This window comes from Helianthus annuus, chromosome 17 (genome assembly GCF_002127325.2).
Source record: "Helianthus annuus cultivar XRQ/B chromosome 17, HanXRQr2.0-SUNRISE, whole genome shotgun sequence".
Classification (NCBI taxonomy): domain Eukaryota; kingdom Viridiplantae; phylum Streptophyta; class Magnoliopsida; order Asterales; family Asteraceae; genus Helianthus; species Helianthus annuus.
In genome coordinates, this window is record NC_035449.2 from 157,453,220 (window position 1) to 157,525,308 (window position 72,089).

Genomic DNA, 72,089 nt, shown 5'->3' on the forward strand with positions numbered 1-72,089 from the left:
GAAAGGTGTAGGAGTGCGTGTAGATCAAGAAAGTACAAGATTTAGGACGAGATCTTACCGAAATCGAGAGAAATCTGAGAAAAGGTTGAGAGCACGAGCTGGTCGGTCAGAGAGTTTCCAAAAGTGGAAAGAATGACGATGACAGGGGTATTTATAGAGTTCCAAAAGAGGAAAAGGCTGGCCGATCGGACGGCAGTCCGATCGGCTGACAGCCTGCTCGATCAGTCGCCTGATTCGAGTGTTCGGTGCGACTATTTTTGATATTTCGACTTCGATTGCGAACGATGTGAATACGATAGAGTTTCCTATACAAATTACTTTTTAATCCCAACTACTATATCAATATACAAGCATCTATATTTCGTATTCGATTTGCGATCTTGATTCAATTGCGATTGAATTCGATTTCGATTCGATTGATTACCACATACAACATAAATTAGCATGCACAAGTAACACATAAGGCACACACACACGTATAACAGTAAATCAAAATGTGAAATTCGAGTTTCGAGTTCGATGATGATTAGATTAGACTGATTTGCGTTTAATTAACTTTATCGCATTGTTACTTCCTATTATTCACAGTCGAAAAACGATTCGTAGCGATAAACATTCGATTACTTTGACATTAATTAGATACTCCACAAAATACAACTAACGTAAAAACATAAAATAGACTATCTACAGTCAAAGGAGTCAAAACAGGGATTGAGCAAGGAGTGGCAGATTGCAATTAGCGATCTTTTCCTCCTTTGACTTCAATCTTGACCTTTGACTACAAAAAATTATGTTACATATGCTTAAAATGAATTTTGGCGTAAAAAGGGTATTTTGGTAATTTTCCAAAGGCATATAAACTACCTATCATACAACTAACTAAACGACGTGACCATAAGGTATAACCAGTGTTGCAGAAATCGGCCTAGGCGGCCGATTAATCGGCGCCTAGGCGCTAGGCGGCCACTTACTGCCTAATTTTGAGCTAGTCGGTCAATTAATCGGCCATGGTCAAAGGCGGTACCTAGGCGATCAAAAATCGGATTAATCGGACTATATTAATCGGTCAAAATCGGTCCTAGGCGGTCAAAATCGAACCATACTATCTGAAACTTGAAGTATTTATGTGAATTTTGAAGTATTATTTTTATATTATTGGGTATATATATATAATTTTGAAAAAATACATATAAAAATCCCATTCCGATTATTCTCGATTAATCCCGATTAATCCCTAGGCGGTACCTTACCGCCCGACTAGCGCCTCGCGCCTTCTACAACATTGGGTATAACCTCGAAAGATTATTCCCTATACAACTATAGTCACCTAATGTGTCTGGTCGGATCTAATGATCGACCAAACGGGTTGGGTTCGAAAGTATAAGCGGTTTTTTAGACCCCTTACCTTACAACCCTACATAAGCACTAAACCTAAAGTGATGAGCTAAACATGTTTAACGAGGTTTGAAAACAGGTTTGGTATCAAAACAAAGGGTCTTGATACCCGAAAGTAGTTTGGTTACAAAATACGCAAGAATATGCATTTTGGCCGAAATTACGACTCGCCACTATGCCTAGATAACGTGGTAATCAGTAGGTATAGTCATAAGAGACTAAAACCATCGTGATTACGCTCACGTTATGAAGTTCAAACGAACTTCGCATTGACAATAAACTGGTCAATGCAGAAAGTCAAACATAGTTTGAATTTTAAGCTAAAAACGCAAAAAGATCGAAAGAATACTTACAACGGGTCCAAGAACGGAAGTTTGATCCGATTACTCTCACGTATGAAGTAAATACTCCAACTTAGAGAGCCAAATCAGATCAAAGTGTGGGTTTTAAAGCAAAGGGGGGGTGGGGTATTTATAGGAAAACCAAGACCGATAGGATCGTTTCTTGAAAAACGTGCTTTGATCTAGGCCGTACATGTGCACCCACTGAATTCTAAAACCGTGGGAGCCTCTAATTAGAGCCCATAGTATTGTAAAAACCATTTGCAAGTGGAAAGATTGGCTGGAACAACTGTAAACAGCTGGAAAAACAGATCTATGCAGATCTGGCAGATTCTCGCGGCCCGCGTAACAGACAACAGCAGCCTACGCGGCCCGCCTGGTACTCAGATCAGCAAACAAGTTTCATTTTTACAGTTTCAGTCCCCGCAGTTGTATTAGCTCATTTCTGACACTTTTAAGGCCTGTTAGGCCAACTTTAAGGGCCTACTATGATGCCTAAACATAGTGGACATGAAACATGCTCAAAAATATGCCGGATGTCGGTTCGTTTGGTCGTACGATCGCGATATTCGCTTAATTACGACGAAATGCGTACGAACGCGAAAAACGATCCAAATTACGCGACGAATGGATTTTTCTCATGCCAAACACTAAAATAAAATATTTTAATGCTTACATAAATTTTTGGATGTCCGGATGTATTCAGAACGTAAGATATGCGCGAAAATGCAAACTTATGCACTTTTTGACGCTTCTAGTCCCTGAATGAGCATAAAGTTTATTTTAGCATACCGAACCTCTCAAAGCCTATTTCTAAGCTATGTAAAGGATATTTAGGTTATGTTTAACTTATGGTCATGTTCGGGAATGTCCGTTACAGTACAAATCGGCATACTTTCGCAGTTTATCGAATTTAGTCCCTGTAAGCGAATAAACTTGATTTTGCCATACCAAAGCCTTCAAAACTTATTTCTAAGTTATATAAAGGTTATTTATAGTATGTTAAGCATAAATTGATGTTCCAGAGTATTTGTCGCGTTAAACTGATTACGTTTGCGTACCAGTTTGCGTATAACTCTCCAGAAAGCGATATAGAGTTTGAAATTGAACAAAAACCAAAACATGAAAAATATCAAACATAAACAAACCAATATTGGGGTCAAATAACATTATTTCATTGATAACTTGAACTGTTTACAATGATTACAAGCACAGGTGTCACAATCCAAATAACTAAAATTTAACCATGATTCAACTTCAACATATTAGCATTAACAAGTATTCATTCTAATTTCAACCAATTTCACGGATTAAACATTACCCACTTCATACAAGGTCACCGATCTAAGTTTTAAAACATACCTCATGATCCCCTTGTGAAGGTGATCATTAATCCATGCTCGGTTATGAATTTAAGCTTCATCTAGCCTTTCAATTTGATGATCTTTCTTGATTAGGGTTTGGCTCTTTAGAGCTCCTGAACATTCATGAACACACACGAAGTGTGTGTTTGTGTGTGTGTTGATTTCTTTTAAGTTGATAATTCAACTTTCATTTATCCCAGTTTAGTCCCTCGTGTTTACCACTAAAACATATTTGGCACAACTTTCGTCATTTAATACTTTTGACCACAAACTTAACTAGGTTAAATAGCCTAGTTATTTATTTCATGCTATGTCATATAGGAACATACGACAAATATAAACATTCGGGCTTTGGGGAGTTACAATTAAACCAATTTTGTTTAAATCATTGTAAATTTTTGAGATATTTATTATCTCAAAACCATTAACTCATGAGTTCAAAACTTTCATACATTATGCAACTAAAGGTTGAGTTATGCGCAAAACTTAATTTTTACCCGTTAGAGGGATTTACCGTTAACTTTAAATTCAACTCTCTCCTTTCACCCATCATTTTACTACATTAAGGTATATACCTATATTTCGTAATCTTAATGTAAATTCCTAAACAATCCATAGGGGTCGTTTTCCCAATTTACCCTTCAAAGGCTTTTGGTCAATTTCAGTGCCTCATTTTACGATGAAAGACTTCCACTAATTACTTGACCAAAATACTACTTTCAACTATAAATCTAATTATGTGTACCTGGCTCGGGTCATAGCATTAACCCGTTTACATACCTTTTGCTTTAATTTTTCTAGTTAAAGCAACGCAACATGTGTTTTTTTCCTGTAATCACAAAAACTCAACAAGTGGTCACCAATTATTAATGTCAAATGGTATTAACACACCATTTGAACCATCTGTTCGAAATGACCATTTTTCAACATAAGATAGTAATTTAATACCATCTCACCCCTTGAACCCATTCCGGTTTGCACCGTGAGTTTTATTTACTTAAGAGACATTTTCTCAATTTGTTTGACCCATTAAAACTTTCAGCAAAAGATGTCCTTTCAAATATTATATCTATTCGTTAATCCATGCCCGGATTACTACTTTACCATTTTACCCGCCACGTTTACACCATAACATAGTGTTTCAAAACTTTATATTTGTTCATCATCTCACCTCAAGTTTACCTTATTTACCCATTTTACCATAAGTTATGGTTTTTCCATTCTAACTTGTTCCGGCCCGCATTATATCGTGCCGGAACACCTTATTTCATTTGCAAACTACTATTCATATTCGATACTCACAATAACATTTGGTAAATAATATAAGGGGGCGTAAGCTTTACTTACCTTGCATCCGGTTCTGCTTTTCTTCATGCTTAGCTTGTTTGATCCGCTTCCTTCCCAAGCTCCACCTAGCTTTTCAAGCGTCAAACTATCATCATAATTCGTAAGATGGTTAGATTAGTCATTATTAATCTCGACTATTCCACCTTATGCGTTTTCTATCAAATTATCATTCATTCATGTTTTAAGGTCAGTTTGACTTTCAAAAGTCAACTGTCCCTTTTTAATGTATGAAATACCCTATTGAGTTCGACGAACTCACTTAGGCATTTCTTCGACTATTCAGTAGGCGCTATTTTTAGGCCACTAACTACATTCATCCACATAGTTTAGAAACATCATATAATCATCTAGTTCCATAAAGTTCATACTTTTATTAAAAACCCATTTCACACACATGTACTAATTCAATCTTAACACTTATTCAAGAACTCTCTTCTTGAGTATAACAAATAGGATGATTCTAAATCTCTATTCTATCTTTATCTATCTTTAAATCCTTACACTTCATGCAAGAACTTCAATGTCAAGAATATCATCATAACTTTCAAAACCCCATTTCAAGTCATGCATGAGCTTTCACTCGAACTTACAATTTATTCAAGTTTCTCGCTTAAACTACCAATTATGATAATTCTAACCACACATATATCATCATCTTCACTATATAACCCACTTAGCTAGGTGTGGTAATTCACCCAAACACCTAAATCATAACAATTGACTTCAAGTTTCTACTTAGGGTTTGTTCCTAAGCAATCATACTTCACTAATTTGGCCATAGCCTATACGATTCATAAATAAATCGAAACATGGCAATGTAAACCAAAATTCACAACTTCATTAACATCAAAAATTTGACATACCTTACGATCCCCTAGCATGGGTGATCGTTAATTCATGTTTATTCAAGAGTTTAAGCTCCAATTTCCTTTCAATTTTGAAGATGTTTGATGAGCTAGGGTTTACCCCTTTTGGTCGCCTAATGATCGATCCCCACACACACACCATGTGTGTGTTGTGTGTTTTTTGTTTATAAATACAAAGTTTCCTTTGTTTCAATTTTGGTCCCTCAAGTTTAGTTTTAATTGTGTTAAGACTAGAATTCCATATTTGATTACTTATCTACATGTTAATAACTAGGTAAATATATTCCTAGTTATTTTTGTTTACTGGCTAGTTTTTACCATTAACGGTACTTTACCCGTTTCCTTATATTTACCGGGTTTAAAATACCAAACCCGTTTTCGGGGTGTTACAAGTCTACCCCCTTTAAAGAGGTTTCGTCCCCGAAACCTTATTTGCGTAGTTCATCAGTTTTATCAAACGAACCATGTTTCATTTTCAAGGCACCCGTTTCTTTTAGTGTTTTCCATTTTCCAATTCCTCTCATAATATTTATATTTGTTAAAACGTTATTTCTCATTAAAACTGAATTTTAGTTTAACGTTTTCTCTTTAACTCATGTCAATTTCTCACATCAAGGAATTTACGTCCAATGATTTATTCCTTCTGTTGTCATTTTGGTAATGTCTTCGCCCTTTTATGAAATAAAACAATTTGATAATCGTGAATTCTTTTGTCATTTATGTCCGTTTAGATGTTTTAGTGAAATCTTTCACTTTTGTCCACCAGACTTTTTATGATCTCTTCATTTTAACCCGTTCGGTTAACTTAGCCAAACCGATCGCTTTTATACTAATTTTACCTTCCGTCATTATTTTACGCGGGGAGTTACAACCAGTTTCCTCGCTTTACATTATTGACCCATAGGTTCTTTCACTTAGCCTCGCAGGCTTTTTTCTTAGTTTTCCACCTTTTTAAGGTGAGATCCTGACAATTAGTTTCTTTCTATTTGTGACCCAAAGGTCTTTTTGGTCCCGTAGACCTTAACATTACTTATAATCCCGTAGGTTATGATGATCCCGTAGACCATATTTTATTCGAGTCTTTATTCAAATGTATATATGTTTATATATGTATATGGCGTCAAGGCACCCCTTTTATATTTGGAATCGTTTATCTTCGCTTTTGAAGTTCATTTGACCTTGATCATAGTCCAAGGCTACATTCTTTTTCTTTCGTATTATTCTTCCGACTCTATGACTTCTTACGTCATTTACGCATCGGTTTGTTCTCCACTTATTGTTGTCCGGTTTATTCCTATATTTATTTACGACCCATTACCCGGGTTCCTTTATCTTAATGTTTTTAGCATTCTTATTTCACTAGTTTGCGTTTTTTCCTTTCTATATTCCTTTACGACCCACCACATAGATTCATTAATATTTTGCGCTCCAGTTTATTCGGTTTGTGCTTACTTACCTTTTTAAGCGTCAGTTCATTTTTTTTATTTACCTTGTTTGACTTGTTCGTGTGACACTTCATCCCTTATGAATGTCAAACTTCATTTGTATTCAATCCGTTCATCCTATAGTTATCAAATTTTCTGTTTACGAAATTTTGTCATTTTTAGTCATAACTCACAATCCGAGTCTTTTGACTTTCTATTATGCGTTCCCGTTTCTTGGTTTACACATGCACTCAAAATCCTACCCATCTATCGGGTATTTTACTGAAGTCATTATCAAAGCAACCGTTCCAGTATGTATTAAGACTTCGTTTTAATTTATTTAGTCATCGTAGCGAAATCCATCGCCTTTATTTAATCAAGTCCTTTATTCTTTATTTAATTCGTTTAACTTGTTCGTGTGAATTTCATCACTTGTGACAGTCAAACTTTTACCCCTATGCCTTAGCATTCCCATTAGTCGGTATGTGTTTTCGTTTACTTTGTTCCTTGTCCCTTCTCTCGGGCTCGTTATTCTAATGTAATACACTTCCGTCATCCGACTTGCGTTTACGTTTATTATCAAACATTTTGCTTATTTTATTCTTTTGGGTACCCTTTTTAAATTGTCCCATCCACCCCGTCCTTATTACATCGGACGTAAATATATCCATCATAAGAAGTTCATGGTATCATGTGTTCACTACTTACTTGGCCAAAGTAAGCGGTCAACACATGACACGCATGACCTTTTCATAATTTTCACATCACGCCCTATGTATGTAACGTCTCTGTTTATTTCTATATCTCTGATTTTATTTAGTATGATTTTATTTAAAGGGGAAATGGATTCTATCACCCTAAACTAAGCAAAATTGGTCAATACCACTCTCAACTTTCAGTTTGGCTCCCACCACCCTCTACTTAACATTTAGGTGTCAGTGTCACCCCTTCGTTAAATAATCACTAACTAGGTTTGTTTATTTTGCTGATGTGGCTTTTTATCTGATGTGGCAAGGTGACGTGGCTTTCTTAATTATAATTTAATATATATATATCTATCTATATATAACACAATACAGTCATTTTATAAAACAATCTCTCTAACTCTCCTTCTCTCTCTACCTTGAAGGAGACAGCGATGACAAGATAGCCCCGTCGGAACTCGGAATCCAGGCTCCGGCAAGATCGCTCCGGTTTCAAGCTTAATTTTGGGTTGTTTTTGTTGAAATCCATGGCTCTAGTTCCACTAACCCCAAAATTCATCACCACCTCCACCTTCCTCTCTCAAAACCCCCAATTAGTCGATCAACCACCCTCTCCGACCACCACCGCGCAGCTACCACCTAACCCCGCCACGGGCAGCCCACAAACACGTAACAATCCTACTCAAACTACACAAAATTTCCAAAATCTGTTCGTCTAATCTATTCCTTGTTCCTGTTTATAAGACTCAGCGTTTGATTCTCATTGTTTTGGTGTTTTTTAGCTCGAAATGGTGGAGATTTGAGGAAATTTGTGGGTGTGATAAGCTAGGGTTTGTGTTCATGTTGTAATGTTGTGTTTTGGCGTGTGTGTTTTGGACTGAGAGATGATAGTTGAAGTTGTGTGATATAATTGGTTATAAAACACGTGATAATCGTACTCACACAAGGCGAGATTTCAAAATCTTTTCATGTAATTTGTTCGTGCAATCTATTCGTTTAATTTTTTCGTGTTTAACCTGTTGAAGTTGAGAGATTGAGCGTCGAATTCTGATTGTTTCGGCGGTGATACAACTGGAAATTGTGAAAATTTGATACAGATGTCGTTTTGTGCAAATGTATGAACTCCAAATGTTCAATTCCCACATCAGCACCTTCTGAGCATACATCCACCACCTGACCGACAACAAGCCCCTCGGATCTGATACACTTGGCAAGCTCTCCGATTGCCCCTCATATGGATCATCTCCACCGCACAGGCGGCTGTGTTGGGTGCAACTGATTTGGGGTTTTTATCAAGTATAAATGGGTTGTAAGGGGTGAGTCCACGTAGGCACGCCAGGTCACAACTCTTTTGCCACGTAGGATTAAAAACATAACTGATTTAGTGATTATTTAACGAAGGGGTGACACTGAAACCTAAATGTTAAGTAGAGGGTGGTGGGAGCCAAAATGAAAGTTGGGAGTGACATTGGCCAATTTTACTTAGTTTAGGGTGATAAAATCAATTTCCCCTTATTTAATTGCTAAACAACAATCATCAGTTTTTCTAGGTTTACATTTGAATATATAAATTGTTTTTTCTTCTATTATATAATCACATTTGTTAATGTGATAATTACTCTTCTCAATAGTATCCGTATTGAGAATATACACTTGGATAGTTACTTCCGTCCAAGTTTCCACATAGACTAGTTTCGTTACTGTTTTGTTATTCATCACCGTGAATAACACTTATTTCTACTTAATTGCCCTTGGAAACTTCATCCTGAATAGATGTCTTATTCAGGTTTTCCTAGTTTTATTCTACGTATGCAATAGTCATTCTCTACTTGTTTGTTACATAATGTTATTGTGCGATTAAATTTAAAATGTGCTTCTGGTAATGCTTGCCCTAACATGCCTTCCTTGCCATTAACCTTGTTCGCGGTCGTTACACGATTTAGGTCCTTGGTGAGCATGCTCAACTTGTCATACTTCAGATCATTCTTTTGTCAAATCCGCAATATATTACATTCCCGCTATCTTCAGATGCGAGTGTCCTTTCAACTAAAACATTTACAAAGATTAGTTACGTCAATATCAATAAATGCCCGAATTATAATACAAGGCTTTCTACTTATACGTGTCAACACACGTAATTTCGTTAACTATATCAATCATTTTAAATTGGGTAACGTGTATTACACGATAACCCTATGTGTTCTTTATAACACTTTAATATGCAAAACGTTTATATTCATATAACTTACCGGATTCGCGGTCAAGCCTCGAACCGAACACACTTTACTATTTAACCACGAGCTCTGATTACCAACTTGTAAGACCCTCACTATTATTTTAACGATTTTCATATATTTTACAACAATAATCATGTAAATATGATTACATATACTTAGAAAAATCACGGGTAAATTAAAACTTTTACAAACTTAAGGAAAATACAAATGAATGTAAATGAGTTCATCCTTTTAGAATAACGACTACGCCACATGCGAAAGCTTCTTTTTCGTGTGTTCGGTTCTTGTACGACGCTTGATCTTCATCCGGGTAATCCTGATGTTCACCTATAATCAAAACCAACTGAAAAGTTAGTTTTGATGGTTAAATAACAAGTCCGAAATTCAAAATAAACAAAATAATTTTTTTGCCAGCTTTGTAGTCTGTCGCGGGCCGCGACAGACTTGGCTTAATCCTTTGCGAGCCGCCACAACCCGTGGCGGGGCACAACAACATTAGTCTTCACCGTGGGGGGGGGGGGGGCGCGACGGCTTGTTTTTAACAGATGGTTTGTCCCTGTTGCTGCATTTCTTGACCAACTATATTTTCAACAACTTTCAACTTGACACACTCATTAATTTTCCTACGCGTTCGAAATTTAATTCTCCATCTTATGGAGTTTAAACTTGATATTCAACTACTTCAAAAATTCAGATTTCAAGCTCTTGGCTTGAAATTACTTTTTAACACTTTTTACCCGTTTCATGATTCATTAAACCACTTTTTTTTTTTAAATCATAGTAAATTTTTTAGATATTCATTATCTCAAAACCATTAACTCATGAGTTCAAAACTTTCATACATTATGCAACTAAAGGTTGAGTTATGCGCAAAACTTCATTTTGACCCGTTAGAGGGATTTCCGTTAATTTAAATGTCACTCTCTCCTTTCAACCATCATTTTACTACATTAAGGTATCTACCTATATTTCGTAATCTTAATGCAAATTCCTAAACAACCAATATGGGCCGTTTGCCCAATTTACCTTTCAAGGGCTTTTTGGTCAATTTCAGTCTCTCATTTTACGACGAAATACTTCCACTAATTACTTGACCAAAATACTACTTTCAACTATAAATCTAATTATGTGTATCTGGCTCGGGTCATAGCATTGACCCGCTTACATACCTCTTGCTTTAAATTTTCTAGTTAAAGCAACGCAACATGTGTTTTTTTTTCCTGTAATCATAAAAACTCAACAAGTGGTCACCAATTTTTAATGTCAAATGGTATTAACACACCATTTGACCTATATATTCGAAATGACCATTTTTCAACATATGATAGTAATTTAATACCATCTCACCCCTTGAACCTGTTCCGGTTTGCACCGTGAGCTTTATTTACTTAAAAGACATTTTATCAATTTGTTTGACCCGCTAAAACTTTCACCAAAAGGTGTCCTTTCAAATCTTTTATCTATTTGTTAATGCATGCCCGGATTACTACTTTACCATTTACCCGCCACGTTTACACCATAACATAATGTTTCAAAACTTTATATTTGCTCATCATCTCACCTCAAGTTTACCTTATTTACCCATTTTACCATAATCTATGGTTTTTGCCATTCTAACTTGTTCCGACCCGCATTATATCATTCCGGAACATCTTATTTCATTTGCAAACTACTATTCATATTCGATACTCACAATAAACATTTGGTAAATAATAAACATTTGCCATTCTAACTTGTTCCGACCCGCATTATATTTGTTGTTATCTCGACAATATGAATGCACGCAACGAATTTGACAACTGTGACAGCTTATTAAAAGTTCCTCAGGCTTACAGCAACCGCACTGGTAACAAACTGGTATTGTTGGTGGCTGTTCAGGAAATTGAAGGAAAAGGTTTGTGATTCTGTTTTTCAACGGGGGTGTAATGCAATGATTCCTCTCAATTGAATAGACAGACACTTGCTTTATAGGACTCACTTGAATTGTCTCGCATGTAATAACAGTTGTAGGATCGTTTCGTGACCCGAACGAGTCGTTCAGAGGTAATTCTATCAAATACAGGTGCGGAAAACAAGTATTTGATTCAGGAACAGCTTGAATATCACTTTAAACACCTTTTCTATTGATATATAACAGATTCTGGTACAATCTCGATCCGGCAGCACCTCGGTACGAGTTTCGGCAAAACGTTACAACTGATTCGCTAATGGGACTATATATAGGGGTTGCTGGTTCGCTCCAAGGAACAAGACCATAAAAGCGAACCCACAATGATCATAAAAGCGAACCCCACTTTTGACACATAAGCGAACCTGTTTAAGTCCCTATAAGCGAACCTAACATAAAACACCTATACAATATCCTATTTTCTCGTACAACGTGCCCTGATCTAACATTCTAATACTATGACTCGATCCAAAACGAAGTCAACAGATGAAGTGCACCAACAGACTCCCCCTCAGATGTTGACGGAGTGCCGTCGAGTCTCCACACTGTCTTCAATCTTCTGTCTTGATCAGTCACTGGGCTTTTCTCTCTATCTTCGTCTCTTTCTCTTCTCATCAACAGACTCCCCCTCACAATGAGATTGACAACTTTTGAGCTTATCAAGTCCAACTTGTACTCCCCCTCAAATGTTACATATTCTCTCTTAGATGTTGACTTTCCTGCATAAACTCTACCACAAACATAAGATTTATGACAACATTTAAGCATATAAACATGCACCAACTCAGACTCTCTCATGTGCACCAACATTTAACTCCCTCTCAATTCTCTATCTATATGATGAACCACTTGAAAATTAGATTATGAAAACATTTTTAATTTCACACACACACTCCCCCTCAAATATTGCTCATCATGTTTAGCACTTTGAATTTTGAAAATCAGCTTTTCAACATCAGTTGTCAAAAATCTTTTTGTGTTTTCAAAAATTATGCTAAAACACATCAAAAATCTTTTTGGATTTTTCTGAAAGAAAATGAAAATACAGAAATAAACTATTTACAGACAATGTTTTTGTGAGCTTGTGCAAGAGGATCATATCAGTTTTGAGACATATCACTAACACCGTTAAGCTTTAAACATACTCAGTTTTAAACAATTTACCTAGATTGTCAGTATGTTTGTCCACTTAAATTTTCACACAGACTTCAATTGATTCGAGATACGATATTAATGTTTTAGAGACTTAAACTTAATTGTGTATCACTCCACTTGAATATACTCCTGTATCCAGATCCCAAATATTCAGTCTTACAGGTGAGTATACCACAGATGATATATGTAAAGGGGTAAATGCGAAACCGTGAGAGCTCAGGTCAGAACTTCCGTTCAGCAGAGAGATGACGGCTCGACTTTTGGTGTGTCCCCTTTAGAGGATCTTTTGATTACAACAGCAGCGACTATCAATTTTATTGTTTCATCAGCTTGCTGAGGGCGATGCTATATTTCAAGCATTTTGCGAAAAGTATTATCCGGGGACTAGGTCAGTACTTCCATACAGCAGAAGTCCCGGGATAATACCCCAGATATCACTGAGTATAAAGACCTAGTATCTCAGAATACGGGACCTTTCAAACAAGATTTCGGGGGTTACCCATATATTCAAGAATAGTTACCCACGAATCAAGCAAGTTTGATTTAGGTTTATATCTCGTTTCAATTTACTAAATGAGCGAAAATCTACTGACACATCCGTAGTAAGATTGTTTATCACATTTAAACTTTCCAATTCTTTAGCATGTTGTGATAGTCCACTGATGTACTATCATTTCCTCTTTTTCGCAACAAAACTCATTTTTGATTTTATCATGTTTTTGGCTTTTTCAAATTTTCTAATGTTTTTGGATTTTCTGAAATTTTCTACTCCCCCTAAAATGCAAACACATTAACGAAAATATTAAAACAAACTGTACAGAAACATGACAACCGATATCAAATCACCTCAAATCGCCATTCACTAGGCATAAACAATCAGAACTCCCCCTATCAACAAACTATTTTCCCATTTAGATTTCAAAACACTTAAGTTTGTTTTAATCAAAATGGTTTTTTCCGAAAAATAAGTTTGATTAATTTTACCACTTGTAGATTTATCAAACAAATGTTCGGGGATGTGGTTCATCATCTTGTCTCCCAACCAGATGTAGGAAAATACAAGTACAACTTAATGTCCTTGATTTACCATTTGCAGTTCAGAAACCTCTGTACCACTTGTAAGAAATACACAAACAAACCTCTTTACCGTTTTGAATGATTGACGTTACCGAATAAAACTTCAAGAAAGATGCCGATTCATGCTCCACGCTTACCAACCTGGGAGCTCCGGCAAGTCCTGAGACTTACTGTTCATAATATGTACCATCCCAGTCACAAACCAGGGATGGTTCAACCTTTTCTTTCTCTGTTTTCTTCTCATAAAATTCCTTAACCCCTTTGACTTTTCGATCAATCATCTTGCCAAAGATGTGTTTTACCTTGGGGTTAAAGACCTTCTCAGCATCAAATTCCTGTTCATCATGATAAAATTGGTTAGAAATTTCAACATTACCAATTTTCTTTTTATAATTCTCAGTCCGAAGTAATGGAAACTCCTCATCATTAACAATCGGAACTGATTTTTCAACTTTTACATCAGCTTCACATTTTGAAATAACTTGTGGCTCAACTGACTTTATGGAATCAGTTTCATCGTCTGAAGATAGCTCCTCTGATTTCGACCTATCAGAATCATCGCTAGAGCTTTCACCAACCTTCTTAACAACCCATTTCTGGTTGTCAGATTTTGCTCTTTTCTTGTAAAACTTGTTTGAACTCTCACCAATTTCAAAAATAGAATCTTTAAACAGTTTTGTTCTATCAAGTGGTGATTCGAATGCAAACACTTTGTCTTTGATTTTACGAAATACTCCCTGTTTTGATTGTATCGCATTCGAACAATCTTTTGCAATGTGTCCAACAGTGTTACATCGGTAACAGGTTCTTGTATCTCGCTTCTGTTCGTCTTGCTTCTTCGCAAGGAACTCTTTATTTGATTCTCTCCAGAAACTTGTCTTTTCTTCTTCATCAGTTGATGTACCTGAAACAAATGACATTTTGGATTTAAAATCACGAACATATTTTTCATTTTTCTGTTTTTCTGTAGGAGTAAAACCTAATCCTTTCTTTTTGAAATTACCGTTATGGTTTGATCTCTTTTGGAAATCTGAACCAGAACCGTAATTCTTTTTCTTGTTTAATCTCTGTTGAACTCTTGAGGTGTAAGGTTTAGGTTTATCAATAAGACATAAGCCTTTTATTTCAGAAATATTAATTTCTGTGAGTATGAAAACCTTTTTAATCAGTTCAGTTTTGACACCTCTTATTGGAAACTCTTCATCAGAATATAATTTGTCAGAATCATTCAAAGTGTACACCACTTTAAACAATCCATCATTCAAATTAGATTTTGACAATAAAAACTTTCTATCATAAACCAATTTGCCCTGTTTTTCTGTTTGACTCTGTGTGCATGACCCAGACTTTGACTCTTCCACATCATCACTCTCTAACACATGATCCATGACTTTCTTCATTAATTGAGACTGTTGATCAGTGTCAGATGATGTAAACACAACATCAATACTTTCTGGAAGATTGACCGAAGACTCTGACTCCCACTGTAAATTTGTGGCCTTTTTGACTCTTTCATCGTTTGGATATCTGGGCAAATATCCATTTTCCAGCGGGGGTGGACACTTATTGTAACTGACACCTTTCTTCTTACCAGATGAAGCCTTTTCACTGTCCTTTTTCTAATCACCCTTCTTCTTGTCAGCAATCTTTTCACCAGCAACAACTCCAGCTGCTTTTTCTTCAGTTATCTCATCTTCTTCCCATACCTTCATGCTCTCAACCGTAGGATAAATCCTGTCAATCACATAGGAAGTACATGAGTAACTTTTTAATAAACGATTAACTCTTTCCGTTTCAATTCGTTGCAGCTCAAGCTTCTGTTCTAAAGCAGCACACTTTTCAATGTAATTGTTTACAACTTTTTGTTTTGTCATAAACGCTCCCTGAAGTGTCTTCATAGCAACAGCTTGCTCTTCACTAGTTTGATTGTACTGATTCATTGTCTTGTTCAGCACATCATACGACTCCTTCAGACTGTTCAAGTTGTAAATCAAAGTGCTATTCTGCTTCTTCACAGCTTCACAATTTTCACACTTTACAGGAACTTCTTTTGCATCAACTTGTTCTTCAACTTTAAACTTAGGCACTTCTGTCACCTTTTGCCTTCTCACCACCGGCACCTCTTCATCATCACTACTCAACGGTGTTTTGATCTTCTTTTTCTTCTTCTTGATTTTTTCATCTTCACTATCACTTTCAGTAACCAACTTCATATCTTCTCTATATTTTCTAGCCCAATACTCTGTATCATCATCACTATCATCTACAATCTTTGCTGTAAAAGCAGTGTAAGATGTAGTTTGATCAGGAATGTAATCATCCCAAGTGAAATTTGCCCAGCTAAAACCCTCTGCTAGCTTTTCATCTTCTTGATCAATCAAACAAGCTTTTCCATTATCTGGAATATATTTATCCCAGTTAAATGACTGCTTTCCGTCTTGATTAACCATACATGCTCTTTTTCCTGAATCTTCTATCACATCTCTTCCATGTGCAGTTTGAGCTTGATGTTTTTGTTGAGATGATTGACCAACTTGGTGATAGATGGCTTTTCGATAGTAATCGTTGTTGTTGTTGAACGGATTTTGAGTTCCACTTGCTTCTCGGTTAGTGCACTCTCTCTTGAAGTGTCCTTTTTCCCTGCACCGAAAACAAGTAACTTTAGATTTGTCAAAACCTAAAGTAGAAACATTTGCATCACGAAGATCATCTCTCCCCGTAATTTGTTTGAATTTCTCAGCTCTCCGTAACACACTAGCCAGACACCACTTTATGTCCATCAGCTCCATTTCTTCAGCATCTATCTGGTCGTAATCTTCTTTGGTTAACATTGGATTCCCGATACGACCTGCAACAAAACAAGTGTAAGATTCCAAAACCATTCCTAATAAAGACATTTGGTTTTTGGCAACTTCCTCAGAATAATCTTGATCATTTTCAAGATTTAACACTATGTTGCACTGTAATTTTCTCCCATTTTTAGTTGCAGAGATGTTTGGATCATATGATGAAAATGAAGTAAAGCTGGTTTTGCTGTTGGACCCCGATGATGGACTTCCAGATGAATTCTTGGCATTGTAGGTAGTCTCAACCTTAGGAGATAAATTTGAAGATTTCTTCTCATTAACCCCAGCCTTATAATACAGCCCGATGTCCTGTTCACCATCGAAATCTTTCATTCTGATCACTTTTCTCTGTTCCATCTCCTGAGCCTCTATCTTTTCGATGAACTTACTGAGCGTCAGGTTGCTAAAACCTTTCTTGTTTCTGAGCATCATCAAGTATGTGCCCCACGTCTCATAAGGCAATGCATCAGCAAGCTTCACAATCAGCTCATCAGTACTCTTCTCAATACTTAACCTTTTCATATTTGCAAGCAGATTACAATAACGTTCAATAATCTCTCTCGTACTCTCATTCTTCAACCCACGGAACAAATCGAATTCTTTCTTCAGAAGTGATTTTTTACTCTTAACCATCTCCTCACTTCCTCTAAACTTCGATCGCAAAGCTTTCCAGATCGAATACGAAGTTCCATTATGCTGTAGAAGGACCATGATATCTTCCTTCACTGCCTGTTGAAGAAGACTAAGCATCATTTTCTCATCTTTGTACTTCTTCCTAGCGTCAGCAGAAAGATCTTTGATTGGAACAGGTTCTTCATCATCGTTCAATGGTCGAACATACTTTGTTTCTACGCATTCCCAAGCGTCAAGATAATTCGCTTGTACCCAATTCTCAAACCGACCTTCCCAACCCTTATACTCTTCAATGTTCATGAGTCTTGGTGGTTTTTGCATCGTGCCCGTTTCATTCTCGAGCATCGTATTTTGCGCCAAAGTGATTGGAGTTACCGGGGTAGCGAATGCGTTGAAGAATTCTTCGTCCATTTACAAATTTTTCAAAAATTTTCACTACAGTCTTATAAGCGAACCAGAATGTTGAACAGTACACAAAAGCGAACCATAAACTGACTTATCAGCGGACCAGAATGTGACTTATCAGCGAACCAGAAAGTGACTTATCAGCGGACCAGAATGTGACTTATCAGCGAACCAGAAAGTGACTTATCAGCGGACCAGAATGTGCACAGGAGCGGACCTAAGACATGTCCAGAAAAGCGGACCACATTCGGACATCAATTTGACCCTTTTTTCCTTCGAATTTTGACATCAAACTTTCAAGGGTTTGTCTCTGTGTAGTTGCGCACAATCCCTGAGATTTTGAGTCGATTTCGACCGTTGAAAGTGTCTGAATCAGAAAAAGAAGGTGTAGAAGATAGAAATTTTGAAGAATCTCAGCTATTCTTTGTAGAACACCTCCTCCTGAAGCTCTGATACCACTTGTAGGATCGTTTCGTGACCCGAACGAGTCGTTCAGAGGTAATTCTATCAAATACAGGTGCGGAAAACAAGTATTTGATTCAGGAACAGCTTGAATATCACTTTAAACACCTTTTCTATTGATATATAACAGATTCTGGTACAATCTCGATCCGGCAGCACCTCGGTACGAGTTTCGGCAAAACGTTACAACTGATTCGCTAATGGGACTATATATAGGGGTTGCTGGTTCGCTCCAAGGAACAAGACCATAAAAGCGAACCCACAATGATCATAAAAGCGAACCCCACTTTTGACACATAAGCGAACCTGTTTAAGTCCCTATAAGCGAACCTAACATAAAACACCTATACAATATCCTATTTTCTCGTACAACGTGCCCTGATCTAACATTCTAATACTATGACTCGATCCAAAACAAAGTCAACAGATGAAGTGCACCAACAACAGTACGGTTGGTGGATGTTAATTGCTCGGTGTGAGTGTTCAAACAATATGAATGCACACAACGAATTTGACAACTGTGACAGCTTATTAAAAGTTCCTCAGTCTCATGGCAACTGCAAAGGTAAACTTGTATTGCTGGTGGTTGTTCTTGAAATTGAAGGAAAAGGATTGTGATTCTGTTTTCAACAGGGATGTAATGCAATATAAAGCTTAAACTTATCGTTATATAACTACCGAATCACATCAATTTGTTAAAACCACACATTCGTGTGTTACTGTTTGGAAAGATGACCGAATAGATATCTGAATAACAAAAATATCCAACTGAACATACGAACCTCACTCCAATCCAAGCAGTTGATTTCATTTGAACAAACCGTGGAGAACTTGTGTGCGTTATCCTTCTTGGTGAAAGATGGTTGGTTTTTAATATTATCATTCAACGCGAGATCCAAATCGATTTAGGAGAACGTGTAATCCAGAGGTCGGTCTCGGGTGGGCATAAGATCCGTGGGCCCTATTGACGGATCTGTGACTCCATGGAAGATGTAATTAAGGTAAGCGTTCCATAAAGTTGCATCTTTTAGAGAGAGACCTTTAAGTACGGATAATACAGCTACATTTGGAACAAGAAGTCCAACAATTCATTCATTATCTGTTGTTGTCTCAACGATATGAATGCACACAACGAATTTGACAACTGTAACAGCTTATTAAAAGTTCCTCAGGCTCACGACAACCGCACTGGTAACAAACTGGTATTGCTGGTGGCTGTTCTGGAAATTGAAGGAAAAGGTCTGCGATTCTGTTTTTCAACGGGGATGTAATGCAATGATTCCTCTCAATTGAATAGACAGACACTTGCTTCATAGGACTCACTTGAATCGTCTCAGTTGTAATAACAGTACGGTTAGTGGATGTTAATTGTTGGGTGTGACTGTTTAAACTATATGAATGCACGCAACGAATTTGATAACTGTGACAGTTTAATTAAAAGTTCCTCAGGCTCACGACAACCACACTGGTATTGCTGGTGGCTGTTCTGGAAATTGAAGGAAAAGGTCTGCGATTCTGTTTTTCAACGAGGATGTAATGCAATGATTCCTCTCAATTGAATAGACATACACTTGCTTCATAGGACTCACTTGAATCGTCTCGGATGTAATAACAGTACGGTTAATGGATGCTAATTGCTAGGTGTGATTGTTCAAACAATATGAATGCACGCAACGAATTTGACAACTGTGGCAGCTTATTAAAAGTTCCTTAGGCTCACGGCAACCGCATTGGTAACAAACTGGTATTGCCGGTGGCTATTCTGGAAATTGAAGGAAAGGACTGTGATTCTGTTTTTCAACGAGGATGTAATGCAATATAAAGTTTAAACTTATTGTTATATAAATACCGAATCACACCAATTCATTGAAACCACACATTCGTGTGTTGCTGTTTGGAAAGAAGACCGAATAGAAACTAAATGAATTATGCAACATTTCCGCATTTTTGCACTGGCTTTCATTGCAAGATCTTTATCTATCATGTCATCGACCAACTGCTCGAAATCTCTTTCATTTCTCGGGCTCGCATTCGAAGATCCTTGCATTAGTCACAACACACCAAAAAATAAACCTCAAAAATTTAAAAATAAGAAGATACGCCACGATACGCTATAATACGGTAATTAGCGGTAAAAAAATAATAAAGATTTTAAAACTCATTAAAACAAAAATAACCAATAATAAACACCAATAACAAACCCAAAACACCAAAAACCAAACACAACACACCAAAAAATAAACTTCAAAAATTCAGTGCCTTAATACGCATCGTATAGGCCTATACGATGCGTATTAGGCCAGCCGCCAGACAACACCTGCACCTGTAGTCTGCCATGTCTGTTACTTTATTCAATACACATCGTATTGGTTTATACGATGCGTATTGAATTGGAAAAGTGTGCGGACAGTCAGGGCCGGTGTGCCAATACAATTTCCCTTTAAATATGGCTTAAGTCTACAAAATAGGTCTTGAACACTGTTGGTTCAGGCCCCGGTTAACACACACAAAACTCACGTAATACACAAACTGTGTTCTCTTAATTTGATTGAATCAAAGGTTACAAGAGCTTAAAAAAACTATATCTAAACATGCTTATATAGGAAATAGAAAACAATATAAAACACCCCACGTAACATGGTTCATCATATCCCATGTGCCATATCTCCCATGATCACCTATTTACTCGGTCAACCCTAGACTATATCTTCATTAACCAACAATCTCTCACAACCGTTTGACCCATTAACATGTTGACCCGGTTCCAATTCGACCGGTTTACGAACTATGACCCGTGAACCAAACCCGATTAACCCAAGAATCACCCCATTAATCGGATTGTTCACACCACTCGTTCACGACACCGGAATCACCGTCTCCTCTCGAATCATCTCGACTTCTACCGGACACCCGACCACAACCTGGATCACGCCCAATGTCTTTTTCTACTCGACCCACCCGGACACCCCGGTCTTCACCTCGACCTCGACCTCGACCGCGTCCAAAGTCGTCTCTGATCAACAAGAATAAAAATTCACTACACTTGTAACATGTAACATGGCACCCTATTGGAATCGTTCACTAACAATCTTGACTTATCACAGATTGACGACCTCTTACCCGGCCAAATCCAAAGCCACTCGACTCGATTTGAACTCCAACACCATAATGTCACACCGTGTTCTTCTCCAATATCTTCCTTTTTCCGACCGCCTTTGTTCAAGAGGTCACTCCACCGACAAAGAAAACAAAGCTACACCGCCTTATAGCGTTTTCTTTCAACCCGTTAAACGAACCAAATCCAAAGCCACCTGCTTTAACGGATCTTTTACGCCCGTTTTTCACGCAACTACGTCGGTCTCCTCTTATCACGAACAACCCGATCAAGGATTATAAAACTTGTGATAAAACATCACAGGTCTCCTTTTCTTTTTCACGACTAACAACCCACGGAACACACTGGTGTTCACCCGTCACCCCCGTTGTCCGAACCGGTACTCTCCGCCGCGGACACGCCTGACTGGAACACCCTCCTGGTCTCCGTCTTGTGCTGTATAACAGTCTCAAACAGTACGTCACCTGTTGTCCCGAACAACCCGTTTTCCTGCTGCGTTTTCCCCGCAGCGACGGGCTAGACCCTTTTCACAAAACCGACTCTCAAACCAGCCTTCTTCGTCTTTACGAGCCTTAGGCTTTGATACCAGATGTTGGTTCAGGCCCCAGTTAACACACACAAAACTCACATAATACACAAACTGTGTTCTCTTAATTTGATTGAATCAAAGGTTACAAGAGCTTAAAAAAACTATATCTAAACATGCTTATAGAGTATAGGAAATAGAAAGCAATATAAAACACCACACGTAATATGGTTCATCCTCAGGGGCGGACCCAAGGTTAGCCCAGGGTGGGAGGGCGCACCCCCGGGGAAAAAAATATTTAGTGCTAAGTTCCGTCGAAAATCCCGTCCGCACCCCTTGGAATTTTTCGTCCGCACCCCTTGAATTTTTCGACCGCACCCCTTGGAATTTTTCGACCGCACCCTTTGAAATTTTTCGTCCGCACCCATTAGGTAAAAAGTGTTATCAATTTATATTTTAATTTTTTTTAGTAAACTCTTATTTAAAAAAAATAATACCTAAATTATATAACTTTTAATACCTAACTAACTAAACCCAAATACTCATACCTTTACCAACTTATAATTCATAACTATCTAGCCCACTAAGTCTTAGCCCATTAACCAAACCTAACAATATTTCAAACTATAATAAAATAATTAAATCCCAAAAGCTTTAGAAATTCTCCCCCCGCTCTCTCTCTCTCTTTCGTCCGCCAAGGAATAAGATCACCCAGCGACAACAGTCCAGCAGTCGGCGACCACCGTAATCAGCCACCATACCACCGTCGTTCGACACCAAATCTAACCAGAATCCGAACACGGGTAAGTTTCTTTGTTATTTTGATGATTTTGGTTGATATTATAGGAGAAAAAGGGAAATAAAGTTGTTAAATAGGTTTGAAATTTAGTGTGTTTTGACGTTGTTTATGGTTGTTTAGATGATTTTTAGGGTGATTATGTTGCTTATATATTTTTAGGGTGATTACAACTTACGTTATGATTTCTAGGGCTTCAATAGTTGAAAATTAAATAGAGAAAAAGTTGCTTAAGAAATTAGCTTTAGATGATGTTTTGAATAGATTTCAAAAAATGAAAACCCGCAGGGCGTCGACCTTTTTTATTATTATATAAATTTAGTTTGATGTTCGTTTGTTTTACATGACCGACCCGACCTGATACGAACCGATTTTTTTACTTATATACCCAGGGGCCTAAAATTTTAAAAAATGTTCCGCACCCCCATAGAAAAATTTCTGGGTCCGCCACTGTTCATCCTATCCCATGTGCCATATCTCCGATGCTCACCTATTTACTCGGTCAACTCTAGACTAATACTAGCTTAAGAAAAAAAGTGGAAAAAGTCAACTGCTACATCCCAACTTCTTTTTGAACTTCATCTTGTTAAATTTACGTGCAGCTTTACTTTTTCTATTTTCTCAAGTATGAACAGAACTGGACGACGACTTCTTATAGTTTACAGGAAGCTTCCTCCTGATAGCTCCACCTTCTTCACCACCACAAATCTTACGTTTCATATATATTATTCTGTCCATCCTCCTTGTTTACATCATGTTCATCTTTCGTTATTACGCCTGTTTCCGGAGAAAATTTGGGGGAAACTTGTCGATTCTCAAGGGACTCTGGAACAATCTGATTCGCCTAGGATTTCGTAATTGGCTCATCAGGTAATTCTATTTGTGTTTTTAATGCTTCTTACGATGGGTTTAGGCAAGACTAATTGAAGAGATATAGACTACTAATTAATAATAATTTAGGAAGGGAAATGCTATAAGAACATCCGATCAACCCCCTGTTGATTGGTTATACACTGTGGCAGGCAGGTGTACCATTTAATGTTGTATGCAAGTAAGTAGTATATATAGGGCTTTTTGTGGAACTGTATATGCCCTGGGCTGACAAGGTGATGATATATGGATGATGTATCCATCATCTTCTTGCGAGAGGGCAACATCACCGCCAAAAGGGGTTTTACTGATCCCCTTGTTACATAAGCCATTCATTCCATCTAGTACATGGGCTTATTATAGATATGGTATACAACTATGGCGAATCCTTTTGTATGGCCGTATAACCCGTGTCAATTACTTGGATACGGGTGAATAGCCCTAAAAATCACTCAATTCAACTACGGAGTAGGAAAGAATCAACTGCCTTATCCTTTCCCAGAAAACATAAATTCCCTTTTCTTGCCTCTCTGCTCTCTCACCAGAAACTGCCACTTACCGCGTTTTTGCCCTTGTTGCACACAGCCAAAACTGTACAGCCGTGCCCGACTTGGGTTGTTTGTTTGTTTGGGATGGATATCTGATTTTGGTTATGAAAGTGATTGTGTTTATGCGTTGTTTCCGAAAATCTACTTAAAAAGTGAAGTCTCAAATTTGTATAATATGTTACATTATAATTTGCTTTAGAAATATGAAGACATTATAATTCATAAATAAGTTTTTATTTAGTCAGTTTTTATTAAATCCTTTCCACAAAAAAAATTCTCAAACATTCATGTCTTTCAAGTCCGGTTTGATCAGTGAACCGGTAGAGTGGCCAGCTCGATGACCGATCTGGTTATGAAAACATTGATAAACACATATATGCGACTAGTAGCAGCTAAAGAAAGTATCAAAGGGTCACTAATTTTCTGCAAGTTCCTTTGCCCTTTTGATATGTTCCATCCATAAAATGTGTACATTATAATTTCAGTTTTGTTCTAAAATGCCGTACAGTTGATGTAGACTTTGGAGGCTTATCTATCACTATGAAGAAGGCCAACACTTGAGGACATTGACATGTGGTATGATGGTTCTTTTATGTTTAATGAATTCTTTACATTTGAATCTCCAGTTTTGAAATCCATCCACTTGTTACTAGGATAAGCATGCATAGCAAGGAAGCTTGAGGAGAATAGTAGGAGTTGATAGAAAGGGGAGAGTGGAAGCGATCCGATGAAGTTTCTTGATCCGGAGGGTGGATTTATTCTACAGTGGAACAAAACTTTTTTATTATGTTCTGTGATAGCACTGTCTTTGGACCCTCTGTTTTTATACATTCCTATAGTTAATGGCACTCAGAAGTGCCTTGACATGGACAGAAAGTTGGCAATTGTTGTTTGTGTCCTTCGTTCTTTTGCTGACATATTATATGTGGCTCACATCATTATCAAGTTTCGAACTGCGTATGTTCCTCGTTATGATCATATACTTGGACAAAGAATATTCAAAGATGAACCTCAGTATGTGGCAAAACGTTACCTAACATCTTACTTCATCATCGATGTGTTAGCAGCACTACCCCTTCCACAGGTATGCATGTCTGTTTTCTATTCTTATATTTCTTTTGATTAATCTCTGTCTAATAATACATCGTCATCGTCATCATCATCATCATACTCAGTAAATCCCACCAATAGCAAAGCTAAGGTAGAGTCTGAGGAGGGTAGATGTAGACAGCCTTACCTCTACCACGTAGGAATAGAGAGGCTGCTTCCAGTGAGACCCCCGGCTCGATTGTAGTTTTGTATCAAGCCTTGGACCTAAGACACATAACACTCAAACTATCGGGACAGAGACTGATTGGTGCATGTACCCCCGTGTCTTTCAGCTATCAACGTCACCACATGATGCGTGATTAACCATCCGCCGCTTTTAACGTTATTTTCACGAAATTAGTAAAATAACATTAAAGTTAGTACCATTTCACTTTTGCCCCCCGAGCGCCCACACATATATACATTATATGTGCACACCGCAAGCGGGGCATCTTTGATATCTATACAAAAGACAAAATTGATATCGATTACTAGAGGCTGTCTTACAATATATAGACCCTAATAAACCCTAAAAATCTATTTTAATACTCTGCATACCTTGGGATTTAGTATGATATTATCCTTTTTCTTATGTATTCTTTGAGATCTATAATACATATATATTTTTAAATGGATTCGAGTGAGATAGTGACCTAACACGATGGACATATAAATTCCTTAGAGGGTGTTAACGAATATAGTTTTGATATCTCTCATGTGTAGATGAAAGTAGCTTACGTTGTAGAAAACATACAAAAATATTATATTTTCTTACAAAAATGTTCCTGAACATATATCCTATTAACAATTTGTCCATGGTATGATATCTTTTTGCGTTGTGTGTGCAGTTTACAGTTTTGGTAATCATCCGAAATTTAGATGGGCCAACCATGTTTTGGAAGGAAAAGCTTTTGAAAGTCATTATCTTCTCTCAATATGTCCCTCGAGTTATACAGACTGCGTTGTTTTATCAGAAAGTAACCAAAGTTTCTGGTTTTCTCATCGAAAAAGCATGGGCTGGAGCTGCTTTTAATTTCTTTCTCTATGTGCTTGCCAGCCATGTAAGTACTTTTTTTTATGTAGTCCAAGTTATTATACAAAAAAAAGATATATGCTCCACAAAATATGTTTTGGGATGTTTTCCTTTACTCAAGAAGAATGTTAGATGTTTCTTTATTAATATATAATACTATGCACAGTCTAGACGATAAAAAGTCGATAAGAACAAATGTATTAAAATGGGCGAGACTGAATCTTCAAGATAGATGCTGACTTGCTGTTCCTAATAATTTTATGGTTTATTTATGAAAAATGATTTACGTTAATGAAAGATATATGCATATTACTCTTCTAACGATACGAGTTTTTTTTTTTTATAAACAGGTAGTTGGAGCCCTTTGGTACTTTTTTGCAATAGAAAGTGAACTGAGATGCTGGCATATTGCATGTAAAACACATAACTGTCGCTCCAAGTACTTATACTGTGGAGAAGGCCGTGTGGGAGAATATGGATTCCTCAACACTTCATGTCCTCTTCTTGAACGAAATGAAATGAAAGATTCAACAAACTTTGATTTTGGCATATTCCTTGATGCTCTTCAGACTCATGTATTAGAAACGAGGGACGTTCACGAGAAAGTTTTGTATTGTTCGTGGTGGGGTTTGCAAAGTCTAAGGTTAGTAATCACTGTGTATCCCATCTCCCCATACTTAACTAGTGAAATTTTCTCTTGAGAAAACATCGAAATGTGCTACTAAGTTAATAGAACTTGTCTTTTGTAAACAAGTTTCTTTGCACTCGAAATCAAAATTGTTAAACTTCTTGGTTGGTATGGTTGGTAAATGGATCAAGGTTCGTCATGAAATTTAAGCTTGTTTTCTTAAGCTAAAAATGCTATCTTTGGATATAGTTCTCTTGGTCAAGGCCTTAAAGCGAGCAAATACTATGGGGAGATTCTTTTTGCTGACTTTATTGCTGTCATTGGGTTGGTTCTATTTGCTTTGCTTATTGGCAACATGCAGGTTTGTATACTTATCTATCTAGTCGTGTTTTATACTTTCATGGTTCTTGAGTTTGGTTACCATCTAAAAAACCTTCATTATGTTCTTTACCTGATATACGAGAATGCGATATGTTTGTTTATTAATCATTTCTTCGTTTTGAGTTGAATTTCTAGAATCCAGAATTTTTAAGCTGATTTATGCGCCGCGTGACATCCTTCCCCACCTAAATTTGCGAAGTACCTCATGAGTCGTATTACGGATAGTGTTTCGCCTCAGTTCCTTGTATCAGACTCGAAGGTTGCGGTGTGCACTTATCTCCTTTGATGATGTATAGTGTATTTATAATGTTACCAGAATGACTTTTTCCTTTTGAAAGAATTCAATCCCAAGTACTATGTCATAGTCGTTGATTGGTACAATCGAGAAACGTAGCTTGCCTGCCCATGTTTTGATCTTGGCTTTCACACCCCATACGACTCCTTCGATTGGTTTGGGACATCAACTCTAATCCAACCTTCTTTAGTTGTGATCCTTAAGTCGAATCTTTGTTACGTATCTTATTTATTTTAGTTTTATTACTATTGTTAAGTCAAGGGATTAGGATGTTATTTTGGTTTAGTTTGGGGGTGTCTTATGTAAGTTCCTTATCTATTTATTTGGATGTTACGAATGGAATGGAATCAAGCATAATTTGAGTCAAATATCTCTCTATCTCTTAGTTTTCTTTCTCCCCAAGGTTTTAACCCTATCAATCTTTTTGCCTCGTTTGGTGACATAAAGTTGTGGCTGACACTAGTATCGACCACTGCCTTTAGGGTTTTTCCTTTGATTTCTACATTTACGAAACGAAGACCTTTTGTCGTTGTGTTGCCCACGACCGTTAGCTTGGCTTTCTTTGGGTAGTCTCGAGCATTATGAGGCTCATCGCAAAGGAAACATCCTTTGTATACGACTTTTCCCTTGTATATTGTTAGTGTCTGTCATCGTTTTTCCGGTATTGGTTTTAGGTGGTGGGTTTTGTTCCCCCACCTTTTTTCTCGTTAGTCTCCACAGTTCCACAGTTCCTGACTTTGTCGAATGACTATCGCTACGATCGTTCAGATTTTCAGCAACGGTGATTGCCGATGAAAAGTATTGAACGTTTCATCGTTCAAGTACTGCTTTGGCCCATTGTTTAGGTCATGGACAAAGTATATGAGAGAGTCCTTGGGCGTCAAGTCCAAAATTTCAAGCACAAGGGTAGTGAAATCATTGATATAATCTTTGATGCTACCCTTTTGCCTAAGTTTGCATAGTCGAATCTTGGCATCGTGTTCGGCGTTTTCTGAATAAAATTGTTTTTAAATTTCTTTACAAAATCAACCCAAGTTCTGATGGCGCACATACCTTTTTCGATTGCTATGTGCTTTCCTCACCACCATAAAGCTGCCATCTCCTTAGAGTATAAGGTCACCATCTTGATTTTCTTGGCATCACCCATGATACCATCTTGATTTTCTTGGCATCACCCATGATGTCTATGACTTCAAAGTATTATTTATCTCCCAATGAAGTCATCAACAACTCGTGGCTTCCGTTTGTCAACAAATGGCAATGGTTTTGGGACTTCGGACTTGGAAGAAATAATGTTGTCGCCTCAGTTTGCTAGTGCTGATTTGCAAATACTTAATTCCATTTGCAACTTCTTGAATTTTTCAGCAAACTTACTCTCCATATTGCTTTGTAGTTGCCCCAGCTCCATCATAGACATCTCTTTAAGTTCGCCTTGCATGATCGTCATAGCAAGTTTGACGTTGTCTCATTACTTGCCTAGCTCGCTGCCTAGTGGTTCCACTTGTTGTAGCAAGTCGTTAGTGTGTCTTTTGAAGATGTCGAATTCAACGTTGAATTCTTCAACTTGCGACTTGAATTCAACCATTGATGTCTCCACATCTTCCACGCGTTTGTTTATGATTGTGACCAAGTCTTTGGACATTTCTCGATTCTTTCTACCGCCTTTTCGAGTGTCATCGCGCCCACAGGTTTCATCTCCGGCAGCCGTGGTTGTGTATTGAATCTTTCCTAAATCAACCATCTCGAATGGATCGACGTTGCTCTGATACCACTTGTCACGGAGTTAGTTCTACAACTCATGTGCGGCCTTAGATCACCGTTTAAGTAAGCCTTGCCTACTTAGTGTCGTTGGGTTATAGTAGTGAAAGACTTTAAAGGGAATGTCAGATCGCAAGTAAAGTGTATACAGGTAAAATGCTTTGTATTGCCAAAGAAAGTTTACAAGAGAGTTTTGTTGTTTACAAGTGCTAGGGATGTCTCAAATGCATAGTTATCGATAGCGAATAGCGACGGATAGCGACAAGGCACCTACATGCTACGTAGCGATAACGATAAAATAGCGCCCGCTATTTCGTATTTAGCGATAATGTAGTAGAAAAATTTAAAAATATTTCACATGAAGCATTCAAATATTGTAGCATTATAATCCAAAAATAAACATACCCATATCACCAAAATAGCTAATATATGCACTGTTATCAAAAGCGATCGCCCAGGCCGCCAAGGAGACCATTCCATTACCTTGATCAACCAAACACATTTTTCTTCATTCCCTCGCAATAGTGCATTCCATTCCGCTTCTCATTCCTACATACCAAACACTACCTAAATGTTGTTGCTTTCTGTGATTTGGAATTTCTGTTTGACCCTGTAAATGTTGTCTTTTTAGTTTTTTTTCATCTTGCTATACATGATACCTGCATTTACGTCAAAACTAAAAAATGATGAAATCAGCTTAATAATGTAATAGCTGGGCACACATAATGGTGTAGTCAATGGTGTGCACTGGGATTAAAGCATCTTTTATCTATACAGCTTAATAATATAGGATTTTTGTGAGCTTATATAGTAGTTGACCACTTTTGACTGTTTCTGTTGTTACAGAAATACTTGCAGTCTTTCTCAAACCTGACTCTTAGAATGGAGGAGATGAAAGAAAAAAAGCGAGAAGCAGAGGATCTAATGTCACATATTTCCCTCCCTGAGGAGTTGAGGCAGCGAGTTAGGGTCTACAAGCAGTACAAATGGAAAATAACACGCGGTGTTGAGTTAGATTCATTTGTCAGAGACCTTCCTCGAGATTTAAGAAAGGACATAAAGCGTCATCTTTGCTTGCATTCATTAATGAGAGTGAGAGGCTTCTTATTTACAATGACACTAGTGACTGTTACCGTTTAAACGTCAAAGAATCTTTCTAAAGAGGACGTAACTTCCTACTGCAGGTACCAATGTTTGAAGAAATGGATGAACATTTGTTGGATGCTATGTGTGACCGTCTAAAACCAGTTCTTTACACCGAGAACAGCTACTTAGTGCGAGAAGGTGATCCAGCACGTGAAATGCTATTCATCACACGTGGCGAGGTACTAAGCATAACAACCGATGGTGGAAGGACTGGCTTCTTTAATGCTAGCAAACTCAAGGGCGGTGACTTCTGTGGAGAAGAGCTTCTCACATGGGCTTTGGCTCCTAAAAGTCAACAACTCCCGTTTTCAACTAGAACAGTCAAAGCACTTACAGATGTTCAAGCTTTTGCTCTAGTGGCTGATGAACTTGTGTTCGTTGCGTCCCAGTTTAGGCTTCAACATAGGAGGCGTCTCCAACATACTTTTAGGTATTCACAAATTGAAACGTTTCCTATAAAGGTGTAGTATATAAATTATTAAACTTCTCAAATGTGAATTCTTTCTTTTTCAGGTTCTACTCACAGCAGTGGAGGACATGGGCAGCCTGCTACATACAGACTGCATGGCGAAGACACTGTAAACGGAAGCATGAAAGAATATTGGATGCGGAAAATAAGAGACTGCGGGATGCTTTGGCCACCGGAAGTGAAACCTCCACCCTCAGCCTTGGTGGCTCTATCTATGCGTCTAGATTTTCTTCCAATGCTTTACATATCTTGAGACGGAAGCATATGTATAACGCAGAAGTATTGACACCTAAGCTGGAACGTATGCTTCAGAAGCCACCTCAGCCTAATTTTGATGATGATGAAGCAATTCTTACCTTCAGGTAAGTTATGCATTCTTGTAGCTTGTTTTCTTTTGAGTATTCTGTGAAATATGATGTCTAAATGACGACAATTGTACTTGACACTTTTGTCCAAAATCGCTATATTTTCAAAATACAAGGCTCTTTTTAGTATTTCATGAGAAAACATATATCTCAAGTCTTGCTAATACTACTACTACTACTCTACATGTAAACAAATGTGGTTGGTTGTGTTTTTAGATTGAAAGATAGATCGTACATGCTCCATTTAATGTGTTTATTTTTAGATTGCTGGAATTTTATCATGTTATTGTGAAAACAACCTCTTGCATAAATGCATTGTCATGTCCAAGTTGGCCCGACGCCCCCAGACCCCAGGCATGCGGGAGCCTCGTGCACTGGGTTTATCCTTGTTATTGTTCTTAGTTCTACATATCATGTTTTTAGCAGTCTAGCATATAGCCACGCTTGAACGATTTTGATTTTATTAGCAACTTAACCTTGTGTTTTGAGCTCATGTTTCTTTATCTTCTGTTTCAGATGATGGACGTCATATGCGGATCAAGATAGAATAGATGATTTAGGTCCATTCATTCAACATTTTGTTTCTATAGAAAACAAGTAAATATGCCTGGTGGTTATGACTTGAACATGATATCTTGCTATTCATTCTTCAGGGCAATTCGGATGTTCTTTAGGATACATGGAAATAGTGGTTCTCATAATTTCGTTAATTTTTTTTTTTTTTGAAGGGTGACAGAATATCATTAAAAAACAGATTAGTCAGGAGTTAGATACAAAAGGGAGAACAAAATATATACAAAACTCCAAAGCTACACGACGTCACAACCGGAAAATTAAAGGATCGCTAATAAGCCCCTTTCGGAAAAGGGCCTGGGTCAAAACAATCGTATTAAAGAGTGAGTTACATGGATTGCCATTATGGTTTGGTGCAAATTACGGATTTGGTTCACACGCTTATGTCAATCCTTGCTTCTGGTCCAAACCCATCGATCCGAAGCGTTCGATAGGTTCGCATGACGAAGAAGACTTTGGCATTCATCCAGCTCCCTATTTTCCTCGGGACTTTTTCCACCTCCAAATCTAATTTAAATCGTTCTCGACACGTCAAATCGTCAATGAGGTGGTGGTGGAGTGGTAAGGGAGAGTCTTGGTGTTCTAAGGGACCCAAGTTCTATTCCTGCCCTCCTCATTATTTTCTACGGTCATGCCTTCGGGCGAGTGTTCACCGGCTTCGGCCCTAGGAGAGGCTTTTCCCCGGTTCGAGGCGAGTGTATCCTGATGTGGTGAATTCCGCCAGTAGCCCATTTGGAGGATTCGTTGGCCGTTCAAAAAAAATCATTCTCGACACTACTGACGCAATACCACCAACACACTTTTATTTTTTTTCCTGTTTGAAAATACTTGGAAAAAGCTCTTTTAACGGTTCCTGAGTTATCCACGGGTCGATCCAGAAACGGGTCGACCGATAATGCTTTTAGTTAGGCTAGAGAATGGGGTATTTTGGCTGGATAAAAGATTTTCCAGCTTAGCGATTGAAGCCCGGACACCGCAACTGCCTTCACATGAGGAAGGCTTGGCCATGAACGAATAGAAGAGTGCATCGAAACAATGACTTTTCTCCACAACGAGTTGGTTTCATTTTTAAAACGCCACCACCATTTTGATAAAGTGCAATGTTTGCTTCTCGAAGAGGCGTAAGACCCAAACCGCCCGCGTCCTTAGGTTTAGTAACTTTCTCCCAGCACACCCAACGCATCTTATTATTATTATCCCCGTTAAGTGCAACTTTCTTTTCTATTTAACAGAAAAAATTTAACTGGGTTTGGCCTAAAGGTTAAAACGTGCAAGATTTTAAAACATAAAGTATAAAACTTGCAAAGTGCTGCGCTAAAGGACACCGCCTGCAAAATGATGTAAACATAAAAGACAAAACTTATAATTTACTCTAAAAATAAAGATAAAAGTGCGATTGGGTGGAAGAGAGTGAGCCCCATCATTAACCCCTCTCTCCTCTTTTTTGAACGGTGAATACTCCCCGTGTGATTGAGTTTACCGTGAGGTGAAAAGGGTTGACGGTGGTGTTTTCGTGAGGGGAGTTTTCCCATCTTCCCCTTCACCGATGAGGCCCATACACCTTTAGTTATTTGTGCATGCATAGCAACATAGTAGATTTAAAATTCAACGTGAAAAACGATCCAAGTACGTTTTATTAATATAGCAAATCATGTCTCTAATAAAAGAATATTAAACCATATAAACTTGTTAAAGAACATCATGTTAAATAATAAATTATATATTTAATATTTATTCATATTCAGTGATAATATCTTTTATATCCATATTTTAATAGTTTTAAGATAAAAAAAATTAAAATAAATAATGATATTAATCTGATTATTATGATACTAATCTAATTTTAAAAATGAGTTAAATGTCATTTTAGTCCCTGTGGTTTGAGCCATTTTGCCAGTTTAGTCCAAATGTTTCATTTTTCACCTGTGAGTCCAAAAAGGTTTCATCGTTGCCATTTTATTCCACTGAGTTAATTTCATTCATTATTTCTGTTAACGAGATGGACAATTTGGTCATTTTATATGGCCGAATTGCCATTGTAGTTAACAGAATTACATATAAATGACCGAATTGCCCTTCTCGTTAACAGAAATAATGGATGAAGTTAACCCAGTGGACTAAAATGGCAATGGTGAAACCTTTTTGGACCATAGGTGAAAAATGAAACCTTTGAACTAAACAGTCAAAATAGTCCAAACCACATGGACTAAAATGTCATTTAACTCTTTAAAAATAAATAAACAATAATTTTAAGTAGTTGATAATGATTATGATACTAATCTGAATCATCTGATTATAAAAATAATAAATTGATATGCGAAACTGAAAACATAAGTGCAAAAAGTGAACAGCTACAAGTGGCAGTTGAACTTCATCTTCTCAAGTATGAACACAAGGGAACAATGACTTCATTTACATGAGAGGAAGCTTCCCCTTGATATAGCTACACCTTCACAACCACAATCTTAGGGTTTATATGTTCCTCCTCCTCCTCCTCCTCCGTATCATGTTCATCGTTCGTTGTAGCTGCTACTCGTGTTTCCGTAGAAAATTCTTTTCCAACAATCTGATTCGCCCCAGACGTAAACGATTTCGTTATTTTTCCATCAGGTAATTTCATTTATGTTTTTAATCCTTCTTAAGATATTGCCCTATCACTGTTACTTTTAGGGATTTAGCAGTCAAACCTATTTCATAGACTAATTATTGACATCAATTTTAGGAAGGGAAATGCAATACCGTTACTAATTAACCGTATAGGGTGCACGATCTGATATTATACACACACGTATAGGGCTTTGTATGTAATTGTATATATACACCCGTACAGGGCAGACAACATGATGATGATATAGGCTCGTATAGAGTATAAGCCCGAATATTGTGTACGGATGGATGGTGTGATGCTAGGGGGCTTATAGATCTGGTATACGGTCATTTAACCATGACGATTCCTTCTATATGTCTATTTAACCCTATGCAGTTATAGCGGTCCAAAATAAAATGGGGCTTATAGATCTGGTATACGGTCATTTAACCATGACGATTCCTTCTATATGTCTATTTAACCCTATGCAGTTATAGCGGTCCAAAATAAAATGATACTTTCGGTAAAATTAACACTACGAGCGAACCCTGGTAAAACATGTCATAAAGCTGTAATGGAGTAGTAAATGCTTTACCTTATAAACACCCACTCACTTTGTTCCCACACCAATGTGGGACAAAGTATTTACCACATTTTGAGACTTTCATTCCCACACCTAGACTTTCTACCACCTCTTGTATATATATAAATATATATATATTTATGCATGATATTAGACTTCTAGTATATATATAGGCTCTAGATATGAATATAAATATAAATATATATATTTATGCATGATATTAGAAATTACCGATATCTCACCGATATCTCACCGCGATAAACGATATCTCATATATCGGTCCTTGACCGATAACCGATATTTTTCCGCATTAACTGCATAGGATGGGACATTAAAATACTAGTGGGAGTAGTCTGCAGAGTGTTTTTAGAATTTGAATGACTCAATTGATAATTTTCAATTATGTAGTGTTTTAAGATGTTCTTTATACTTTATATTTTTTAATATTTGAATTATTCAAAATATTTAATATTATCCCGTTTTTGAGATCAGCTCAACCGAGCAAGCCGTTAGAGAAACCGTTTCGATGACCAGTCTGGTTATGAAAACATTGATCAATACATACACATATGCTACAGCCTACAAGTAGTAGCTAAAGAAAGTATTAAGGGCCAATAATTTTTTGCAAGTTCCTTTTGCCATTTTGATATGTTGCATCCATTGCCTATTCTATAAAATGTGTACTTTATAACTTTTGCTCTAACCTATAAATTATAATACAACTGATATAGACTTTGGAGGCTTATCTGTCACTATCAAGAAGGTCAACACTTGACTACTAGAGAACATTGACAAGTGGTATGATGAGTCTTTTATGTTTGATAATCTCTTTACATATGAGTCTCCAAGTTTGAATTCAAACCACTTGTGATTAGGCTAGTCGTGCATAACAACGAAGCTTGAGGAGAATAGTAGGTGTTGATAGAGAGGAGAGAGTGGAAAGCGATCTGATGAAGTTTTTTGATCCTGAGGGTGGATTTATTCTGCAGTGGAACAAAACCTTTTTGTTATGTTCTGTGATAGCACTGTCGTTGGACCCTCTCTTTTTATATATTCCTGTAGTTAATGGCACTCAGAAGTGCTTTGACACGGACAGACATTTGGCAATTGTTGTGTGTGTCCTTCGTTCTTTTGCTGACATATTATATGTGGCTCACATCATTATTGTTAGACGAATATCTATAAGTTAGATCATATTATTATTATTATTATAGTTATGTTACTATCCTAAGTTTTATATATATATATGGCGGTTACTGCCATATCATGTATGTATATATACGTATGTATTGCAACAGAATCATTTTATCAATTCATTTTTATGAACATTATCTTACGTTATCAAAAGCATGAATCAAACGCAAGGAATTCAAACTCAGATTCCCAAACTCACCGGACAAAATTATTATCACTGGCATATTCAGATCAAAGTCCTATTTGAATCACAAGAATTATGGAGTGTTGTTGATGACGGAATACAAGAACTGGGAACAAATCCAACCGAAGAGGCAACAACAGCGCATAAAGATGCAGTGAAGAAGGACAAACGGGCACTGCATATTCTCTTTCAATCGGTAAATGACACAATATTCGAAAGGATTGCACTAGCCAAATCGTCAAAAGAAGCATGGAACATCTTACACAAATCTTACCGAGGAGAAAACCGGGTAAAAACAATCAAACTCCAAACTCTTCGTTGTGAATTTGATGCTCTTAAAATGAAAGACGGAGAATCTATTGAAGAATATTTCAATAGAACAATTTTTATTGTTAATCAATTACGAATGAATGAAGAGAAAATCAGTGAACAACGAATTGTAGAAAAACTATTACGTAGTTTGACTCGAAATTTCGAGTCAGTGGTGATCACTGTGGAAGAAACGAAGGATCTGGAGAATGTCTCAACCGAAGAATTAATGGGAATTCTTCAATCTCATGAACTGAGATTAAAAAGATATGAGGATAACCCAACAGAGCATGCATTTCAGATGCAGAATCCGAATCAAGACAGGTTTAAACAATCAAGGAACGAAGTAGGAGGAAAAGGTCGAGGAAAATACAGGGGCCGAAACATGAGTATGATTAGATGTTATAACTGTCAGCGATTAGGCCACACGGCAAAATTCTGTCAAAGGAAGGATGACAGTGAGAAGGCTGACAGCATGTTAATTCATAAGGACGAAGAAATCGATGAACAAGAGGATACTATGTTCATGATTTTTAATATGGAAGAGACAGTTAATGACGACTGTTGGTATCTAGATAGCGGATGTAGTAATCACATGACGGGAAACAAGAATTTATTCATTAACCTTGATGAATCCATAAAAAAGGAAGTAAGGACAGGAGATGATAAACGATTAGAAGTACTTGGCTGTGGAGTGATATCCCTGAAAATCAAAGATCGAACTCGTAAAATACCCAATGTATTTTATGTGAAAGGGCTGAAACATAACTTACTTAGCGTGGGACAACTCGTACAGAAAGGATACATAGTGCTGTTTCAAGAAGATCGGTGTATTATCAAGGATGCAAGAAAGGAAACTGTAGGAGAAATTACTATGACTAGTAATAAAATGTTTCCTCTTCGGCTGAACAGTGATTTGAACCTTGCTTTAACCATGTCTACAAATGATGTTTCATCTCTATGGCATAAAAGATATGGGCATATAAATATGGATACGCTAGTAAGTATGGGAAATAAAGAACTTGTGCTCGGATTACCAAAGATAATAAAAAATGAAAGCATTTGTGAAGGGTGTATCTCGGGAAAACAGTCAAGAAAAGCATTCACAAAGAAAATCACATGGCAAGCCGAAAAACCCTTACAACTAGTTCATTTAGATATATGCGGACCTATGAGGACAGAATCAATAGGAGGATGTAAGTACTTTATTACTTTTATAGACGATTTTTCAAGGAAAACTTGGGTATTTTTCCTCAAGTATAAATCAGAAGCTTTGAACTACTTCAAAACGTTCAAGGCCTTGAATGAAAAACAGTCCGATCACTCAATTAAAACGCTGAGGAGGAGAGTATTGTAGTAAAGCGTTTCAAGATTATCTAAAGCTGCACGGAATACGTCATCAACTTACTAACAGTTATACTCCCCAACAGAATGGGGTAGCAGAGAGAAAAAACAGAACTTTAATGGAGTTGAGTAGGAGCATGATGAATGTTAAACATTTACCAAACCGTTACTGGGCAGAAGCGATAGCATGTGCTACATATATATTAAATCGAACGGTTACTAAGACAAGACCAAATATTACTCCTTATGAGGCATGGAACGGTAGCAAACCCAATGTGGAGCATCTCAAGGTGTTTGGCTGTTTAGCTTATGTTCATATCCCCAAACAACATAGAGATAAGTTGAACAGAAAAACAGAAAAGGCAGTGTTTATTGGTTACAGTGAACATAGCAAGGGTTACAAATTATTCAATCCAGAAACAAATAAAATCACCGTCAGTCGAGATGTAATCTTTGATGAGAATAAAAGATGGGTCATGGACTCAGGAGCGGCCGATGCTCCACTGATTGTAACAGATACCGATGAGAGTGAATCTCAGGATGACAATAAATCTGACAAGACACCAGTGAGAATAACTTCTGTTTCAACTTTACAAGAAGAGGGAGAATTGAGTCAGGGAACACTTCAAAATCAGCATCATGAGAACGTCTCATCAGCCGAACGCATACAACAAGATGATAATGGGACATCATCTTCTGATTCTGAAAATGATGTCATACGTACAAAGAGTCTCAATAACATTTATCAAAATACAAGAGCACTGACAGAATCAGAAGTCTTACAAAAGTATAATGAAAGCCAAGTCGTGAACTTTGTTCTATATACAAGTACTGACCCAACTTCATATGAAGAAGCCAAGAAAGACTCGAGGTGGAGGGAAGCCATGGACAAGGAAATAGAGTCTATTCACAAAAATCAGACATGGGAACTTGTAGATCCTCCAAAACATCAAAAACCAATTGGTGTTAAATGGATTTATAAGACAAAATAGAGTTAATTGCCCGGATGGTCCCTGTGGTTTCACGTTTTTTCACGTTTAGTCCCCACCTTTTCAAAATAACATGTATGCTCCCTATGGTTTGTCATCTTGTTACTCGGATAGTCCCTGAGTAGATATCAGTTAGTTTGGAAAATTGCATGTATGCTCCCTATGGTTTGTCATTTTGTTACTCGGATAGTCCCCAGATTAAATGTTGGGGGACTATCCGAGTAACAAAATGACAAACCATATGGAGCATACATGCTATTTTCAAAAGGTGGGGACTAAACGTGAAAAAACGTGAAACCACAGGGACCATCCGGGCAATTAACTCGACAAAATATGATGAAAGAGGGAATGTAGATAAATATAAGGCCAGACTGGTAGTAAAAGGGTATAACCAGAAGTACGGAATTGATTATCAAGAAGTGTTCGCTCCGGTAATAAGGTTCGAAACTGTTAGACTAGTGCTGGCTCTCGCGGCTCAAAACGAATGGCATCTTCATCAAATGGATGTAAAAACCGCGTTTCTAAACGGGAAATTAGAAGAGCAGGTCTATATAGAACAACCTCAAGGGTATATCAAGAAAGGAGAAGAGAAGAAGGTATGTTATCTCAAACGAGCTTTATATGGTCTAAAGCAAGCACCTAGGGCATGGTACAGTCGAATAGATGCATACTTTATTCAAAACGGATTTAAGAAATGCACTTATGAACACACACTATATATCAAGGACACCAATGAGGGAAAGATCATAATATGTTTGTATGTGGACGATTTAATCATAGCAAGTAGCTCGATAAGACTAATTTCAGAATTTAAAGCTTCAATGAAAAGGGAATTTGAGATGACGGATATGGGTCGATTGCATTACTTCCTTGGCATGGAAGTAACATATGATAATGATGAAATTACACTCTCACAAAGGAAATACATGAGAAATTTACTGGAGAAATACAGGATGACACAATGCAACACAGTATCAACTCCAATGGAATATGGATTAAAATTATCTAAGGATGATCCAGAAGAGTTTGTTGATGAGGGGATATACCGCAGTTTAGTCGGAAGCTTAATGTATCTCACCAACACTAGACCAGATATTATGTTTGCAGTAAGCAAGTTAAGTAGGTTCATGGAATGTCCAAAGAAAAGTCACTGGGAAGCTGCAAAACGAATATTAAAATACATCAAAGGGACCCAGGAGCAAGGAATTACTTATTCAAAAGGAAAGAAGAAATATCTAGTGGGATACAGTGATAGTGATTATGCAGGGAATGTAGATGACAGCAAGAGTACCTCGGGATATATTTTTCATTTGGGGTCTGGTCCTATATCTTGGCAATCAAAGAAACAAAAGGTGGTAGCATTATCTTCCACAGAAGCTGAATATATGGCACTATCACTAACTGGATGTCAAGCATTATGGATCAAAGCCAAAGATCCCGTATACCATGGGAAAAGCAAGCACATAAGAGTCAAATATCACTTTATCAGAGATCTCATCAAGAAGAGAGAAGTAGAGGTTGTATTCTGTGCAACTAAGGATCAAATTGCAGATATCATGACAAAGGCTCTACAGTCAAAAGATTTTACTCGATTGAGGAAACTGCTACACATGAATCTGGCATGATCAAACTTACGGGAGGGTGTTAGACGAATATCTATAAGTTAGATCATATTATTATTATTATTATAGTTATGTTACTATCCTAAGTTTTATATATATATATGGCGGTTACTGCCATATCATGTATGTATATATACGTATGTATTGCAACAGAATCATTTTATCAATTCATTTTTATGAACATTATCTTACGTTCTGCAAAACCCTAAATCGGATTTCCAACAATTATCACGTTTCGAACTGCGTATGTTCCGCGTTATGATCATACAATTGGACAAAGAATATTTATGGATGAACCTCTGTATGTGGCAAAACGGTACCTAAAATCTTACCTCATCATTGATGTGTTAGCAGCACTTCCCCTTCCACAGGTGTGTATGTTTGCTTTCTATTCCTTTTGATACATCTCTGCATATCTTAGGATTTACTATAATATTATTTGTATATATTCGTTGATATTTAAAATACTCACATAATTTTTTTTGAATGGATTCGAGTGAGATAGTGACTTAAGAGTTATAGCTAGGCATACAAATCCATCATAGGTCACTAATGGATAAAATTTTGATATCTCTCATTCATGTTGTAGAAAACATAAATAAATATTCTGTCCATTGTATGATATCTTTATGATTTGCGTGTGCAGTTTGCAGTTTTGGTAATCATCCAAAATTTAGACGGGCCATTTTCGAAGGAAAAGCTTCTGAAATTCATTATCTTTTTTCAATATGTCCCTCGAGTTATACAGACTTCCTTGTTCTATCAGAAGGTGACGAAAGTTTCTGGTTTTCTCATCGAAAAAGCATGGGCTGGAGCTGCTTTTAATTTCTTTCTCTATGTGCTTGCTAGCCGTGTAAGTACTTTTCTATGTAGTCAAGATGAATGTCTAGGTTATTAATATCAGTAATGCACAATGTGGATGATAAAAGTTCGATTGGAACAGATATATGAAAATGTGTGTGACAGAATCTTCAAGATTGTTGCTGTCCCTAATATGTGTTATGGTTATTCATGAAAATGATGAAGGTTTAACCATGTCAATGAGAAATTATGCATGTTACTCTTCTAACGATAAGAAAGAACGTTTTTTTAACAGGTAGTTGGAGCCCTTTGGTACTTTTTTGCAATAGAAAGTGAACTGAGATGCTGGCGTATTGCATGTAAAACGCATAACTATCACTCCAAGTACTTATATTGTGGAGAGGGCCGTGTGGGAGATTATGGATTCCTCAACACTTCATGTCCTCTTCTTGAACGAAATGAAATGAAAGATTCAACAAACTTTGATTTTGGCATATTCCTTGATGCTCTTCAAACTCGTGTAGTAGAAACGAGGGATTTTCGCCAGAAAATTTTGTATTGTTCATGGTGGGGTTTGCAAAGTCTAAGGTTAGTAAATTAAGTTGTTTCATCATGAAAACTTAAGTTGTTTCCTTAAGCTTAAAAATGTTATCTTTGGATACAGTTCTCTTGGTCAAGGCCTTAAAGCAAGCACATACTATGGGGAGATTCTTTTTGCTGACTTTATTGCTGTCATTGGGTTGGTCCTATTTGCTTTGCTTATTGGCAACATGCAGGTTTGTGTACTTACGTATTACATTTCAGAGGCGTCTCTGAGATTTCACATACCCTGTTCGAGCTCGAAAAAATGTGCCTTTCCGTAATATTTTATTGTTATTTAAAAAAATCAAATTAATATTGGGCTCAATAAACCTAATGCCAAGTGGGCTAAATTCTAAACCATAAAAAATGATTTGTAAATGAGCCTATATTGGAATTGGTATGTGTTTACTATTTAAAAAAAATGACATATATTATATCAAAAAAAAAAAAAAAATCAATAAATAAATAAAATCGCGTGCCCCTCAAAATCACGGGCCTTGTGCGGAGGTCCTCCCCGCACACCATCATAGCCGCCACTGTTACTTTTGTCTCATGGTTCTTGAGTTTGGTTACCATCTAAAACACCTTCATTTGGCTCTTTTCTTCATATATGGGATGTGCGATATGTTAGTTTATTAATAATCAATTCGATCTTTCCAAAAGGTATTTACAATAGATTTTGTTCTTGATCTGGGATGAGGGTTTTTGCATTATCATTGGCTTCTTTGTTAGTAGTAAACGTTGATTTATGGCTTCTTTTTTCTGCCAAGCTAATGACTCTTTAACATTAAAGAATTGAGTTTTACGTAAGGCCAACCCTCACCTTAGATTTACAGAAGGTTGAATGTCTTCTTGCCTCCTTTCTTGCTGTAACTAGTTGATAACTTGATAATACTTAAATAAACATTAATCTGGATATAAAAAACATGAACAGGTTGGCGAAGTGATATAGAATAACGCCTAAGTTGAGAAAACATGACTCTGGATATGGCACCTACATGCATAAAAAAATTTGTAACTTCAGATGAATCCGTATATATAAAGTGAAGATGAGCAAACATGTTTTCTCCCACCTAATGATTCTGATTCGTCAACTGTGTTGGAATTATTAAACTAAGTTATGTTTGTATGTTAGTAATTATTCGAACATATAATTAGTATCGCTTATTAGATTAGTTAGTGATATAATTATGTAATAACCGGTAGATAAGCGGGAAAGCTTTTCAAATAACTGTCAATGACAGTTACCCGCCATTTCTGAACCGCCAAAATTCTTATGTATATATTCGAGTTACCGGGAACATTATCCGGTACCAAGACTTTCTTATTCTTCCTAAGAATTGTCCGCTTAACCATCTCTATTGATCATCGTTATTACTTCATCATGCATTTTTCAATTCGGATCACTTGTTTATGATAACTCTAATCCCACTCACAATCCTAACATGTCATCTAATTCCGCTGCAAGTTTGTCGTCTGACTTCCAACAAACTGCCCAGAGTATTTTCGTCACATTTTTTTTTTTTTTTGTTAAAACTTTGCAATATCAGACGTATAGATCTAGGATGACCTATATAGTCTAACCGCTAACGCTCAAAATACATTGCTAGAATAGAGTATTTTCATTTTCATGAGCTAATATAGTAGTTAAACACTTTGACTGTTTCTATTGTTACAGAAATACCTGCAGTCTTTCTCAAACCTGACTCTTAGAATGGAGGAGATGAAGGAAAAAAGGCGGGAAGCAGAGGATCTAATGTCCCATATATCTCTCCCTGAGGCGTTGAGGCAACGAGTTAGGAGTCACAAGCAGTACAAATGGAAAATAACACGTGGTGTTGAGTTAGATTCCTTTGTCAAAGACCTTCCTCGGGATTTAAGAACAGACATAAAGCGTCATCTTTGCTTGCCATCGTTAATGAGAGTGAGTGGCTTCTTGTTTACCTGGCATTAGTGTTCAAATTAAAATTTGTTAAAGTAGTATTCAATCTCTTATTGCAGGTTCCATTGTTTAAAAAAATGGATGAGCATTTGTTGGATGCTATGTGTGACCGTCTAAAACCAGTTCTTTACACACGTAGTTCGAGAAGGTGATCCAGCACGTGAAATGCTATTCATCACACGTGGCGAGGTACTAAGCACAACAACCGATGGTGGAAGGATGGGCTTCTTCAATTTTAGTAACCTCCAGGCTGGTGACTTCTGTGGAGAGGAGCTTCTCACATGGGCTTTGGATTTGGATCCTAGAAGTCAACAACAACTTCCTTTTTCAACTAGAACAGTCAAATCACATACAGATGTTCAGGCTTTTGCTCTAGTGGCTGACGAACTTTTGTTTGTTGCATCCCAGTTTAGGCGTCGTCTCCATAGTAGGGTTCTCCTGCATACTTTTAGGTATCCACAAAATAAAAGTTTCCCATTCTTAACATTTAAGGGGTGGTGCATGTAAGTGGGGCCCATGAGTTGGTCTCATGGTCACAAAAAAAGAGGTTTCCCATTCTTGGTATTCTATATGAGTGGATAAACCTCTCAGTTGTGTTCTTTTTCAGGTTCTACTCACAACAGTGGAGGACATGGGCAGCGTCCTACATACAGTCTGCGTGGCGGAGACACTGTAAAAGGAAGCAGGAAAAAATATTCGAGGAGCAAAACAAGAGACTGCAAGATGCCTTGGCCACTGGTAGTGAAACCTCCACACTCAGCATTGGTGCCTCTATCTATGTATCTAGATTTTCCTCCAATGCTTTACGTATCTTGAGGCGGAATCGTATATATAATTCACAAATATCAACACTTAAGCTGGCACACATTCAGAAGCCCATTTCTGCCTAATTTTCATGATGATGTGGCAATTCCTACCTTCAGGTAAAGTTGCATTCTTATAGCTTTTTTTCCTTTGATTATCCCGTGAAATATGATGCCTAAGTGACTCTAGAATGGGTAGATTTGGAATTTCTCAAAACTACAAGTACAAATTTGTTAGAATTATCTTCTCATGTTTAATTATTTTGATTGCAGTAATTGCTTTCCAATCACCTAATTACTAGGGTTCATTATAATAAGAAAAGCAACTTAAACTTAAACTTAAATAAAGAACATCATATTCTACATAAACGTTTTCTTTATTTGTTTTTTAGCCACAATTTTTCTTACTTTTCGTTTTACCGCTAATATTGTACTAATATGTTTGTATGTGTACTACACTAATAAATGAGCTTTCACTATGTATGTGTAGAGAGAGATAGAGGCGAGGGGTGTGGGTGTGTGAATGAATATTAAGTCCCTAATAAATGTCATAAAACAATAATGTACTTTTATTCTTAAATGATATGGTATGAATTTTTTTGTGATCATTATTATTGGTGGACAATGGTTAAAAATTAAAAATATTAATTATTAGGCTTTTACGTTCTCCGTATTATTTTTTTACACTTTTATTTTTTATATCGTTTATTATATTATACTATATACTAAAGAACAACACAAAAATAACTATAGCCGCTATAATGTTTTTTTTTTTTAAAAAACTTCTGAAGTTTTAAACTAACTCCTACACTATAAATAATATATGCCTTTAATCCAATAATTTTATTTCTCTTACAACTTTTCTTGGTTAGTTTTTATTGGGAAAAAAACTAAATAAGCGATATGTTAGTGGGAAAAAAACTAAATAAGCTATATCAATTCTTATGAAAATGGTGCAACACCACGTCACGACCATCATTTCTCAATTACATTTATATATTGCAGCTTCGTATTGTTTGGTATGTACGAAGATTCTCCGTCGCAATCGCATTGGAGAAATCCTAGTATTGATTTAAAAAGTATCAATCACTCATCATGTGATACGTGTATCACATGAGTTGCTACTACTCTACAGTTGAACAAGTGCGGTTTCTTGTGTTTTTAGATCGAAAGATAGATGCTCCCTTTATGAGTTTATTTTTAGACTGGCTGGACTTTTATCGGCAGATTGTCACCGTTCCTACTTTGTTTTTTAGCACTCTAGCATGTAGCCCCAAATGATTGTCAGATTGTCACCTTTATGAGTTTGGCTTTATTAGCATCTTGTTGATGCAACAAATACAAGACCAAGGCCTGTAGCGATATCTCAGGGGTAAAAGGGTTCAAGGTTTCGATTAGCCTAACGCAGGTCGTGGGGTCCCCCCACGTTTGTAGCACGTGGAGGCGGATCACTTTGTTATTATTCACTTTGAATTCTGGATTGAAGGGTTCAACCCAGAATGTCTATGTTAAGTGAGATAATATTGTAGTGAGCCGAGAATAGAACAAGCATGGAGCAAGTTCTAGAGAGGAGAAGTAAGATCAGAGATCAAGAGTGACCTGAGTTGATCTGGAATGGCTGGAATTGATGGCAAGAGGCTGTTATTTATAGGGAAAGAATATTCTATAAGAGGAAGCCTTTGACCAGTGATCCTTGGCTACAGTGAGGGACTTGCCCATTTGAGGGTTGAAGGGTTTAGACCTGCGGGTAAAAGCGTGTTCTCTGTACACATATTCTCTTTTACGGCTGTGAGAGTGTTGGACACGCAGAGGGTGATGTGACAAGGCTCTGACTTGTCTTTTTACTGTTCATGACCGTTGGACTATTTCCGAACCTTTTAACCTTTCAACCTTTTAAGCTGTTGTGTCTCTAATCAGGTTATTAAGGTTTGAGCTACCCCCGTCATCAGCCCCCCAAGTCAGAGGTATTTGGGGTGTAAGCTCAAATGCTTCTGACTTTTGTACACGATTTTTATTGCTTAAAGGCTTCAAGGCTTGAAAGGTTATCAGGCGTCTAAGTTTTTTGGATTTGAATTTTGAAATGACAGTTAATGTGATGGATGGCAGTTTTTTGCCTTTTGTGTGACAATAATTGCCTAGACTTCACTTTCTTTTTCTTTTGATCGCCTCTCCTAGGTGCTAGCAAAGATCTGTATGTGAGTTATTCTTGTCTCACTAGATAGGAAGTTGAGGCTTTTTGTAAATAATGGGGGATCGATCTAAAGTTTAATCCGGTGGCTCCGGGTTTTAGATAAATCGATCGATCAGTGTCCCGCTGGTTCGATTGCTCTTTATTGCTGTCATTTCGAGTTTTCAATTTGTGTCATTCGTTTTTGGTCTTTGTTCTGAATATTTTAGAGTATTATCGTGTGTCGCTTGGTTAGTTGCGTCCTCAAGATCTTGCTGGTATTTTACATTTTGAGGTTTTATGATAGGGTATGACCCATCGTTGTTGTTCCGATGTTTCTTCCGTTTGACCAAGAACGACGATTGGGTCACGTTTGAGATATCCCAAGTTGATGTTTGTTTGACTTCCTCAATGGTTACTACCTTTGGTTCTTGGAAGGACCGATTTTTCTGGATTTCAGAGTCCATTGTTCCTTTCAGGCTTGTTTGGAGGCATCCTTATGTTGTTTTGAATGAGCTTGAACCTTTCAAACACGAGTTAGATGGTTGTTGAAGTTTATTAGGGGGTGTCCTTCCCGGCTTTGTCCCTTTCCCGAACATCTTTTAGTGTTGGTGGATGTTAGCAAGTTGTGGGACAAGCCGGATCGTGACCTTGTGCTCGTGAGAGATGATCAAGGTATGATATTTTGTATTTTCTGCTTATGTTATATTTTATTTTATTTGTTGCAGTAATGTTTGCCTTAGACTTTATCAAGAGCGATGACACATCTGATGTTGTGTTTGCAGATGCCGAGGCTACAACCGGCGAAGATGTTGTTGTTAGGGGCACTGAACATAGGTTCGAGGGTTCAGGCTATGTGAACGTTTCCAATGTCAAGGGTTTCACCAAAGTTGTTACTTCCAAAGTCTCTACTCGTCGTTCGAGCTGTTGTTTGATAAATACTGCTGACCAACCATCGGCTTCTGAGCTAGTGGAACTAAGTAATGACATAGAGGCTTCAGATGATTTAGAAGTTGGGGTTGGGGAAAATCAAAAAAGGACAAGGGACGACCCTTGGTGGTTTGGTGGGTAAAAAGGTTATGAGCTTGAAGGGTTCCAGGAAGGGTGGTGAAGGTTCCACTAATGTTAATCCAGGGGGGTTTATGTGCCGGATTGGAAGGTCACAGTTGGTGACAGCTTCAAGCCTTCATCCATTTGTGAGGATGTTCTCACCCACTTTGATTCTCCTGTTGTTTGAGGTTCTTGCTCATCTATGGACGATGAACTGATGATTTTGAAAATGATGATGGGTGCTTGCAACCTTGCTACCTTGCTTCTTGAGGGTGTATCCCGATTTCGAAGAAAGGATGCAAGAATATGAAGTCTTTTCGAAGAAGAGGGATGAGATGAAATCTTCAATGGTTGCTTTGAAAGAAGCTGAGGTATACGCTAAGAGGGAGAAAGCATTGCTGTTTGAAGATTTTTAGGAATTTTCTTCCCGCACAAGACTGAATTGGAAAAGCTCTTGGAGACTGACAAGGTTCAAGTCAGGGTCGATAAGGCTGCCTTGTATGTTCAGAAGAAGCCTTCTTGGAGGAGAAGGAAGGGTTAAAGGCTTCACTTGACCAGGCAACTAGTGATAATAAATGGCTCATTGGGCATGGATTCCAGCAAGTGGTTACCTATCTTCTCCATTCATCGAAATTCAAAAAGGTCTTGGGTGATGTGTACATCGAGCTTCTTGCTCATGGAAGACACCAAGGTCAGTTTGCTGGTTACAAAGCTTTGTGAACTTGTAGGGCCATAGGAAAAGTCTTCTCCTTTTCAACCCAAAGCCTTCGAAGTCTTCAAGAAAACTGTTTTGAAGATAGGGCATATGATTTACCCTTATGTGGGTGAAGTCTTCAAGTGTTTTAGTAAACCTTTGCCTATCTTGCAGGAGTTAAAACCCCAGGGCCTTAATGAGGCTGTTTGTAACAAATTGTTGAAGTCCCTTTTGAAGAAACTTTCTTGCTCCGGAGATAGCGAAGAAACATGTTCTGAAGGTGGTAAGGGCTCAAAGGGTTCAAGCCTTGAAGCCTCCGAGATAGCAGGTGTCATAGGGAGGAAAAAGAGGAAGGCTAAAAACTCCCAAGATGATGGGGTTTCAAATAAAGATGATGTAGCAAAGTCTATCATTTCTGATGCTGCCATATGAAGAAGAAACTTTAATTCATAGCTTTCTTAGCATGTCGAACAATGTTATCTGTTGTTTGCTTAAACATCTTTTTGTTTTAAAGGAACCGTCTAGATCCCTTGGTAGTTAAAGCCTTGAAGGCTTGTGGTCAATGTTTTATGTTTGATGGCAAGTATGGAACTTGCTATCTTTAACTTATCTTGCTATGTTGTTCTATTTATTCCCTTCCGTTTTCGTTGGTTTTGCATGTTGTCTTTGTTTTGGGTGGTGCATCTTATGTTATTTATACCTTAAAGGGTTCAGTGCTGCAGTCACTTAGCCTTAGGATATTTTTAACAAGAAGATACAACCTCTATCCTATGTATGACATTCACTTAGAGTCTTTTTGGTTCGTAAGCCAATGTTGGGGCTTAAGGAACATTTGGTGTAGGCTGTTCAAACCCGTCTATGAGACATGATTTTTAAGATTTCTCTGAGTCTCATGGAGTTGTATTGATTTAGGAACTCACCCCTTATATAGGTCCATTCAACCCTTGAACCTATTGAGCGATGTGGCCTGGGAGCTCATCCCCTTACATGGCCCTTGCCATGGAGTTTCTTGCTAGGTTCTCAACCTGATTATAGGATAAAAAGACAAATTTTGATTCATTGTTCATTCATTTCAAAGTACTTTGATTACTAGGGGAATAGAACAACTTTGGAACTATTTGTAACACGTTTTGGTTAAACATGGAACCTTTTAAGGTTGTTGCCATCCCAATGGCGGGGAAGCTTTTTGCCTTGCGGACCTGTCAGCTTGTATGATCCCCTTTTGTAGGCTTTAAGGATAATGTATGGCCCTTCCTACTTAGGACCATGCTTTCCTTGGCCTTCTTTCTTGCTGGCCTCATTGTTTCGAAGCACAAGGTCCTCAGGCTTGAAGCGTTCATGCTTCACCCGTGTATTGTATATGATTCTATGTTTTGCTTGTACCTTGCTTTTTGTATGGCTGCTTAATCACGAGCCTATTCGAGGAGTTTCAAATTCAACATCGTCTCTTTCTTATTTGGCTTGAGGTCGATGTTAAATGTTCTTTGTGTTGTTACTCCGATTTCAACTAGGATTACAGCCTCTGATCCAAACACTAGGCTGTAGGGTGTTTTCTTGTGGCTCGTTTTCTTGGTTGTTCGAATTTCCAATAGCACATTGGGAAGCTATTCGAGCCAGTTGTTGTCGTATCTTTCCAATCGAGATTTAATCCTTTCAACAATGTTGTTGTTTGTCCTATTAACCTGGCCGTTGGATTGTGGGTGAGCTACCGAGCTGAATACTTGGGTTATTCTGAACTCCTTACACCAGGAGCTAGAAGGCTTCTCGGCAAACTACTTCCCGTTATCCGTGACTATTACCCCTGGAGCCGAAAACGACATATTATGTTTTCGTAAACAAAATCAATGACTTGTTTCTCTGAGATTTTTGCCAATAGTTTTACTTTTGGCCACTTAGTGAAGTAGTTCACGGCTACCAATAAGAGCTTGACTCCTCATTTGGCTAGTGGGGATGGACCAACGATGTTGATTCCCTACTTGTGAAATAGCCAAGCCAAGGAGATGGGAACGGGGTCATGTTTGAGGCTTTTGGGTACTGGAGCATGTAACTGACAAGCTTCATACTTTCACAATTGTTCGGAGGTATCTCGATGCATGGAAGGCAAAAAGTGTTCGAGGTTCATCAACTTTGACACTACCGATTTTGGGCCACAATAAGCTCCACATATCCCTTCGTGAACCTCTTTGATCAGATATTGGCTTTGCTCCGGGCCAACGCATCGAAGTAGTAGTGCAAGGTATCCTTTTTGTAAAGGATATCTCCTTGTAACACATATTGTCTTGACTTGATACGAACCCTTTTAGCCTCAGTCTGGTCATTAGGTAATTCACCATTTTGAGGAATCTTTCAATGGGAGTTATTCAATTTGGCCTTTTTTAGTGATCACATCTTGAACCTCAAGTCTTTGGATGGATGAGGTTTTTAACACCTCAATTAGTACCTTCTTGGTGATGTGGGCAAACGTAGGAGATACAAGTTTGCTTAGTGCATTAGTTCTCTTGTTTTGAGATCTTGGAACTTTTTTTGATGGAAAATTTTTAAAATGTGTTCATCAATTCCTTTGATTTCTCTCGGTACTAATACATGTTGGGTTCTTTTACTATGTAACTGTTATTGTCTTAGCTTGAGAGAGTATGTAAGGACTTGAAGCTTTTGAACCTCCTTTTCTATGGCTATGTAATTGTCACTTACTTGGTATGAAACAAGCAACGAGTCTGTGAAGACTTGAAGCCTTTTGACACCCATATTTTTTGCAAGCTTGAGCCTAGCAATCAATGCTTCATACTCAGCTTCGTTGTTTATAGTCTGAAATTCAAGATGAAAGGCATACGTGAATTCCAATTCGTTAGGATCAATTAGAACTAGCCCTGCTCCTGACCCTTCAATGCTGGAAGCTTCATCGGTAAAGAGCTTTCCAGGTCTCAGGGTTGGAGGGTTCAGCTGCAGTTGTATTAACTCCTGTTATGGCTTCTTTAGGGACTTACAAGATGAAGTCAGCCAAGATTTGAGCTTTGACAACTTTTCTCAGGACATAGGTGATTTTGTGTTCACCTAGTTTCACAACTCATTTGGCTAATCGTCCGGAATTTTCTTGTTTTTCAAGCACATTCTTAATTGGTTAGTCAATGATTACTTGTATCGGGTGTGACTGAAAGTACCTTCGAAGCCTTCTAGCCGTTTGGACTAGGGCTAGAGCAAGTTTCCTTTTTTTTATTTTAAAGAATATTTGATTTCTGCTAATTTTGAAGTTTTGAAAAAGTAAACGGGTATCTGAACTTTGTTTCGTTCAATGATTAGAGCCGTACTTATGGTATTTTCAGCAATCGAAAGGTAGATAGAGGTCGTTCCTCCTGTTTTTGGAGCTGAAATGGCTGGGAGTGAAGCCAAGTGTTGCTTCATTTGGTTGAAGGCTTCCTTTTGAGGTAAAACGCTTCAAAGCTGTAAGCTTTCCATTCAAAGTCTTTCTTGTTAGCACATCCTTTAAGGGTTGGCTTTTATGCTTTGTTTCCCCATGATGTGCCCTAGAAACAAGCACTTGACTGGATTAAGCTTTCATGTTTATCTTTCTCGAGGTTTGGAAGGTTTTGTTGTATGTGATTGAGCATTTGGTATTCCGTTTTGCTCTTGATTATCAAATCTTCAACATAAGCTTCTATGTTCTTGCCAGTTTGTTCGGTAAACGCTTTGTCAACCGGGCGTTAATAAGTGGCACCTGCGTTTCTTAAAACAAAAGGCATTTTTTGGTAGCCAAATATACCTTTATCAGTGTGTAATGCGGTTTTTTTTATCCGTCTTCTTCTTTCATTAGGATCTGATGGTAACCCTTTTAGGTGTTAAGAAAACACGAGAACGGGAAGCCTGTGAGTGAGTTAACCTTGAGGTCTATCTAGGGCAGCGGGTAGCAATCCTTTGGGCATGCTTTGTCCAAGTCTTTAAAATCGATATACATTCTCCAAGACTTGTCGGGTTTTTAAACTATTACCGGATTGACCACCCATGATTGGTACTTGACCTCTCGAAGGGTTCCGGCTAGAATAAGCTTTTCCACCTTTTGGCATTATGCAAGGCTTCTTTTAGGGGCTTGACTCCGTTTCTTTTGTATAATGGGCTTAACATCAGGTGGGATCCATAACTCATGTTTCAACAATGCTACGAGGGATGCCGGTCATATCTTCGGGGCATCAAGCAAATACATAGTGCAAGAGCAACTTTTCAAGGTATGAGAGGGTTTCATTGTAAAGGTTAGTGTTTACCCTTGTCCCCTGTTGAGGATATTTTGGGCTTATGTCCAACCCTTGTATATCGTTTTTTTCCTTTCTTGAGCTTTCCCCTTCAACCACAAAAGCTTTTTGGCCAGGTTGAAGGGTTGTTGTCCCTTTTTCAATGAGAAACTTCACAGTGCCTTGACCAACTACAACTGCCATTCCGAACACACCTTGCCCTGGCTTTCCTATGATGATATCATAGTTGGAAGAGATATTGATCACCGCAAAAGTGAGTTGTTCGGTTCGTCCCTTTGTTCTTTCGCTGAACAAACATTAGGAGTTATTTGGCCTAAAGGCTTGGTAGGTATGTCTACGATACCTTCGATGGAGGATTCAGACTGTTGAAGCTTTGAACGCTCATCGTCGCTGAGAGGGTTAAAGCGTTTCAAGCTTTTCATCAGCTGAGAGGGTTAAAGCTTTGTTTTCAAGGTCGACCATGTTCACTTCCTACTTTTATTCTTCAACCATTTTGTCCTTGACCCCTTTAACCAAGTGAGTCAGTTCGGAGTTGACGGCTTTTTCGATCCTCTTTTTGGGTTGGAAACAATTATTGGTATGGTGACCTTTCTATTCGTGAAACTTACAATACTGGCTTGATTATTCCAATCTTTTGTTTTTTGGCAAAGGTTGAGGAGGGTGGAAGCTGTGTTTTACCTCTTCGGTTGCCAAGATCTCTTGTGTAGCCTTGGTTAAGGCTGTAAAGTTTATGGTTTTTTCTTGGCTTGGAGGGTTCCGGCCTTCAGGCCTTCTGGAATCCGAACCTTTGAACCGTTTATCATAAGAGCCACACTGGAAGCTCTAGTTAAGAGGTTTTTTTTTTATTTATTTATTTATTTTTTTGATATATACAACTTATTCTCCTCGAATGTGGGCTTTAGCCCTTTTGAGTGTTTCTTCAAGGGTTTTTGGCAGGCATTTATTGAAGTCTCTTGTGAGATATTTGGAATTTAGCATTCATGAGCCTTGCAACCCTAATCTTTTCATTGGCGTAAGTTAAATCTTTCTTCTTGTAACTTTCGATGAAGTCTCTGAGACGTTCATCATTACGTTGTTTGGTCTGGAAGATTATCGTGGCGTCATTGACATGCCTCTGTTGTTATAGGGAACTTTTGCTAAGATCGTCAAAGGTCTGAACGCTTCGTCCAGGAAGGTCATTGAACCATATGCGTGAAAACCCTTCAAGGGTTTGTATGAACATGAGACAACATTCGGAGTTGGGTCATTTTTCAATTCTTGCAATCCCGGCGAAGATTTGGAGGTAGTCTTTAGTACCGTGATGGCATCTTTATCTGGGTTTGAAACTCGTAATCAACGATTTGTTGGGAGAAGCAAGACAAGTTTGTTAGGCTTGTAGGGTTTTGAGAGGTCTTCTACTACCCTTGAAGCTGGGTAACCGCTTGGGGTACCCTGGTGAGTGGTTGGTACTTGGTTGATGAAATTAAGGTCAAAGCCTTGAAGGCTTTCTGTGTCATCATCCACTTTTCACGTGCTGCAAAGGAAATTTTTTCCATCATCCGTGTCATCAGCTAGGGCATACGGTTAAAGCCTTAAAGGCTTTCTGATGGTACTCATGAAAGATGTCATCATATGTGTCAAAAGGTTAAAGCCTTAAAGGCTTACTGTATAAGGCATTCCCATGTATGTGTTCATCACCCTACCAGGAGCCGAAGGCAGGGTGGCCATGGCTTGTTTTCACGAAGTAGCAATGGGAGGGAGAACACTTGAAGTTGGTGACTTACCATAATTGATCAAGAGTGGTTTTATGCCCCATAGGTGCACCGGTTGTAACGGGTTGGTAGGTAAATAAGGGAAAAGCGGTTGGACTCGGCCTCCCAAAAGCTTAAAGGCTTGAGTGGTTGGTCTGTCTACTAGGACCAGCTTCAAGGTAAGATGTGGCTGAACGTGAGCTGCTAAAAGGAAGAGATGGACGGCCAGGTGATAATGAGGGTTTAGACTCCTCATAATTTAGTCTTATTCTCACCATTTTTTCCCTTTCTAAGCTCACATGCGAGTTGAGAAGAAATCTCAGTTGTAAGAAATTTCTAGCTACTCCCTCGGGTGTTAGATCTATGCGTTCCGGTGTATGCATTGCATCGATTTGAGTAGTTGCAACCCCTGACCGAGATGGGGTTGGTGTTTGAAAGAAGTGAACTCCGGGAACATATCCCGGTGGAGTACTTCCGGGAGTAGAAAGAGATGTAGATTTGACCGGTGAGATCCGACCGGAACTTGGTGTTAAATCGGTGTTGTTAGGAACCTGATTTACTTGATCGAGAGACTCGCTTTCAGACATGATGTAAAGAGAAAATGGAGCTACACAACTGGTCTTTAAGATAAAGTTAGCGGCGTAGCCCCACGGTGGGCGCCAACTTGTTGATGCAACAAATACAAGACCAAGGCCTGTAGCGATATCTCAGGGGTAAAAGGGTTCAAGGTTTCGATTAGCCTAACGCAGGTCGTGGGGTCCCCCCACGTTTGTAGCACGTGGAGGCGGATCACTTTGTTATTATTCACTTTGAATTCTGGATTGAAGGGTTCAACCCAGAATGTCTATGTTAAGTGAGATAATATTGTAGTGAGCCGAGAATAGAACAAGCATGGAGCAAGTTCTAGAGAGGAGAAGTAAGATCAGAGATCAAGAGTGACCTGAGTTAATCTGGAATGGCTGGAATTGATGGCAAGAGGCTGTTATTTATAGGGAAAGAATATTCTATAAGAGGAAGCCTTTGACCAGTGATCCTTGGCTACAGTGAGGGACTTGCCCATTTGAGGGTTGAAGGGTTTAGACCTGCGGGTAAAAGCGTGTTCTCTGTACACATATTCTCTTTTACGGCTGTGAGAGTGTTGGACACGCAGAGGGTGATGTGACAAGGCTCTGACTTGTCTTTTTACTGTTCATGACCGTTGGACTATTTCCGAACCTTTTAACCTTTCAACCTTTTAAGCTGTTGTGTCTCTAATCAGGTTATTAAGGTTTGAGCTACCCCCGTCATCACATCTTAACCTTTAGTTTTGAGCTCATGTTTCTTTATAATCTTTTGTCTCAGATGATGGCCAACATATGCAGATCAAGACAGAATAGACGATTTAGGTCCATTCATTCAACATCTAATATCTTTAGAAAACAAGTAAATATGTCCTGTGGTTATGACCTGAGCATGGTTATATTGCTATTTGTTATTCAGGAGCAGTTACCTTATTCGGATATTTTATTTAGGATAAATAGGAATTATGGATCCAGGAATTTCGTAAATGGATTGCCGGAAAAGGGGTTGGGTCAAAAAACATATGTTAAATAGGAGTAAAGATCCGGTACAAACAAAGTTTTTATACGGATTGCGTGAAAAAGTAAAAAGACACGGTGACATTTTCGTAATTATTCTATTCGTAAAGTAGTAATCAAAATTACTGTAAAGTGTATCAAACAACAAAAAATTCAAAATTACTCTACAAGTACTCTACATCTTTATCAAACATACAATTCAAAATTACTCTAGTTCATCATTAATACATTACTACATTATATCATTCAAAATTACTCTACAAGTACATCACAATTACTTTATAAGTTCATTTACTACACCATATAATTCAAAATTACTCTACAAGCCCATCACAATTACTTTACTAGTTCATTTACTACAAGATATAACTAGAGATTCAAAATTACTCTGCTAGTTCATCAAAATAAGATAACATACATAATTACTTTACAAGTTCATCAAACAACATACAATTCAAAGTTACTCTATAAGGGCATCATAATTACTCTACCAGATCATCAAAAATATAACAAACACATTTACTCTACAAGTTCATCAAACAACATATAATTCAAAATTACTCTACAAATGCATCAAACATAAAATTCAAAATTACTCTACAAGTGTATCATAATTACTCTACTATTTCATATTACTCTACTAATAGAATAATTATGAAAATGCCACCAAGTTTTTTTACTTTTTCATGTCATTTGTGTCACACCCTGACTTTTGCGGAAGCGTATGATGTGTGACTTGTTTAATACCATTGCATTCAATTATAATAATCAACTATATGATCAAAACGATGTTCATCCATTCATTAAATTTAAAGTATTACAACACCATTTATTTAAGCTTCAAACAGCACAACCTTCGACTAAGTTACAAATTAACAAAAGTGGATGACATCTAAACTTGGAATTTACTTCTAGAAACTACACCAGCGCCCAGGATCCAACTTGTTACCTGAAATACATGTAATTTTGGAAAACATCAACAAAAGTTGAGCGAGTTCATGCGTCTTGTTTGAGTACTGAAAAACTTGTAAACTTTTAAGAGACTCATTTGAAAACAAGTATGAAAAGCATTTATGAGCATATCAAATTAATGTTTTACAAGGACATTAAAGTATTTGAAGACATAGGGAGCACTCACAATGAGTAGGCTTATACCCTCGTTGATTCCCTCGACTATGTCGAATTCCCCTTCGACTATGTCAATTTATCTTGACTATGTCAATTTTACCCTTGACCATTGTCGATTTACCTCGACCGGGACACTGAAGCACTCAAGTGGTCACATAAGTACCATGAGTGGGGTTCGGCCGTACCCGTTAGATCTAACCTTCGTCCCTAATTAAGAATTAATGGCATTTCAAATTCAATCTATGCTCACATGATCTAATAGTCCATTTCCTAGTCAATTCATACCATTTAAACATTCGTAACATGTATTCCACCCCGAGAGTTATAAAACCAAAAACAGTTAAGAGAAAAGGGGGAACATGAACTCACGGTTTTGTGTTCTTCAGTCCGACGTAACTCACGCTGCTACTAGTGTGCACGACTACCTACAACGTACTACGGTCTATTAGACGAGCAGGTCGTGCCTTGACTTAGTATTAATTAGTGTCTTTGAGTTACGTATCTTAGTAAGCCTTGTTACCCTTTAAAGGGTAATTGATTCTTTAAAAACTTTATTTTTAAAGAAAATGGGTCTTCACAACTTATATTCATGTTTGTCAAAAATATTTCTTCTTTGATTTTTCTTGTTACATAAGTGTTTCTACACTTATTTAACCTTTAAAAATAGGGTTTATTTATGTAATAACCAAGATCAAGTAAATCTTGTGTTTTTAACTTGGTTCCTTTGAAAAACCATCCATGAAATTTTAGATCTACAAGTATTACAACTTACTTTGATCATTATTTTTCAAGAAAACAATATATTCTTTCAAGTTCATGATTTATGTAAGGATGATCTATGGATCTTTAGCATAATCATCCTCTCATCTTGCTAGATTATGTCTTTAATCATTATCTAGCAAGATCATATGATGTTTAACATCACACAAATAATCATTCATCAAGAAGCATAATAGCACTTAACAACATGATTTCTTATGATTTTTAAGCTTATGTTTAAGATTTATGTTCTTGATCATTAGTATTCTTCATGTTAAGTTACTTATAACACCTTTTAACCAACTAAATAAGATGTAAAATGGGATGTAGATGATCTTACTACTGGCTCAAGGCTAGGGATGATCACAAGGTGAAGATGAAGTGGTTAAAAGCTTGTGTGAGAGGTTCTTCAAGTTTCGATGCTTCCACCCTTCCTAAATGTGCTTCTTACACCTTAGGATCTTCTTAGAATGCTTGGAATTGAAGTAAGAATGGTGGTTGTATGTGAGTGTGTGTGTGCCGTGAGTTGAGAGAAAGAAGAGAAGGAGGAAAAGTGTTGGAAGATGATGAGTGATTAGTGTTTTAATCTAGTGATTTTTATAAAATTCTAGTAGCATATGGCATATTATGTTGGAATATACTCCAACAAAATCTTATAAAATATAAGAAAGAACCATGTCCCCTAACCGGCCATCAAATGGGGGGGGGGTAAAGTGTAACATTTAATGGTTAGTTACTTGATTTAGTTGGAAAGTAATGGTGCTAGTTAGGTATTTTATGTATTTAATGTTTATTAGATGTAATATGATGTTCGGAGACCATAAAACAATGCTTCTAGTAAGAATTTGATGTTTCGGGTAGTGTCCGGTTGTTCGGTTGGTTACCGGTTCGTTAAGGTGCTAAATTATGCAGTTTAGTGTGCATTATGTTACCTTTTATGACAGTTTCGATTCCCGACACTTAGGAAAGCATTCGTAACATAAAACAATGCTTCTAGTAAGAATTTGATGTTTCGGGTAGTGTCCGGTTGTTCGGTTGGTTACCGGTTCGTTAAGGTGCTAAATTATGCAGTTTAGTGTGCATTATGTTACCTTTTATGACAGTTTCGATTCCCGACACTTAGGAAAGCATTCAGGACCATTAAATCATAATTCTGCATTATATTTAAATATTAAAAGCTGAATTTTTGCTGAATTTATTTATTTTCTGCAGAATTTTGCAGTTTTAGTGTGCTTCTGGCACTTTCCGGTACCTATGTCATCACTAGTAAGGCAGTTTTGTGATCACTACTTTCCTACACACTATACTAGTGTAACACTTGGTCTTGGGGCTTATTTTGTGTCTTAACCTCATGTCTGTCTAAGTACTGAACTCCTGCCAGTACCCCTAGTTTATCTAAAAACTGTGCTAACTCTGCTCTGTACATTAATAGAACTATATTGGGTTGCATGTAGTAAGGATAAAAGTCTTGCAACATGAAATGCCATTGTATGTATATAACAGAAATCAGAAGTTTATTCGTCTTGTAAACTAGATCATGCACAGCCATTAAAGCACAGATTACCATTTAATTATTGTACGGAATGCATGGAAAAGTGCCAGTTGTCACAATTCGTACGTCTTATACGATAATTGTATTTGTATTTGATCTTTTGTTTATTATATAGTAAATTACACGAATGTTAGATTGTTAGTGAAATTAATCACTGTTTTTTATTCTAACAGTGTCCTTATTAGAAGATTATTCTCCACTAATTATGCTTCTCCTTTATATAAAACTAGGTTATCACCCGCGAACTTCGCGGGTAGAAAAATTTAATTTATATTAATCGAATTATGTCATTAAATAAAATAAAATACATGTTTTCGAACGTAATTTTTTTTATAATTGTTTTGAATTGAAAGTTGTAGTCAATGGGTTGCGAGTAAAGTCAGAAACTTTGGGCAAGAACCGAGGCAGAAACTTGCCTCTCTGAACGACCCATGAAACAAAAAAAAACTTTTATTTTTTATAACAAAATATACACATGAAGTTGTTCGAACTTGCAAAACAAACTCATTTAATTAAATGTAGAAATTAATTAAAAGTTTAAATTAGAAAATATAAACAACAAAAACTTTATTCGTTAAAATATACACATGAAGTTGTTAACCTGAGCTTCACCAACATCTCTGCATCATCGACATCGCAGAGTACATCCAAAATCATTTAACATCCTAAACCTGTAACAACCACCCAGATAAGAGACTTAATCTTCCAAGTACCTCGAATGGTTTGTCGGATCGTTCAAAGTACAGTATGTTTAACGCAACTTCACAGCTCTATGAAACAATCGGCTCTGGAACTTTGGAGAATTCCTCAAGTAGAGATATACATTGGTCATCTACAAAAATGGTTTATTAAGGTCAGAAACATCAAGTTTTTTCGTAAAAGTGTCCCGAGTTAACCCAACACAGCCGTTTTGACCCTAAAAACCATGTTTGACTACCTACCCAATATTGTCCATTTTCCACAAAATATTATTAAAAAGTATAGTAGATTTTAGAAACATGGTTACCTTATATTTTTGGTTTTAAAAATATGGTAACTCTCTCTCTATCCTCTTTTCTCTGTGTTAAATTATTCTTTTTTTCCTTTTACTTTCAGTTTTTCGTTCAGAATATAATTCAGATTATAACAACCTCTCATTTTTTATACTTAAATGTGAATCTAATAAGTTCTGTTCAAACTTATTTGTCTACAATCAACAAAATCTCATATAACCAGCAATTTCATGCACAATCAAACACAGACATAATTCAATCTACACATTTCTCAAAACACAATCTCTAACATCACTAACCTGTAGCAATAATTCAAAACCCTAACTAATTGGGTTGCATGTAGTAAGGATAAAAGTCTTGCAACATGAAATGCCATTGTATGTATATAACAGAAATCAGAAGTTTATTCGTCTTGTAAACTAGATCATGCACAGCCATTAAAGCACAGATTACCATTTAATTATTGTACGGAATGCATGGAAAAGTGCCAGTTGTCACAATTCGTACGTCTTATACGATAATTGTATTTGTATTTGATCTTTTGTTTATTATATAGTAAATTACACGAATGTTAGATTGTTAGTGAAATTAATCACTGTTTTTTATTCTAACAGTGTCCTTATTAGAAGATTATTCTCCACTAATTATGCTTCTCCTTTATATAAAACTAGGTTATCACCCGCGAACTTCGCGGGTAGAAAAATTTAATTTATATTAATCGAATTATGTCATTAAATAAAATAAAAATACATGTTTTCGAACGTAATTTTTTTATAATTGTTTTGAATTGAAAGTTGTAGTCAATGGGTTGCGAGTAAAGTCAGAAACTTTGGGCAAGAACCGAGGCAGAAACTTGCCTCTCTGAACGACCCATGAAACAAAAAAAAACTTTTATTTTTTATAACAAAATATACACATGAAGTTGTTCGAACTTGCAAAACAAACTCATTTAATTAAATGTAGAAATTAATTAAAAGTTTAAATTAGAAAATATAAACAACAAAAACTTTATTCGTTAAAATATACACATGAAGTTGTTAACCTGAGCTTCACCAACATCTCTGCATCATCGACATCGCAGAGTACATCCAAAATCATTTAACATCCTAAACCTGTAACAACCACCCAGATAAGAGACTTAATCTTCCAAGTACCTCGAATGGTTTGTCGGATCGTTCAAAGTACAGTATGTTTAACGCAACTTCACAACTCTATGAAACAATCGGCTCTGGAACTTTGGAGAATTCCTCAAGTAGAGATATACATTGGTCATCTACAAAAATGGTTTATTAAGGTCAGAAACATCAAGTTTTTCGTAAAAGTGTCCCGAGTTAACCCAACACAGCCGTTTTAACCCTAAAAACCATGTTTGACTACCTACCCAATATTGTCCATTTTCCACAAAATATTATTAAAAAGTATAGTAGATTTTAGAAACATGGTTACCTTATATTTTTGGTTTTAAAAATGTGGTAACTCTCTCTCTATCCTCTTTTCTCTGTGTTAAATTATTCTTTTTTTCCTTTTACTTTCAGTTTTTCGTTCAGAATATAATTCAGATTATAACAACCTCTCATTTTTTATACTTAAATGTGAATCTAATAAGTTCTGTTCAAACTTATTTGTCTACAATCAACAAAATCTCATATAACCAGCAATTTCATGCACAATCAAAGGTGTCACAATCAAACACAGACATAATTCAATCTACACATTTCTCAAAACACAATCTCTAACATCACTAACCTGTAGCAATAATTCAAAACCCTAACTAATGTGTTGTGCACTCACTAATATCTGCTACACATGTCTCACTTATTCATCTTCACAACTTCAAACACATCTTATCTAACACCTTATGCCAATCAACAAAATCTCATATATCAATCAGCAACACAATGCACAATCAAAGACCTCACAATCAATTCAGACATCAATCAATATACAAAATTTCTCAAGGCACAAATTTTAATATCACTAACCTAATGCCCTACTACTCAATAATGTGTCGGTGCCATGAAAAAACTTCATAACCTTAACTAATGTGTTAACTTACCAAGGCTCAAGGCTGTATCTTTTCCCAATGTTGTTTGTCCGACGCATCGTCACAAATCTAACAACCAAGTCAATCAAATTATTAGTTAAAACCCAATAAACAAAGTATACTAATATCCAATCCCGTAAATCAAGCAAACTTATTAGGAAAGTCTAACTTTTCAAATTTAAATTCAATTTACAGATTCGAAATTTAAAATCAAACACATTAATGGCAAACTTTCAAATTTAAATTTAACATAATAATTGACTTCGAAATTGAAAATTTAAAATCAAACACAATAATGGTTTATTTCAAAATATAAATTTAAAATAATGATTAACTTCAAAATTTAAAATTTAAAATCTGAAAATCAAATCACTAATATCTAATCTCGTAAATCAAGCAAATTTATTAGGAAACTCTAACCTTGCCAAGCAAAACCAACCGACATGGTACCAATTTACAGCCATAGCAAGCATATCTCTGTCCAACATAGTTGCAGCCAAAAACTCCGGACCATCCAAAATAAACACCTAATGAATCAAAATAAAAACACATAAACCTTGAATATTACTCAATTTATGACTACTATCCCACAAAACAAAACTTTGTCAACAAATTACACTAACTTATGCAATGGTAAACCATAAAAATAACAAATTAATTTAGACGATTAGCCTTGCAGAAAACCCAAATCGGGAAAGTTTACCCGAATTGTTAACGAAAAAAATCAGACTCAGATTGGGTTACTCAAGCGGATATTAATCATTGGAATAAGATACGGTATCAAACATAAGAGCACACATGAGTTGATTAACGGGAACAAAATGGTGAGAAAAAGAATATACATCAGTTAATCGAATAGAGATCAATTTCCCATAGGATCCCATTCAAGATATATAAATATATAGATATAGATAAAGAACGGTGCAAGATATACCTTTCCTTCAACTTCTCATAGGATCCCATTCAAGAGTTCCTTGTAGGGGAATGAGTCTGAAAGAAGTTTATCACCTAAAATTACAAAACACAGTTTGAATTAGATATGCAACTCGAGTACAAAAACAATAGTCAAAAACTCGAAGCATTCCTAAACTTACAAATTATATAGTCAAAGCATCTCATAAAAAAACATCAAGATTTCAAAGCATTCAAAATTTAAAATCAAACACAATAATGGTTTACATCAAAATTTAAATTTAAAATAATGATTGACTTCAAAATTTAAAATTTAAAATCTGAAAATCAAATTACTAATATCCAATCCCGTAAATCAAGCAAACTTATTAGGAAAGTCTAACCTTTCAAATTAAAATTCAATTTACAGATTCGAAATTTAAAATCAAACACATTAATGGCAAACTTTCAAATTTAAATTTAAAATAATAACTGACTTCCAAATTGAAAATTTAAAATCAAACACAACAATGGTTTACTTTAAAATTTAAATTTAAAATGATGATTGACTTCAAAATTTAAAATTTAAAATCTGAAAATCAAATCACTAATATCCAATCTCGTAAATCAAGCAAACTTATTAGGAAAGTCTAACATTACTAAGCAAAACCAACCGACATGGTACCAATTTTCAGCCATAGCAAGCTTATCTCTGTCCAACATAGTTGCAGCCAAAAACTCCGGACCATCCAAAATAAACACCTAATGAAACAAAATAAAAACACATAAAACTTGAATATTACTCAATTTATGACTACTATCCCACAAAACAAAACTTTTTCAACAAATTATACTAACTTATGCAATGGTAAACCATAAAAATAACAAATTAATTTAGATGATTAGCCTTGCAGAAAACCCAAATCGTGAAAGTTTACCCGAATCGTTAACGAAAAAATCAGACTCAGATTGGGTTTCTCAAGCGGATATTAATCACTGGAATAAGATCGGGTATCAAACATAAGAGCACACATGAGTTGATTAACGGAACAAAATGGTGAGAAAAAGAATATACATCAGTTAATCGACTAGAGATCAATTTCCCATAGGATCCCATTCAAGATATATAGATATATAGATATAGATAAAGAACGGTGCAAGATATACCTTTCCTTCAACTTCTTATAGGATCCCATTCAAGAGTTCCTTGTAGGGGAAGGGGTCTGAAAGAAGTTTATCACCTAAAATTACAAAACACAGTTTGAATTAGATATGCAACTCGAGTACAAAAACAATAGTCGAAGACTCGAAGCATTCCTAAAATTACAAATAATATAGTCAAAGCATCTCATAAAAAAACATCAAGATTTCAAAGCATTCAAAATTTAAAATCAAACACAATAATGGTTTACTTCAAAATTTAAATTTAAAATAATGATTGACTTCAAAATTTAAAACTTAAATTCTGAAAATCAAATCACTAATATCCAATCCCGTAAATCAAGCAAACTTATTAGGAAAGTCTAACCTTTCAAATTTAAATTCAATTTACGGATTCGAAATTTAAAATCAAACACATTAATAGCAAACTTTCAAATTTAAATTTAAAATAATAATTGACTTCCAAATTGAAAATTTAAAATCAAACACAACAATGGTTTACTTTAAAATTTAAATTTAAAATGATGATTGACTTCAAAATTTAAAATTTAAAATCTGAAAATCAAATCACTAATACCCAATCCCGTAAATCAAGCAAACTTATTAGGAAAGTCTAACCTTGTCAAGCAAAATCAACCGACATGGTACGAATTTCCAGCCATAGCAGGCATATCTCTGTCCAACATAGTTGCAGCCAAAAACTCCGGACCATCCAAAATAAACACCTAATGAATCAAAATAAAAAAAACATAAACCTTGAATATTACTCAATTTATGACTACTATCCCCCAAAACAAAACTTTGTCAACAAATTATATTAACTTATGCAATGGTAAACCATAAAAATAACAAATTAATTTAGATGATTAGCGTTGCAGAAAACCCAAATCGGGAAAGTTTACATGAATCGTTAACGAAAAATATCAGACTCAGATTAGGCTACTCTAGCGGATATTAATCACTGGAATAAGATCGGGTATCAAACATAAGAGCACACATGAGTTGATTAACGGAACAAAATGGTGAGGAGAAGAATATACATCAGTGAATCGAATAGAGATCAATTTCCCATAGAATCCCATTTAAGATATATAGATATATAGATATAGAAAAAGAACAGTGCAAGATATACCTTTTCTTCAACTTCCCATAGGAACCCATTCAATAGTTCCTTGTAGGGGAAGGAGTCTGAAAGAAGCTCTTCACCTAAAATTACAAAACACAATTTGAATTAGATATGCAACTCGAGTACAAAAACAATAGTCGAAGACTCGAAGCATCCCTAAAATTACAAATAATATAGTCAAAGCATCTCATAAAAAACATCAAGATTTCAAAGCATACAAAATTTAAAATCAAACACAATAATGGTTTACTTCAAAATTTAAATTTAAAATAATGATTGACTTCAAAATTTAAAATTTAAAATCTGAAAATCAAATCACTAATATCCAATCCCGTAAATCAAGCAAACTTATTAGGAAAGTCTAACCTTTCAAATTTAAATTCAATTGACAGATTCGAAATTTAAAATCAAACACATTAATGGCAAACTTTCAAATTTAAATTTAAAATAATAATTGACTTCTAAATTGAAAATTTAAAATCAAACACAACAATGGTTTACTTTAAAATCTAAATTTAAAATGATGATTGACTTCAAAATTTAAAATTTAAAATCTGAAAATCAAATCACTAATATCCAACCCGTAAATCAAGCAAACTTATTAAAAATACAACACTAATCTATTTATAGAAACAAAAACAACTTTTAAAGAAATTAAAGACATCTTTAAAGAATTAACAATTAATTAAATACAAAAATTATAACTAAATACAAAAAATGATAACTCAGAAAACAAACCATAAGAACTTCAAAAGATAATCACATAAAATTTCAAATTAACACCTAAAGACAAAAATAAAAAAGAAAGAATATACATATCAAAAAACAAACAACACCAACAAAACTGAACTAACCTGTTTTTGGTCGACGAACAATTCGAAAAATATAGGATCATAGTCCTCAATTAACTTTAACAACGAAGGAGCGTTGTTTTCATGATCCATAACTGCAAAGGAAGTAACCATTGTTTAAAAAATATAACGGTAATCTATTTATAGAAACAAAGTCTATTTACAGAAACCGAATCAAAATTTCGAATACAAAAATCATCTTTAACAACACTAATCTATTTATAGAACCAAAAACAAATTTAAAAAGAAATTAAAGACATCTTTAAAGAATTAAAAACTAATTAAATACAAAAATTATAACTAAATACAAAAAATTATAACTCACAAAACAAACCATAAGAACTTCAAAAGATAATCACATAAAATTTTAAATTAACGCCTAAAGACAAAAATAAAAAAGAAAGACTATACATATCAAAAAACAAACAACACCAACAAAACTTAACTAACCTGTTTTGGTTGACGAACAATTCGTGTCCGATTGTCACAAAAGATTGAGGGTTTACCATGAGAAAAACAAACCATAAAACATTCAGAACATATGTTATTAATTTTTGAAAAAAAAATACCGAACAGAAAGGATAAAATCAAACCTACACAAACTTAAAAAAAAAAGAAAACAACTATAGCATTTAACTAACCTCTGTTGTTTCACGAATGATCGAAGTCCGATTTTATCCGAGATTTAGGGTTCCACATGAAAAACAAAATCAAAAAATATCAGTAACTTTGATAAATGTAGATGATGATAATAAAACCTCTGATCTTGATTTTGTTTGCAAAAAAACAAAAAGATAAATGTTCAATCGCTTGATTAAAGATACACAATAGATAAACAACAAATTAAAACAACATTCCTTCAATTTTTATGATCAGATCTACAAAGTTTAGGACAAAGAAGAAGTTAATAGCATTTGAAGCAATCTTTATAAAATCAAGTTTCTATAGAATTGAATAACATAAATAAAGCCGATTTAGGATCGATTGTGTAGATTACAATCGTAGAACAAAGAAATCAGAAACAATAAAATCAAAAACATAGAAACATACCTTTGATTGGTTAATAGGATTGATTTGTGTGAAGAAGATGATGTTGCACAGGTTTTTGGCTATGGTTTGGAACTGAGGATCTTGGTGGTGGCGGTGGGAGAGAGGCTGCAAATTAGTTTTTCTAGGGTTTGTAAAGTGTGTGCAAGAAGAATGAGCAAAAAAAGGAAATATATACTATCCGTCAGGCTTGACCCGAATTCAGGATTTCGACCCGAATAACAAACGGATCCCGTGTTTTTTTTTATCTTGAAATAGTGATTGTAGAAGCCATATGTGATTTCCCTCCTAAACTCAATAAAATAAGTTGCCACATCAGCAAAAATGTCCAAATTCAAATGTCACCTAGCCCACATCACATCTCATTTATATATATATATATATAGAGAAAGTGTAATGTACATTACGCCTTAACGTACATCACGTACGCGACCAAATTACGCACGTTCATTTGAAAATTACGCACGTTTATAAACTCAAATATGATCAAAATCAACGATGAATTTTGAATTTTTTTACTCTGTTATATATAACCGTACTCTGTTCTACGGAACGATGATCAAAATATAACGATGTTTCTGCATACTCTGTTCGAAAGTCGAATTTGGAAATAGAGGTGGAGGAGACGTGGTTTCAATTTCATCGAATAGGGGTTGCCTGATGAAATCGAATGCGGATAGTTCGTCGTTCATGTCCATTGCTGAAACCAGGTTGGAGGTTTGAAGATGATAATGATTATGGTAATCACGCATGGTATAAGGAAAAGTCACGCATGTTGGTTTTTCGAGATTATAACGTGCGTGATTAATTATCAATGCGTGATAAGTGCCCATGCGTGATAAGTTGATACATGCGTGATTAATTATCCATGCGTGATAAGTTGATCTGACGGTCAGGATTGTGCCGTACGTTAAGTACGATTACTCGTAATGTACGTTAACCGCTCCCTATATATATATATATATATATAGATTGTATTTATGTATATATCCTCAAATATAGGAGAGATGGATGTAATTCTAGTGTGTACATATTTTATAATACCTCACAGATCAATCGAGTCATTTTTTAGTCCGTTTTTAATATATTCTCAGTATTATTACATATAAAATTGTATTTATATATTTATGCTTCCCATTTATATAAAATTGTATTTATGTATCAGCCTAAAATACCATTCCTCTCGTTGCCCTCCTCATCTATGTAGCTCTTAGTTTGATATTTAGATAGAAATTATAATAAGAAACATCACTTTGATAGAAATTGTAATAAGAAACATCACATTAGAATGAAGGGTTGTGTTCCTAATTATACATTGTGAAGAGGTGTCATACCTTTTACTAAATGACCAACTGATGAGTTATTAACCAATATAACTATCCTAGTTTATATTTATAATATAACAATAATACAATAATACAATAATAAATAATTAATTAGTTAAGCTTAGGTTAAATCAATATTAAGCTAACAATCTCCCCCTAATTTTGATTTATCCTTTCTTGCTTCATAGTAGGATTGGATCTTCTTTTTCATAAATGAGAAGGGATTCTTGCTCATTCTTTTCTTTCTTCTTGTCTTTCCATTAGGTACATTCGTTTGCGAGATGTCCAAGTCTTCCACATTCATAACACATGAACTTGCTCTTGTCTTTGTTTTCTTGACTTGTACTTCTTTCACGTCCTCTTCCACTTGTGTCAAAGCTTCTTGCTCGCCCTTCACCTCGGTTACGATTATCACGTGCTTTACCATGGTGCCAACTTTCTATATGATTACCTGAGCTTGCCATTTGGAGTTTACTTTGATGATTTTCTTCTGATTTGTCTTGGCTTTTGAGGCCTTCTTCAGATGATGTAATTCTTTCCACTGCTTCTTCAAATGGCATTGTGTCTGTTTCTGAATATTGTTCAAAAGTTGCTACGATAGGTAGAAGCTTCTTTGGAAGTGAGTTGAGAAACTTTCTCACAATCGCTTTATCTTTGAGAGTTGTACCAAGGCTTTTAAATTTGGCTCTTATGTTCCCTAACTTGCTTGTAAAGTTACTTACTAACTCATTTGGTTTCATTTTAAGAGTCTCTAACTCTCTTCTTATGGTTTGTAGACGTGCTTTCTAAACCATATCTGCTCCAAAGTATCGAACATTGATTGATTCCCAAACTTCTTTTACATTTCGACGTTGTGCTACTTGCTTTAAGATATCTACTGGTAAACTTTGAAATATCATTTCTTTAGGGGTATTTACTTTCTTCTCATCTGCTGCATCTACTCTTTCTTTAGCATCACTTGTTTCCCAAAGACCATAAGCCTTTAAGATTGTTTCCATTAACAGTGCTCATGTGGTGAGTTTGTCTCTGTTAGTTTCTGGCATTGCAGTGATACATTTCCTCGTTCACATGTTGATGTTGACCTGCTAGATGCGCTTTATTGCCTTTTGTCATCTTTTCTTGCCATGTTTTCCTTAACTCCTGGTCTACGTTTCCAATTTCTATTAACTCGCCAATATAGTTCACGACCCGTCTTGCAAATCACTTCGCCAACATGAAAATATATAAGACCCGGCCCAAAATGGCGCCAATTCTCAAGGGCACGCTCAACTTGATAACCCCACTTTTAATTTGAATGTGTGTGATTCAAATAAGCGTTCTTTAACACCCGACCAAAGATCCTAGTTAATGTTACTAATTAATTCGAGCCTGCTAAATGTTTTAGAATTCAAGTTTGGACGTCAAATTTTTTGCATTTAACAATGTTTACAATTATTAGAAGCCCACTTTGAAATATAATAACAGAACTTATATATAAACCTCCAACAACTCCATTCCCTCTTCATACATCAAAATAAAAGGATTTCAAAATTTTGAAAGCTTAGTTTGACTTTCAAACGTTTGTATTCTTCGATGCTAATTTAGACCTCCTTTATATTATTTCTTTCCCATCACACGTCAAAAGATTATCAAGGACCATGATATTCACACACCCAAACCTTATTTCCACATCCCCTATATGGTGCGCTTTGGCCAAAACGTAATATAGGCCTGACCAACAGACAAAGACTGACGGGTGTCAGTGTTTGTCTGGTTGACCTTGTACCTATATGTTGCGCTTTGGCCAAAGCGCAACGTTTCAGGGTAATGCTCTGCGCTCAGGCCTAAGCTCAGCATATATGTTTAATTTTTTTTAAATATGTTTTTAATTGTAATTAATTATCAAGATAAAGACTGACGGGTATAAGTATGTCAACCAAGGTCCATATTATTGTACATATATAACTAACTAGTTAATATATATCTTTTGTTGATCGACTAAACCGAAAAATGTATAAACACTTTAGTAATAACATGTCCATATATACATACAATGACATTTGTTTATACGATATTTGATTCATCACTGTTTTCTTCGATTAATATTACTGTTGACAACCTAACAATAGAGTGGATGAATTTCAAGTACTTGCAATCTTACATTGAATTAAGGCCTAATGTGGTCAGTTAAGGCCCAATATGGCCTATTAAGACATATATGGTCTACTATTGCCAACGTGATCCATTAAGGCCCAATGAGGTTTGTTAAGACGTATATGGTCTACTAATGCTCACTGTAGTTAATTAAGGCCCGATATGCTCAATTAAGGCCCAATATGGTCCATTAAGACACATATGGTCTACCATTGCCCAATGTGATCCATTAAGACATATATGGTCTACGAATGCCCATTGTAGTCAATTAAGGCCCAATATAGACCATTAACACGTATATGGTCTACCAATACCCATTTGTCACACCCTGACTTTTGCGGAAGCGTGATTATGTGTGACTTGCTTAATCTCATTGCATTCAACCATAACAAACAACTATATGATAAAACCATGATGTTCATCCATAAATAAGTTTCAAAATATTACAACCATCATTGTTTTAAACACAGACTTCAAGTTTGAAATACATAACAACCAAAGTTTGAAGTTCCATAACGGACTTGACATGATACAACAATAAAACAAGGCTTTGAAATGTATGTCTCATCTGGGATGAGACATCCACTCCAAACCCTACAAAAGATGGGATGACATCATTTATTTGGAAGACACAACTTGTAAAACTTCAGCGCCCACCAGATCCATTTCAATTCCCTGAAATACATGTAGTTTGAAAACATCAACAAAAGTTGAGCGAGTTCATGTGTTTTGTAAGTGAGCTCGAATAAACTTTGTAATCATTGTAAGTATGTATGTATTTGTAAAACCCCGGTATGAAAGCAAACAAGGAAACAAATCAATTAATGGTTTGCAAAGCTATTAATATGTGTGACGTGATGCAGGAAGGCTCAATCCTAGCGGATT

The 72,089-nt window shown here is 36.4% G+C and overlaps 1 protein-coding gene and 1 pseudogene across 1 annotated transcript; both read left to right on the forward strand.

The window, feature by feature from the left end:
* The first annotated feature begins 23,245 nt into the window (after positions 1–23,245).
* Positions 23,246–31,933, forward strand: LOC110923450 (cyclic nucleotide-gated ion channel 1). The gene is made up of 10 exons (XM_022167537.2): positions 23,246–23,511; positions 24,568–24,635; positions 24,713–25,143; positions 25,997–26,209; positions 26,532–26,824; positions 27,059–27,170; positions 30,090–30,335; positions 30,428–30,819; positions 30,903–31,220; positions 31,740–31,933. Exons 3-10 carry the CDS (start codon positions 24,787–24,789, stop codon positions 31,741–31,743), a joined length of 1,935 nt encoding a protein of 644 aa, XP_022023229.1. The 5' UTR covers positions 23,246–23,511; positions 24,568–24,635; positions 24,713–24,786; the 3' UTR covers positions 31,744–31,933.
* A 2,204-nt stretch (positions 31,934–34,137) lies between these two features.
* On the forward strand, positions 34,138–59,493 carry LOC110923451 (annotated as a pseudogene).
* The last annotated feature ends 12,596 nt before the right edge of the window (positions 59,494–72,089 follow it).

Coding starts and splice junctions, on each gene's coding strand:
- LOC110923450 (XM_022167537.2), top strand. CDS start 24,787: ATGAAGTTTCTTGATCCGGAGGGTGGATTTATTCTACAGTGGAACAAA. Junction 27,171..30,089: donor TGCTTATTGGCAACATGCAG/GTTTGTATACTT, acceptor CTGTTGTTACAG/AAATACTTGCAGTCTTTCTC. Junction 30,336..30,427: donor GCTTGCATTCATTAATGAGA/GTGAGAGGCTTC, acceptor TTCCTACTGCAG/GTACCAATGTTTGAAGAAAT.